At 47.7% G+C, this 72089-nt stretch overlaps 1 protein-coding gene across 1 annotated transcript; it reads left to right on the forward strand.

Moving 5' to 3' along the window:
- Nucleotides 1-29007: 29007 nt before the first annotated feature.
- Nucleotides 29008-55362, forward strand: MXRA5 (matrix remodeling associated 5). Its single transcript, XM_045813645.2, has 7 exons — nucleotides 29008-29626; nucleotides 31653-31868; nucleotides 37546-37675; nucleotides 37902-38292; nucleotides 40516-45492; nucleotides 48227-49127; nucleotides 52734-55362. Exons 1-7 carry the CDS (start codon nucleotides 29580-29582, stop codon nucleotides 54640-54642), a joined length of 8571 nt encoding a protein of 2856 aa, XP_045669601.2. The 5' UTR covers nucleotides 29008-29579; the 3' UTR covers nucleotides 54643-55362.
- The last annotated feature ends 16727 nt before the right edge of the window (nucleotides 55363-72089 follow it).

Raw genomic sequence — 72089 nt, forward strand, 5'->3', positions numbered from 1 at the left:
ATATCTCTTTGACATAGTGATTCTGTTTCCTTTGGATAAAATTCTGAAGGACGAAATACCCAGGAGTGGAATCACTGGGTTGTACGATATTTCTATTTTAAACTTTTTTAGGCACTTCCATGCTGGTTTCCAGAGTGGCTGCAGGAGTTTGCATTCCCACCAACAGTGCACGAGGGTTCGCTTTTCTCCACGTCCTCACCAATACCTGTTGTTTCTTGTGTTGTTGATTTGAGCCATTCTGACCAGGGTGAGGTGGAATCTCCTTGTAGTTTTGATTGGCACTTTCTTGATGCTGAGTGACGTGGAACATCTTTCCATGCGTCTGTTGGCCATCTGGATGTGTTCTTTGGAGAAATGCCTGTTCATGCCTTCTGCCCATTTTTTATTTGGGTTATTTACTTTCTTGCTACTAAGTTGTGTGAGTTCAGCTCATCTTTCTTGATGCTATTAGTTTTGAAACCCAAAAGTGCAATAGTGTGCAAATGACCTCTTAGTAGGTCACCGACAGGACAGCATGGATGCGAAATAAGGGTTGTCCTGGACACAGGTGCTCACAGCTAACCATTTCAGCCCAGGCCATCTGGGAGTTCCAATGGGGAACTCAGAACAACCTTGGGGAGAGTGCCCTGATAGAATAACCGATCTTAAATTAAAGATGTAGCTGGATCCTGAGAAACTGTTTAAAACTGGCAAGCCACTTAGGTGTTAAATCTTTGTTAACATACTGAAAATCAAATTGGTTAGCAATGGTCTGTAAAAAACAGACTCAGAGTCGCAATAATTAGTTGAACAGCCAGAGAATTGGTTTTCCAGATTTCTTAACCTGCTGCACAGGGACTCCAAGATTCAGAGAGAGTCCATATGCATTTTCAATATTATAAAATGTTTCTCCTTCTGCTAAGTATTACCTAAGAGTAGAGGAAGCAGAATTAGAATTCTTTTGGGAAACAGGTGTACATACTATTATAAGTTTTTTCATCAGCGTCTCTCCCCCATGATTGTTCTTACTTTCCATGGAATTTATGGAGAGCTGAAATGACTTTCACCTCAAGATCATAAAATATGTGTCAAAAAGAGGACTGGCTTTTACCAGTTGACAAGGACTTCCACACAAGAGGAATCGGTAAAGAAGGTCTCTTTTGGCAACTGGTAATAGTTTGTTGACCGTCTTAAACCAATATATTCTTGGGGGCTTCGTGTCTCCCAATGGTGAATCCAGGTGGGATATCCAGACCTAAAACCAAAATCACCAACTTGAGAGGTTATGGATAATTCCATCTGTGTGTGTGTGTGTGTGTGTGTGTGTGTGTGTGTGTGTGTGTTTGGGTGTGGGTGTGTGCAGGTGGGTGTGTACATCTGAGATCTAGACTAAGGAAGTAAATGGAGCAGGGACAGTAATATATATGGTGAAAATGTTTGTTATGGACCCAATTGTGTCATTTCCCAAATTCGTATGTTGAAACCCTCGCCACCCAGGACCTCAGAATGGGGCTGTATCTGACAATGGGGCCTTTAAAGAGGGGATTAAGGAAAAATGAGGTCACTAGGATGCATTCTAAACCCATGCCATTGGGGTCCTTATAAGAAGAGGGGTTGAGGACACAGACAGCACAGAGGGATGACCCCGTGAGGACACAGGGGGAACACGGGGTCTACACGCCAGGGAGGGAGGCCTCAGGAGGAGCCAGCCTTGGCCCCGCCTGGATCTCAGACTCCTGGCCTCCAGGACCTTGAGAAATAAACGTGTGTTATCTAACCACCCGGTCTGTAGTATTTTCTTGTGGAAGCCTTAGCTGTTGGATACCAAACCACCATGTCAACGAGGGTCAGGATCTTGCCATTAATGAAGGAATCCAGAGGAGGAACACTGTCCATGTTTACTGTTTCGGCTTCCCGACATCACAGGCACGCAGGGTCAGGAAAAGCAAGTTTTCTTTAGCATTTCAACTCTACCCTCCACAGGAAACATAGTTTCAAAAGGAGAACGGATGTAGGAGGACAGGATAGATGTACCTTTCCATTGCATTGTTAACGTTGGTCGATTTCGTTATGTTCCTGTTGCTACATTATTTACATGGAACGCAGGGACGAAAAAAACCTATTTTTTTCAACATGAAATGCCGATTACTCATTGAGTGTTTAACAACATGACTCAGAGGTCCCTTTGTACCGCCCTCCATTTATGCTTTGGGACGTTCTCTTTAGGAGGACTGACAGCTCGAAAACCAATTTAATGCTCAGAATCTAGTCTGTCTTACCTGGGATAACTTTTCACTGAAAAAAAAAAAAGAGACACAGAGAGAGAAATGTGAATTGTGTAGGCAGGAAATAACTGGCGAGGTTATTTACAAACTCAAGGAACTGATGCATACATTGCAACACTGTCCCCTTTATGTGCATTGATTCCTTACTTTTAAAGTTGGGATTCCAATTTATATGCCATGCAAGTAACATAAATCAGAAAATATAAACCATCAGCGTTGCACATGGGAAATTCAATATTTAGGGGAACGATACAAGGTGGTTACAAAAAACTATTTTCCATATTTAGTCTCCTGTTAGAAAAGGCTCACTGGACTTTCCTGACGTGTATTTGAAATTCCATTCACTGCTCTCCAGGGTGCAAATTTTTACACGTACAGGTTTGCATGCCAAATTTCTATGAAAAGAGGAATAAGCATTAAAGAGACTCCACCAGAGCACAGAATTAAAGGCAGGCCTTGGAAGGCTGGTGATTTACGGACTCACAGCGGCTCAGAAGATGGAAATACACAAACACGATTGCACACACATGCACACAGATTTAAAGTGAATATGGATCATGTTCGCTTTGGGGCAAGAGAATTCCACCTTTAAGAGTAGATTTGTTCAGTCCGTGGCTCAGACAGCTCACCATTGGGCAATACTGCCTTATACACGCAGGTCTGACAGGTGTATAGGCCTGTACTCTTACTATGGGAAAGAGCCAGCTTCTCCTCTGCAAATCCTTATGAAGTTAGAAGGAAATCACAATCAGTTAAAAAAAAAAATCCATGGTGTCCATCATAGAAAATAAAAATCACCTGATACTGGGGGAAATTCTTTCCCATGGGTCTTGGTTGATTTAGTAGAAATATCCTGGAGAACGCCCTGATGTAAGCACGTGATGTGTTTCAGAAGCTCCTTGTTTTCACGGTCCCAGCACAAGTCACCGTCATGGAGTAGACGTGGTACTGGGGAGACATTCCTCGAAGATGCCAGCATGTTGACCTCTACAAGCTGATTTCCCTTAAACTCCAAATCTTTCCATCGATATGAGTTGACGGGAGGGTATAATTTAATCTGTATAGAAAAGCCAATTGAGTACATGACCCTCAGGCAATCCAGGGCACATAAGACACAGAATAGTGGCAAACACCGATTTTCCTGCCTGAATTCATTTATTTACTTACGTTTCTTTAACTCATGTATTAATTCACGTAGTTCATTCATTGGCATCATCTACCAATATTCCGCTTTGCCCGCAGGGGCTTTCAAGAAAAGGTCACTACTTTCAACACGGAAAATCAAAAACAAACAATCAGAACTCGTCTTGCCTTAAAAGCAAGCTCCACATTCTAACATGGTTGATTTTACCGGGTCAATGTCTGGGTGGAAAAAAAAGAAAAAATCCCTCTTTGACGGAGATAAAATGACTTGGCTGCATTCCATCCTCCCCGCGGGATTGGAATAGATATTTCTGCAAGAACAGTCTTGCAGCTTTCATGTGAACTGTGGGCGGAAATTTTTGTTTAAAAATAGTGGGATAAAGTGAAACAGGCTGCTTGTTTTTTTATATGCACTCACTGCAACGTCTTCTTGTAACACGAAAGACCTGAGAAGCATATCCACACACAGACGTGTGCACACAACGCAGAAAACGGGTGTGCATTGTACGTACACGCACACATAGATGCGCTGAATCTCTCGTTGGCTCTGGGTTTTGTCTAGAACCAATGAGAACCAATGAGGCCCATGTAGGTGTAGCAGCAAACTTGGGTCATTTCTCTTTTGCGGGTAAAAATCAAGAAAAGAGTGTAGCATCCTGACAACGCTCTGCATCTTCTTTTTTTTTTTTTTAATTTTATTTATTTATTTGAGAGAGACAGAGAGCGCGTGCACACACGAGTGGGGGAAGGGCAGAAGAAGAGGGAGAAGCAGACTCCCTGTTGAGCAGGAAGCCCAACGTGGGGCTCCATTCCAGGACCCCAAGATTGTGACCTGAGCCGAAGGCAGATGCTTTACCGACTGAGCCCCCCAGGAGCCCCTGATCTGCATTCGTCTAAGAAAGTGACTTTTATCACTTTGGGATCCACAGTGAGCAGAAGATTAGAGATGAGCTCTGGGTGAGTGGGGTGTTGGTGTCAGCCTCAGGTCACCAGGACAGCCCCTTGTCCTTTGACCTCTGCCCTAGGTTGCCCAACCAGCCTGAGTCTCTCACATGTCCCCCCACAGTGACCCCTTGGCCTTCTTTGCTCCGACTGCTTCCTAGGATGGAGGGACTCGTGCTCCTGATTGCCTGAGGGACCCAGTCCAGGAAGGACGCCAAATTCTATACCTGAGGCATTTGCCAATGTCTGTGCTGTTGCTACTCTCACTTACCCCGTGGGAGCTCCAACTTGCTAGCACCTCATGCACACACGACGTCTGTGGGTCTGTCTGCTCTGTCCTCGTACAGAACAGAGGGCCCCAAACTTGGGTGCACATCGGCATCCAAGGGGAGCTTTCAGAGGTCCCAACGCCCAGTAATCATCCCCGGACAATGAAGTGGACTATCTAGTGTAGGTCCTGGGCGTCAGTGTCTTTAAAGATCTCTGCAGGATTCCAATGCGTGATTAAGTTTGCAAACCTTTGCTGCAGATATGAAGCCGTTAATGAATCAGCTCGTTGATTCATTGCAACATTTTTAAAAAATGCCGGCTTCTTGCCGACTCTGATAGGTCTGAATGCTCCTGGTTACGCTAAAGGCCTTTGTAAAAATGTATCCCCCAGGCCCCTGGAAGCATCCTTAGGAAAGCAACGCGGCACACTATTACAAACACGAAAGATCCGCCTGGAGGTCAACATTAAATCTGGGACTTCGCATCAATTCATATACTAGCTGCATGGTAATTTGTGTAAACTCCATGGTTTTAAATCAGAAAACTAACTGATGGTGACTCCTTGTCATTGCATATTGGTCCAAGCCCATAGACCACACAAAACCAACGGTCCATGCAATGTACACTGTGCGCATTCAGACATACCACGGTCCACACCCGTGGACCCCACAATACAAAGAGTGAATCCTCGTGGACACTGTGGACTTTGGATGATGACAATGGCCCATGTGGGGTCATCCTTTGCAACTCATGTTCCATCTTGTGGGGGGGATGGGGAGAGGTTGTACGTGTGTTGGGGACTTGAAGCTGTAGAGGGATTTTCTGCACTTTACTCTCGATTTGCTGTGAACCTAAAACTAATCTTGAAACATAAAACTTAAGGACCTCCTGGGGGGCTCAGCTGGTGAAGCATCTGCCTTCGGCTCAGATCATGATCCCAGGGTCCTGGGATTGAGCCCCACATCAGGCTCCATACTCAGCGGGGAACCTGCTTCTCCCTCTCCCTCTGCTGCTCCCCCCACTCATGCTCTCTCTCTCTTCTGTGTCAAATAAATAAAATCTTTTTTAAAAAAAGACTTAAAAATGCCAATTTGCCTCATGCCAATTAAATATTTTCCTCCATTTGTCATGACCTTAGAAATAGCAGTTGTAGAAAGAGTTGACCTTTTCTTTTCATTTTTTTTAAGAGTTGACCTTTTCTATTATTACTATTTTTTTAAAGCTTGAATCTTTTAAATCAGCCGAGTTGCATCCCAGGCACTGGGTTCTCAACTTGGCCTCTATATACTGGGTGAATTTTCTTCCCAGCCCTGCTCCCCAAGAGGGAGAACAGTGTGGGGTTGCAGACTGTGTCATTAATACCCACCCAATAAAGCAAGGCCTGGCCGGCTGGTCGACCTCAATTCTTGAGACGTTGTCTCTAATCAACCATCTTTGCACCTTGTTGGGCTTTGGACAGGATTCACTCAGATGCCATATGCCAGGGACTCTGCCCAAGGTAGGCATACAAATTTTCCTCATTTGTGTGTTTGCTAGGGTTTGAGATGCTGCCCATGGCTGCATGAAGTGAGTCTATTCTTCTGTCGCAGAGCCCTACCCAAACCAAATGTAGACATCCCCTTTTCTGCTAATGCTGATGGGATTCTGTATGTCAGCATACACAAACCACCCCTTTCTCATGTCCTACGGCCTCCACGGGGTCCCTGAAATACTGTCATGGCAGCAGTTGGAAAAACAGAATACCACTGACTGTTGAATAACACGAGTTTGAACTATATGGGTCCACGTATATAGGAATTTTTTTTCAACAAATATAACACAGTCCTGTAAATGCAATTTCTTTTCCTTATGATTTTCTCCTTCTTAAAAAAGATTTTATTTATTTATTTGAGAAAGAGAGAGAGAGAGAGAGAGCATGGACAGAAGGAGAGTGAGAGGGAGAAGCAGACTCCCCGCTGAGCAGGGAGCCCGACACAGGACTTGATCCCAGGACCCTGGGATCATGACCTGAGCTGAAGGCAGACACTTAACTGACTGAGCCACCCAGGTGCCCTTTCCTTATGATTTCCTTAATGACCTTTTCCTTCCTTTAGCTTACTTATTGTGAGAACACAGTATATAGTACATAAAACATACAAAATACGTCTGAATCGATTATGTATGTCCTCGATAAGACTTCTAGTCAACAGTAAGCTATTGGTAATTACATTTTGGGGGGAATCAAAAGTTGCGTGTGGGTTTTCAACAGTGCAGGAGTTGGCACTCCAACCATGGTGTTGTTCAACGGTCACCTGTACCAAGGACACATAAACCAGGGATAGAACCAGAAGTCAACAGTTGATGAAAGTTAGTTTCCTTTTCAAATGAATGAGCCCATCTGCTCCGGAGAAGGAATGCCACGTGCTGTTTGCTCATTAAATGCCTCACTCCGTACTAGGTGTTTTGAACCTGAGTCCTGGCAGCTGAAGAAAACAGATCACAACATGCTTCCCTGCCTGGGGTCATTGCCCGAATCCAGTAGCTACGAGGATTCATATGATTTGAGGCAAAAAATGCATCGTGGTGAGTCCTCACCCTTAGAATTCCACAGTGTAGACATGAAACAAAGCTAAGTAGGCGAACCGCATTAAAATGAATTTGTTGCCATGAACTAAACAAGGAACATCTTTGAACCTACTCACGAACTCTGCTGTGTGAGCTACCCGAGTACATTCTTTGCTTTTCAGTATCATCAGGAGGAGCCAGAAGGAAAACTCCTGGGGGACAGAGTTTCCTGTTTAACTTTCCTGGCCAAGACAGGCTTTCTGGTACCTCACTCTTTAAATAGCTCTGTAGTGCGGGACCCGTATCCGTCTCCATCTGTTCACGGGTGGTTGCCTCTTCCGGGCCAGGCATGGAGCTCGGTGATAGGGATTAGGGCGTGAACACAACCAGACGCACATGGTCGTGGAGCCTGCAGCGTGGTGGACGCAGACAGTAATAAAACAGTCTAGGGGATGCATCATGACAGACCGTGGTAGGTGCCATGATGGACACATAGAGCGTTCTGCAGAACGTGTAACAGAAGGAGTGGGTTGGTCTAGGAGGTCAGACATGGATCCTCTCCTCTAGGGTCTACATGGAAGACATGGTCCCTCCGAACATCTCCAGCAGTGCAAGGGGAGAGAGCCAGGGTGGCTGGAGGGCACGTGGAAAGGGGACACAGGGGAGACATGCAAGCAGGGACAGAGGGAGGGCCAGGGCTTACAGTCTTGTGCAGCATGTCAAGGATAACGTCCATTGTGGGAGCAATGGCCAGCAGCTGGAAGGGGTAAAGAAGCAGGGCTGTCCCTACTGGAGGGGCATTTTGGCAATGTCACTCTGACTGCAGGGTAAGCAATAGGGATGGGAAGTGTAGCCACTCAAGGAGCAGATAAAGTGTCTGGGTGAGAGTCGATGGTAGTTTGCACCAGATTGACCATGACAGCCATGCGGAGATGCAGACAAAGGATGGCCACCCACGAAGGCCGCCGATGGGTCAGACCAGGCGGCATGGAGACCTCCAGGTCCCCAGCACATGGAACTGGACCCACCAGGCTGGAGCAGGAGCTTGCTTCTTGGTCTTGATGAGTTTAATGAGATAAGAGAGGACATGCTGAGGACAAGCTGGAGGGTTTTTAAACCTCGAACTAAAATCATTAATATGCAGAAATATTAATAGGCACCTATCTTCCATTTAATGCTATGGTCAGTTGCCGAAAAGCAGCCTTTTTCCCCCTGCCTTTTCTCCTTCTGTTTTCTTCCTTTTTTTTTTTAATGTTCCAAAAGTCACCAAGTCAAGGGAAAGCAGAACACCGTTCCTGAAAATATGTGTTCATGATTCCAGTAACGAAGATCCACAAGGAGTCAGAAGGCAGATTGCTGCCGCCCTCCTCCCCACAATCTGTTCAGTGGGAAGCAGCTGTGTTCTCCTGGTCAGAAATGCGTGTTCAGCAAATGTGATTTCCATGCCTCGCCTGCTGACCAGGCTGGATGGCTTTGAAGGCTCTCTCGTCCAGATAAGGGCCCCCCTCCTCGGTAGGGGGGTGCAGGGTGTGGCTAGCAGCCAGTCCCACTGGGGGGGAGGTGGGGGACAGGAGACAGCTGGCATCGTCCAGGAATCCCGACGGGAGGTGATGCACTCTTCCCGGAAAGAAAATCGGGATGGGATTTAATACCCTGGTCTCCTGGTCTCCCGGAGACCACAGGAAAGGTTGTCAGAGAGAGCCAGGCTGCTGCCTGGGGGAGCGCGTTTCTGGACAGGAAGCTGGAAGCTGGCCTCCCACGCGGTGGACAGAGCCTGGAGCGGGGGAAGTAGCAGCTACGGGAGGAGCTGAGGCCGCGTGAGGACTGGCGGCCAGAGGGAGAGCGGAGCCACTAGTCAGGGTGCCCGGGGTCCCTCCCTGACTTCCTCTCTCTGCCTGTTCACCTTGCTTTCCCTCCTCTGCCCCACAGCCTCCCCTTCCTGGGCCCACCGTTTCCCCCTCCCTGCTCCTTCCTCCCACACCATTTCCCCAAAGACCTGCCTCCCCTCTCCTCCCGTCCCCCACTCCCAGAGAAGGACTTTGCCTTCAGCGGACTGACACTTTGTTCTCTTTTCTCCCACGGTCTCTTCCAAGGCACATTGGCTCTACATCCAAGACCCTTCGGCCCTGCAAACAGAGGTGCTCCTCTGCAACCTTCCAGAAGGGGACAGCTGAGCACAGTTTGATCTGAAGAAATGTTCTGGGGGACTTGATGGAGCCATGAAGGCGGCCGCCCACCTCCCCCAGACGCAGGGAACCCAGGATGGGCCTCCCTGTGACGGTGACTTATGCCAGGCAGATTTTTACATTGAGATGCATAGTGCTGCTTCTGCAGGTCAATAAAAGGTTAAGAGGATGAGATGATGAATCCCTTGAGCGAAAGCCAGAGCTCAGAGAGCTTGACTCAGTGAGCAATCGATCTCAGGGCTTTAGGACACAGCTCTGAACAGCCACGTCCACCTGTGTGTTGGTGTCTTAGGGTCACCGCAACGAAGCAACAACATTTTCATCTTCTAGCAACCACAGACTGGGGGGGATTATACACCAAACACTAATTTCCCACCATCCTGGAGCCTGGGAGTCTAAGATCCAGGCGGGGCCAAGGTTGGGAGTCTGAGATCCAAGTGGGGCAGAGGCTGGTTTCTCCTGAGGCCTCTCTCCTTGGCGAGTAGATGGTGGTCTCTCCATCACACCACTCATACCTGTCCACATTGGCTGCATACTTGAACTGGATAGCGCCCGTCTTTCAAGGTCTTTCAATGTCAATGAGAACCGAGATAGCTTACTTGAATGTATTTGTTTCATGCTTCCCCATTTCCAATTTTCAGCTTGGATTCATGATCTTTATTTTTTAAGGTTTTATTTTAATTCCTCTATGGCTAACAAAAATAAACTCATAACAGATGAAGGGCCTAAAGGTGAGACCTGAAAATTCCATAAAAATTCTACCAAAGCGCATGGACCATAATTTCTCTGACATTGTCATTGCAACATGTCCTCAGATGTGTCTCCTGAGGCAAGGGAAAGAAAAGTAAAAATAAACTATTGGGACTACATCAAGATAAAATGCTTCTGCACAGCAAAGGAAACAATAGACCCAACTAAAAGACAACCTATCTAGTGGGAGAACATGTTTGCAAATGACATACCTGATAAAGGGTTAGTATCCAACATATATAAAGAACATATAACAACTGAACACCACCAACAAAAAAACCCCAAAACCTCAAATAATCCAATCAAAAATGGGCGGAAGACATGACCTTTAAATCATATAAAGCTTTATTTTAAAACAATGGCTTAAAGGGTTTTGAAGCTATGGCACAGAGAGCTCATGCAAGGAGTTTCAATTTTTACAGATTAGTAGACTTTGTGTATCTCACTTCCCATTAGCAATAAAAGTGCCGTTTGTTAGTAACTTGTAACAAATACTCATTGGATCAAGTCTTAGTAACAGCAACTGTCCAGTCACTTAAAGGATTCCAGAGTAAAGCAGAAAGGTGATCAAGAATTATGACTCCCGGGGTGCCTGAGTGGCACAGCGGTTAAGCGTCTGCCTTCGGCTCAGGGCGTGATCCCGGCGTTATGGGATCGAGCCCCACATCAGGCTCCTCTGCTATGAGCCTGCTTCTTCCTCTCCCACTCCCCCTGCTTGTGTTCCCTCTCTCGCTGGCTGGCTCTATCTCTGTCAAATAAATAAATAAAAATCTTTCAAAAAGAAAAGAATTATGACTCCCTTGAATGGGTTCATGGAGACTCATGAGTCATGAGCCCTTTTGATACACAAAGAACATAAACATGAGCAGGGTACCCTTTTTAGAGCATCCTAATAAAGTACAAAATCAATTGAGTTCAAACCCCACATATATTTTACATTTTTGTCAAATTTGCCTAGCCACCAATATAGGGTGAAGTGTTTATTAGGTCCAGAGCAATAAGCCAGGCAGATAGGACAACACACACACACACACACACACACACACACACACACACACACAGGACTCATTGCTCCAGGCGACATGCCATTTTAGGTTGCAAAGAAAATATCCCGCTTGTGGAATAAGGTTTCCTGCTTCAAAAGAAGCCATTGTGAGTTGGAGCACGGCGTCTACTGGAGGTGAGATATGGCGGGCGTCATCTGGCACCTTACGTTTGCAGCTGGCATCCCTACAAAGATTCCATGCTTGGGTCTAATCAGCAGATTATCTCCATGTCTAGACAGTGAGTTAGGCCTGGCAAAGGGTTGGCTTTGGTCATGCAGATAGAGGGGGCTGACGAAGTCTACCAAAGGTCTTTGAGTACAGAGCCCGGGCACTGCTCCGTTGCACAGAGGATATGACTTACCGCACATGAAATGCCTTTTGGAATTCCAATGGGTGCATCGGCTATCTCCAACGAAAAACCTCCCACGTATTATTTACCTAAAACCCTGCTTGCTGAGATCATTTTTGGCAAAAGCAATGGATTATGATAAATCATTATTTCCTGGTCTCCATATTGCTGGTCATTTTTGTTTCCATGTGTTATTCTACCATTCCCTGGGGGACACTTTCATGTCCTAATGGTCTACCTCCTTCTGCACACAAATCTTAAATTATCTCATGGCTTCAGCATCTCGTTCCTAGGTCTTGTTCGCATGTCTGGAATAGTAGAGATATAAAAGAAAGAACTAATTGTCCGGTTGGTAAAAAAAAAAAAAAGAAAAAAAAAGAAGGAGAAACACGTGAACCGAGTCCTCCGTTGTAAAGAAGCAAAATGCTATAAAAGCATCACGATAATATTGCTAGAATGTTGTCTGTGTGCTAAGCCCTGTGCTAATTGCTTCGCAGACATTATCTTCCTGAAACCAGTGAGTCAGGATGACTGTGATTACCCAAGTGGGAGCTGGAGTCTGAACTCAGCGTTTGGCTTCAGCCCTTGAGTTCTTAACCGCTAGTCTACACAACAGAGCATTTCAGGGCTCCGCATAATCATTATATGTCGGTTTTATTCTTCTTTTCACATCAGGATCTTGGAGTTCTTTCAAAGTACAAATAAACGGGAATTTTTTTGGGGGGGAAACAGAAACTTTTTGCTAGAAAAAAAATTTTTTTTTTTTTGCTTTTTCTATTTAATCTTTGTCCAAGCAGAAGATTATAACTGAGGAAAAATGGTGAACCCATTGAAGCAGGAATAGCTTATTATGCGTAAGAAGATACTAAATACCCTTGTGACTTTGTTCCAACACAAACCGGGAGTGTGGCTGTAGGAGAAGCCAGTTCTCAGCCACCCCCATCCTCTGAATTTGGAATTGATGACTTCTGTCGAGGTACGTTTCACTGGCGGTTTCTATAAGGTGCCAACGGATATTTCTCAATGTGAAACTTCCCGACCAGAGAATCTGGGCAAATCTGTTTCTCATGTTCTCCCAAAGCCCTCGTTGCTGTCAAAATGCATTTCTAGAAGTACTAGAAGTACAGAATTTGGGGCAGTCCTGTGTTTTCTCCACGTTGCTCAGTTGCAAAAGGGGCAACATGGTTTGAAGCTCTAGGCTTGTCTTCTCTTGGCCCCTAGCTGTTTTACGTTTCCGTGACGCTGCACAGTGACAAATCTGCCGGGTCTTGCTGATGGTCTCAGGAGGAAGGAGGGTTCAAGCCGATGGTGCTGTGTGGTTCTTTAGGAAATTAGTTTTGTAAGAAAAAAAAAAGCCAAAAAACACATATTTAGAACTAATAATAGTGTCTTTCAGATGAAGCGGCGTGGGTGTGTCAAGAAAGGCAGATGGTGGCGTCATCCCAGCGGACAACATGACTTTGTCGGGGTTTCTTGTCTAGGCTGGAGCTCCAGCAGAGCGCTGGTCAAGCTTCTGTTTCAAGAGCCCAGGGGAGTGCTGGTCAGCCATCTGTCTGTCTCTCTTCCCTTCTCCCTCATGTGCCCTGTTACCTCCCACCTTGCCATGAGAGTGCCTCCTTCTACAGGCATGAACAACAGCCTCTTTCCAAAGGAGCAACAGAACGAATGCATCTGTGATCGAATTTCTTGCATTTGGAGCCCTTTGGCCTTTAGGACAGAAAGAACACATTTGTGATTGAATTTCTTGCATTTGGACCCCTTTGGCCTTTAGGACCTGATGTTTTTTGGATCACTCAAAGTTCCTCGGATCACAGATGCTAGGATGGTGGAGAATGGAGTGCCCGAAACTGGGAAGCTGGTTCTCGGGTCATGGTTCCTTGAGTCTACTCAGTGTTAAGGTGAACAGAATGTTCTAAGTTCTCAGGGCACGAGATCTTATTCTCCTCTTCTGGAAAACCCAGGTATCTCTGTTAAATCTACAGTTTTTCAATCCTGACTACATATGAGAGTGACCTGGGGAGTTGAAGAACCGATGCAGGGCCAGATTCTGCTCTGAGAGATTCTGCTTTCATGGGTCTGCTTCTCAAAGTATGGTCCCCTGCACCAAAGCATTGCCTGGGAGACACTGGAAATGCAGAATTGGGGGGTCCACTGCAGACCTGCTACCAGAAGCCAGAATCTACACTGTAACAAGATCCCTGGGCCATTCATATGCACATTAAAGCTTTAGAAGAACTGGTCTAAAAGGATTTCTCAGATCCTTATATTTTGGCTCTCCTCACTGCAAAGCAGTACACACAATACCACGTACACTGAATTACAAAGTACCAATTTTATATTAAAAAGCTCTTACCAGGCTTCCAAGACACACACTCACTCCAGAATAGTCCACGTACTTCCAGATTACAACTACACTTTAAACTTTTTAAAGATTTCTTTCACAGAGATTTGCTCTCACAATCCTTTAACTTAATGCAGGATAAATTATGAGCCAAAAAGGAATCTTAAACCTCTTTCAAAGTAAACAGTATTGAGAAAGAGTCCTACAACAGCTCATCTTTTTTTTCCCCCTAAACCAAAGCTAAACCCCAAAAGAGCATCTGCTCTAATTCCAGGGCACCATGTGGAATCTTACAAACAAATTATACGTTAACAATTTGCAACCACAAATTCCCAGATGATCAGTAACTGGGAGAGTTCCTTACAAAGAATTAAAAAAAAAAAAAAAAAAAGAAAGAAAAGAAAAGGAGAAAGAAAAGGAGACATTCTTCCGGCTCAGGCTTTATTTTTTAATTTGGAAATTGGCTTCCTTTTTCCATTTAGCTTCCAAGACGTGGAGCAACTTCGCGGATGGCCACTTGCCATCTGCTTCATTGAATTTGAAACGCCTCTGATCAAATTATATTTTGACCACCACGTTTCCCTCCTTTTAATCTGCCTCCTTAGTGACAGTTAAAATGTGCGTGTGCTAGAGATGGCTGCAATTTTCAAGGGCTTTGCCCAAATTATATAAGTCGATGCAGTTGGCTTCTCTTTATTAAGCTAAAAAAAATTTTTTTTTCCCCTTCAGGCACTGACATGCCACAGATCATGGTTTATCCTCTTTTTTCATTAATCTGTCTTGCACGTGTAATCGATATTTGCCACATGCATCATTCCTTTAAAACGTGTTACATTTTGCATCGATGGTGTATTCTGTTATAGCAAAATCATGGCACATTTTTTTTTCTGGGTTGTGCTCTCTATAAGAAGAGTTCAAGTGAAAATTTCTAAAAATGCCAACGCCCTCCCCCCCCCCCCGCCCCATTTGGATGTAGTTGGAGTAAAGATCCAAAGGGTTTGAATACCATCAAAGGTTACTTCTGACTCCAGCACCAGGATGAAGAAGTTCCAGTCTTTGGAACGGATGTCACTTTTCTTTTCAAATGCTGCTCACGTAATTGTTTGCAAATGTGAGGAACATACTTTAGAAACACCCAGAAGGCACAAGGCGGGTGTGATCAAAGAAGAGTAGGATTAATACTTCAGTATCACATATGGAGATGGATTTTCAAAAATACATTCAGTCTGCATGTCTACTTTCAAAGGAAAGGCTCGGCTTCTGTGGGGACGATGGCCCCTCTTTGTCTGTGAGCATCCTGACCTTGACGAGGGACCCAAGGGCTGATGACCATGACTTGGCAACCAGGTTCGACCTCAGATGGGTACCACAGGGTCCCGAGCACGGTGTGATTTGCAGCAAGTGGGGGAAGTTCTCCCGCCCCAAGCAACCGACGTAATAACAAGAAGAAATAATAATGATGATGAACTTCTGATGATCAAGAGCCAGATTCTTGGTCTAAAGCCAACCTATTTATCATCTCTTACTTCTCAAAATGCAAATGGCCAGTGGTGGGATTACCAGATTTAGCAAATACAGAATGTCCAATGAAAGGGGAGTTTCAGAATAATGACGGGTAATTTTTCAGTCGGAGTAGGACCCCTGAAATATGTAAGATATACTTACACACAAAAAATGATTCATCGGAAAATCTGATGGAACTGAGGTCTTGTAGTTCATCGTGCAACCCCACCATGTCCAGGGAACTCTGCACCTACACTGCCCCAGAGAGTGGGGGCATCCAGGACTGTGCCCCCCGAGGAGGAACACTGGGCTGCTGTCTGCAGATGTAGAGCTCCAGGTAGGAGGTGCCACGGGGACGGATTGACGGCCACGAGGAAGGAGAAAGGCATTCTGGGAAACTCTGCCCCATCCATCACTTGGTCCTGAGCCAGCCTTGCTGCTGGGACCATCCCAACAGATCGGCCCTACCTTCTCCCCTCGCTGAAGATACAGTGGCCCCAGAATGAATTCATGAGGACGTGCCAATGTCTGCTGGAGAGTCCTAAGAACAAATATGCATATCGACAACTTTATACCTCAACATCTCAAGCTCTCCTGTCCCCTAACACCCTGTGCCCCAACCTGTCCTTGAAAGAAGGTTACTCTTTCCTCTGTCATCCAGTGTTGCCTCACCAACCCGTGCTCTTCAGGTTCTTGGTGGTTTAGAAAACTAGAGTTTAAGGGGAGAAACAAAACGTTTCTATTCTTGCAAACACACACACACACTCTCTCTCTCTCAGAGTTTTGTTTCGTTTCTCTTTGCCATTCCATGTCTTCTTTCTTCCCTTTCCCCACAAAGCTAACTCAAAACCAATGTCATGTGGGTCCAAGCTGGTTTTGAGAGGAGAGTTGGACAATCAGTGCAGGAGGATTTAATATGAAATTGACTCACCCTCTCCCCCAGTGTGGAGAATCTCTGATTTACATGGAGCCCAGAAGTCTAGTGTGGAGATTTTTTCCTCTTCTTCATTTGTTATGTGCAGTACTTGGCTGGTACATGGTATTGCATTTCATTTTAATTCCTATCTGTCTATCTACCTATCTATCCATCCATTATCTATCTATCTATCTATCTATCTATCTATCTATCTATCTATCTATCTACCTATCTTTCTTTCTTTCTTTCTTTCTTTCTTTCTTTCTTTCTTTCTTTCTATCCATCCATCAATGCATCCATCCATCCATCCATCCATCCATCCATCCATCCATCTATCCCTCCATCCATCCATCCATTATCTGTCATCTATCTACCTATTATCATCTATCTATCTATCTATCTATCTATCTATCTATCTATCTATCTATCCATCATCTATCTATCATGCATCCATCTATCAGTCATCCTACCCATTGATCCATCTATCTACTCACCTACCCACATGGATTAACATGGTTATATCCACGCACTTAAGTTGCAAGATCCTTATTACTTTACCCTCACAAAAACACCCACACAGTCCCAAACCTAGATTTTGACCCTAGATTATTACCCAATTTTATTTTCATATAAACCAGTCCAAGCCCTCCGTTGAGTTGAGACAAGTGGGGCCAATATTCCCAACACATGCCACATCTATTCTCTGTGATAAGATTTTGATTTTAATCTAACATTCCTGACTGCAGAAATCATTACATTTGTTTTCTTCCCTTTTTTGAAGAAGGAGAGATTATGCTGCCCCAGAACATTGGTGAGGTCACTGCATCCCGGAAAAGCAAAAGTAGAGAAGCAGTAGTGACAAACCTACAGGTCCCTTCTACTAAGTATAATAACTATTATGGTTGGCATTATTGTAATTTTAAATGCTATGGAAGAGCCAATCTATCAGAAGAATCTACGTATCAATCTCTCAGAATCTATCCAATCTATGGAAGATCTGATCCATCAGATCTAGCCTGTCTATTGAAAGTTGCCTACCATGTCAAACATCTTGAATCCTCTTCCACCAGCCACTGTTGCTTTCCCAGCTTCCCGAGAACCCATCCTGGCTGGAGTCACTCTGCTGTCGTAAGACTCTTTCCAGCTCTCGGCATGCATGTTCAGAAGGGAGGGGGAGCCATCCTGGACCAATGGGGGGATAGAAACACATGGATAAAGAACTTCCCCTCTTGTCCTCCCGGTGAAGAGCCTTGAGATTATTTAAAATCCTCAGAGGACCTTCAGGTCCAGCTCCCGTTGCCAGCACTGATGGCTAAGTCACTAACGTGTCCTCAAATTGGCTTTCCCTCCTTCTCCCCTTCACCGCCCCCCCCAACTTCCTGAACTTGTGTTCCTGGCCCTCTATTCCCAACTAAATGACTTGCACAGAAGCCTTGGCCTCCGGCTCTACTCCGAGCGGTCCTCTGACGATTTCATGCCTACAAAATAAACTCTGGGCGTGATGAGGACAATCAAGAGAATGCACCGACTTCTTTGAAAGGAATCACTTGTGTTTTTCTTACGCCGACAAAATTAACATCATTTTATTAGATGATTATGAACTTTTTGGCAATCTGGTTTTTAATGACTTCCAGATGAAAGTCATTTAAAAAAAAGTGTGCCTTGATGAAGCATTTGGATTCTGAGAAAAAAGAAACATAAACTAGACAGAAAGGGACACCCCTCCACCTACACACACACATGGTGTATCAACCTGACAAGGGGTTAATATCTAGACCATGCAAAAGATGTGTACTAAGATGAAGAGGAAATCCAACAGAAGATGGGGCAATGGATGGAGACCTTGTTCTTGGAAGGGAAAACCCAAATAGTGTCAGTGGAAGGAGTAGGCAGAGTGTGTCTCCCCCTGGAGAAGATGTCCACGTCCTGATCCCTGGAACCTGGGAATTTGTTACCTTTCATGGCAACAGGGAATGAAGGCAGCAGATGGAATTCAGGTTGCCGGGCAGGTGATATTAACCTAAGGAGATGGTCCTAGGTTTCCAAGGCGGCCCAATGGAACCACAAGGGCACATGAGCATGGGAGAGGAAGCACAAGACAGGGAACTAGAGAGGAGGCTGCATAGCAAGGCTTGACCCAACATTGCTGGCCTGCTTGCAAACCAAGAGAAGGGGCCATGAGCCAAGGAGAAGGGGCCATGAGCCAAGGAGAAGGGGCCATGAGCCAAGAGGTGCAGGCAGGTCCAAGGGATCACTTTGTATATTCAGAAGGGAAGAAGAGAGGACATAAGGGAGGGAAAATGGAAAGAAACATTTCCTCTTGCATATTTCAGGCAGTCCTATTTACTTAGCATTTTCCTATTTTGTCTGAGTGGACATGCATAGAGCTGCATGCTTCTGAAACACAAGACAAGCAAGACCCGTTTCAGCCTTTCACGCGGAGGACAGGAAACAATGGTGCAATCCTGGTTGGCTTAGCCACCTGCTGTCCTCAAACTGGGCCCACTGTTCTCAAACGATTTGGTTCAAACGATGTCTCTTTATCCCGTCACACGTTTACCGCCAAGCCTTCATCCCATCTATTGGTGGCCTTGGGACATAAAGAGATGGAGGACACATAGTTTGTGGACTTCTTCCCGTACGGAGGCAACATATTCCCTGCCTGCTCTTCTCTCCGTGATATTTCTTAGTAGAAGAATCATTGCCATGCTTCGTGCCAATTGCAAGATGCCCACTTGGCCCTTCCAGCATGATTCCTTCACGTGGTTCCACAGAAGAGCCACAGTGCTACTCCTCACATCGTCCTCAGCAGCTCCTTGGTGTTTTCATGGTGTGGGACACGGGGTGGAGACACTGGCTAGCCTTGCGTAGCATCTAAACTTTTGTTTGCATTGCACATCTTGGGGGGTATCCCATGATTTTCGAGGTGGCTTCTCAGCACTGAACAACATGCATTCCTGAGGATGGAATTGCACAGAAAAAGTCGTCACCGTTCCCCTTGGGAGCTAACAGGCAAATACAACCTACCCACTAACTTTTCCTTCATGATGTTCAATTTCCATTACAGCCATCTTGGACAACTTAAATCCTGCCAGTCCCCTTTATGGCTGAATGCACAGCCAAAAAAACTGGGTTGGCTTCGAATAAAAGAAAATTACATTTTTGTTCCTGTAAAGCGCTGTGTATATGTTTTATTTCAGACATATAAATTGGTAGTCTGTATCAGCTGGCGGGGAGAGCCTACAGTCTTCTGGACATGGGCCCACCTGGATACCCGTGAGTGCCAGGTGCTTCATTTCAAAAAGATGTAGATAAGTGAAGGCTGGCGTGAGGTCTCTCAGCCAGAACAGGCACAAGTGTGCATTTATTCTAAAGAAGATAAGGCACAGAAGCATAGGGACTGTTTTCTTCATAACAGTCAGAAGGCTGCCATGTAGATGAGGTCGACCAGATATCCTACCTGGCCCTTCGGGGTGCACCTGTGGTCCATGGAATGTACAAAGAGAGGGGTTTTGAGATAACAGGGCTGGCTGAATGTGGAACACACCTGCCTTAGAAAGAGTCAAGCTTCTACCACTGGGGACAGTCAACCAATTAAGTCTGGTCAGGCACTTGGCGCGGAGGTAACGCAATTAATTCAGCCCCCGACAGGGTGATTAAACACATGGGGAACATATACCCAAATAGGAAACTGCCCCCGCTGCATTGGATTTCCTTTGCAAGCCCAGTGTTCTCTGTTATGTCAGTCATTCTGGAGTTAAGGACATCAGCCGTGATTTCTGTTACCTGACGGACCTTTTAACAACCTAAGCTAGAAAAGGACACAGGTCATCTGACGTCTGGATTCCCTCCATCAAGGTCATGCTCCCATGATTGCAAGAATGTCCCTATTTGCAATTAATTTTGCCGCGTACATTACATACGCAAGTTATTGTTTCCATACGTGGAAAGTATGTATATTGTATCTGTATTCCTTTAACCAAAACACAAAAGATATCATTTTCCGGGTGTTTAATAGGTGGTTTGGCCCCAGGGTTGAGGGTTATGTATCAACATGTTACTTTGCTTTTTTACATACTTAACAGTCCTGAAATGTTTAGTCTCTGCTGGAAACGGTTGCATAACATCCCTGCACCGTGCCTGTCATTGAACGATCCAGGGTATGCAGCTCAGTGAACAGAATCCGACCCTCTTCAACGCTCCCGCAGGACGTGTGGGGAGACGGTGGGTGGTTCGTTCGCAACTCGGGTCTTGTATTTTAAGATCCTAACTCACGTGCACCCCACACTTTCCTCTAGGACTGGCAGTAGTGGAGGCTCAGATTATGCTGTTCAACTCTGTAATTTTGAAAAATACCGGTTATGCCACCTAATTGGCAGTGACTGCCTTGAGAAACACCTTTATTTTACTTACTTATTTATTTTTTAGAGATAGAGACAGATAAGGACCTCGAGCAGGGGGCGGGGAAGAGGAGAGGGAAAGAGAGATCTCAAGAAGATTCCACACTCAGCACAGAGCCCCACGCCCGCAGGGCTCCATCTCACGACCCGGAGATCATGACCTGAGCCGAAATCAAGAGTCGGACGTTAAAGGTAAAGTCGCTAAAGTGGAGAGTACAACGATCACATTTACGGGGTCCTGTTGACACTCGGATTAGCAGGAGGGCACGAATGTCTGCACACGGAAGGCCACGTAGTGTGTGATTCCATCTGCGTCTCAGCGAAATTCACGCGTAGGGTCTGAATGCAGGTGAGCGGTTGCGGGGGGCTGGAAGACAGAGATGGGGAGTGACCACATAATGGGTCTTCTTTGATGATGATACAGCATTTTGGAGCGACATAGTTGTGATGGTCGCACAACACTGCGAATGCACGAAATGCCCCCAGGACTGCAGGCTTTAAACTGGCTTAAAATATGGACCATTATCTTGGTAATCATTTTCAGGAAGAACAGAGACTCATGGAGACCTCGTTGTACCTCACGGTATTAATAAAATAAGACTGAAAACAAAGCAAACATATGCTGTCCTTTGCACATTTTCTTACCAGTGTAATACTGGCTTTGTCACTCTAGAAAGTGCGTGAGTCTTCCATGATCAATTGTCCTAAACGACACCATTTTATACAAGTTGGATTCACAATCGAACCCTGACTGTTCTATCATTGAGAACGTTTTTCATTGCACATTGAAAAACAACAACAAAGCAACCCAGCTCAAATTAGGAAAGCCATAAAGGTACATTTTGGTTCAGTGGATACTGAGAAGGTCCTGTTAATGTTTCTGGGAGTCACGAAATCAAGCAGTCCCTGAGGATGCTAACATTTGACTCGAAGCTGCTGGCCATATCTCTTTCTCTTAGGGTCCACCTGCCTCTGCACGGCTCCAGACTGTAGAAAAATAAAGCAGACTACAAGAATGGAAAGTATAGGGGGAGTGGTCTGGGCAGGACTTGCCAAAAGGGAACTACTGAGCAAAGACCAGGACAAGGTGCTGGAGGAGGTTATGGGGTGAATCTCAAAGAAAAGCAATCTGATAACAAACACACTCAGCACAAATGTCCTGGGACTGCAGCTGGCCCAGTTGAATCAGCAAGAATAAGGCTAATATGAGAATGAGAGATACTCTTCCATATATACACACACACCCTCAGAATGGACAAAGGATGTTTAGGAGAACAGAGTCTGCATTCTTGGACCCTGTTCTCTATATACACCAATTGCTTTGCGAAGATGTGCAGCCATGTTCCCCTTTTCAGCCCAGGAGAATGTGGGCTCTAGCAGAAGTCTGCCTTGGGAGAATCGAGAGGTATTCCTGGCAGTTTGGGGAACAGGGACAGGTGCCTACCATCACACACAGGGTTTGTTCCGGCAAAGAACGGCGAAGGTTTCCCTTGAGGACCAGATAAGGCTGAGTTATTTGGCGCTCTGCTGGAGGGACATCTTGAGAAAGCAAGGGGACGTCAGCAGTAACAGGAAACCAGCAGTAATAGGGTGGCTAGGGAGAGGGGAAGGTAGCCTCCCTTCTCTGCAGGTGGAGCTGAGGGCAGAAACGCATCATGTCCAATGTAGAGGGGAAGGATCTCAGTGGTCCTGCCCCGCCTGGATCTCAGCAGCCCTGCCCCGCCTGGATCTCAGACTCCTGTCTCCAGAGCTGGGAGGAGGATGAATTCCTTTGCCAGGTTTTTAGGACCCCTGGTTTATGGTACTAAATTGTTAAGGCAGCCCCAGGAAATCATGCAGGTACTATCTGAGTTTGAAGCCTAATTAGAAATTGCTACCACACGACACGGTTTCTGTGTCGGCTCAATATTTTCTTAGCCTTTTCCTCCTTGGTAAGAATTCAGTGCCTTGTATGGGAGAGTCATTTTTCTCCTCCCCTATTCAGAATCACTTGAGTCATGTGTTCTTTCCCCTTTATTCATAAGTGAATTCTTTATTTATTTATTTATTTTTTAAAGATTTTATTTATTTATTTGACAGAGAGAGAGACAGGCAGCGAGAGAGGGAACACAAGCAGGGGGAGTGGGAGAGGAAGAAGCAGGCTCATAGCGGAGGAGCCTGATGTGGGGCTCGATCCCATAACGCTGGGATCACGCCCTGAGCCGAAGGCAGACGCTTAACCGCTGTGCCGCCCAGGCGCCCCTCATAAGTGAATTCTATCTACATCTTTAAAAACCACGTTCCGAAGCATGTTGATAACTTTGAGATTTAGTTTGGGGTTTGGGTTTGGTTTGTGTTTGGCTGTCTAAGCTGTTCTGTGCACACACTTGCATTGACCATGGAGGGGAAATCAGCGCGTCTCTCTGTCCTGACATGAAGTATAGGGCCACTGGGCACGAGGATCTATTCCTACTTGTATGTTTCCAGAATGACTTAAACTCTCTCCATCACGCATTTTCCGTGCATTAATGAGCGTACTCCTTCTATGTGACATCACCCCAAATCAGGAGCCTTACCTGGTGTTCTGGCTGCATGCATCCATAGGTGAGAGGAATCCCCTGGAAAATGTCCTTGGGGGACCCACTGAAGGGCTGGGTCCCACCAGCCCACAGAGCTCAGAAGGAGCTTTTAAAGGATGCTCTTTCATTCTGCCTTCTCAAGCAGCTTCCCCCAGAAATGCCCTCGAAGAGACCTGGTTTGCATTCCTGGAGGCGGCTTGCACGTGGCTGGTGGAGTCAGCATGAACGCAGGCTAAAATGACTTGTCCAAAAAAAGAAAAAAAACCAAAGTCTTCACAACCCTTTTTGAGAACGTTGAATACTCACCACGTAGATGACGTCTTTCTCAGATGCCTATTTGCAAGTCGAAGTCGAGACCTTCGGCAGTTTTTATTTTGAAAAGTGAGACATTTGGAGAAAGGGGATCCCTCCTACATTGTTGGTGGGAACACAAGTTGGTACAGCCACTCTGGAAAACAGCGTGAAGGTCCCTTAAAAAGTTAAAAATTGAGCTACCCTATGATCCAGCCATTGCACTACTCTGTATTTACCCCAAAGATAGAGACGTAGTGAAGAGAAGGGCCATATGCACCCCAAAGTTCATAGCAGCATTGTCCACAATAGCTAAATCATGGAAGGAGCCGAGATGCCCTTCAACAGATGACTGGATTAAGAAGATGTGGTCCCTATATACAATGGAATATTACTCAGCCATCAGAAAGAACGATTTCTCAACATTTGCAGCAACATGGATGGCACTGGAGGAGATAATGCTAAGTGAAATAAGTCAAGCAGAGAAAGACAATTATCATATGATTTCTCTCATCTATGGAACATAAGAATTAGGAAGATCGGTAGGGAAAGAAAGGGATAAAGAAAGGGGGGTAATCAGAAGGGGGAGTGAAGCATGAGAGACTATGGACTCTGAGAAACAAACTGAGGGCTTCAGAGGGGAGGGGTTGGGGGAATGGGATAGACTGCTGATGGGTAGTAGGGAGGGCACATATTGCATGGTGCACTGGGTGTTATATGCAAGTAATGAATCATGGAACATTGCATCAAGAACTGGGGATGTACTGTATGGTGACTAACATAACATAATAAAAAAAAAAAAAAGAAAAAAAAGAAAAGTGAGACGGATCTCGGTTTCTGCCAAATTGCCATCCAGAGCTGAGGTCTTCGAGGGGATGCTTCAGTAAGTGCTGACATCTCTTTGCCTGCCCCGTCTGCCTGCCACTGGCCTGTGCGGGTATGGGAGGTGGAGGGAGGAAGGAGGGGGGAGGAGGGAGGAATACTTCCATGACCTCATCCCCCAGCAGTGGTTTTCCACCAAGCAGAATTTGGAGAAAGGAGTGAAGGAGCATATGCCCATGACTTTCCTTACTCAAAACACTTCTGCTCAGCTAAGGGGCCGGAATAGATCAATACCCTTTGTATTAGGACGCCTGGGTGGCTCAGTTGGTGAAGCGTCTGCCTTCGGCTCAGGTCGTGATCCCAGGGTTCTAGGATTGAGCCCCACATCGGGCCCCCTGCTCAGCGGGAAGCCCGCTTCTCCCTCTCCCACTCCCCCTGCTTGTATTCCCTCTCTTGCTGGCTGTCTCTCTCTCTGTGTCAAATAAATAAATAAAATCTTAAAAAAAAAATACCCTTTGTATTGCCCAGAAACCCCTTCTGGTGTGTCCCCCACGACAGGCCTCACAGACGTCACATCTACACACGATGCTTTTTCTGTACATTGCTACCCTACTAGCTGAGCAGAATTTCTTCCAGCCTGTTTTGCAAACTTCACTCCGCTGTGCTCGGAAGATTTGCCGAGTGTGTCCGACAAGCACCTTTCCGTCCTTCGGCACGCTATGCCATGTTACGTGACGCTGCCGAGAAAATCTGGAAGCGTTTTAGGAAGTGCAACCGAGCAGGCGATTCCCGACGGCAGTATCTATGAACAACCAGAACAAAAATACCCCCTCGCGTTGGGCAAGACAGCACCCCTGAAGGTTTACCCTTGACACATGGGGGCAAGTTCCCCACGGAACATTCCTCAGAGCCTGTTTCTGTTCAAACAAAGCTATGTCCCCACCCGCGATCCGTGCACCCCAAGGGATTTCCCAGCTATGCAAGTAGACATTTCCTGAGTAGACATTTTTCTCCGTCTCGGGGTCATCTCACAGGATGGAGGGTCAGCCTGGCAGCAGTGGGGGAGGGAAGGAAGGTAGTCACGTGACTCAGAAGTGACTTTAAAAACACCTGTGAAGCAAAGAACCACGTCATTCCCTGGCCACGTGCGGCCTCTCTTAGAATATTAAACGCTCCCATTCAAAAGCCACAGCCCTTAAGAGCTTCACCCCATCCAAGAAACAGCCAGTCTATCCCCCAGAGTTCCTACCGTGGGGGAAAGACTGGGGGCAGGGATGATGAAAGCCACGAGAATGCACTAAAAACAAGTGAGGGTATGTTCATGCGATGGTAGATACCAACCCAGGCACGGGGCAGCTGCTGGGTTCTCTGCATACCCTATCCCAACGCGTGGATACCCTACCCCTGACAGGTGGGTCTCAGTGCCCTTCTTTTATGTTTGGAAAAGCTGATTTTAGGGAGGGCGAATGGCATGGTCTGGGCTTTCCAGAGAAGAAAGAAAATGTAGAGGGAGAGGATGGCTCGAGCCCAGCCATCTGACTCTGCCATTCCAGGGGACGTCCGTACACTTCTCACAAGAGGAACACTGCTAACGTTCTCATGATAACGCAGATGATGCTCACAGATGGCGGGTCCCCCACAGCATGGATTTTTGAGCCATGAGCTTTCTTATCCCCGTGTTCCTCAAAAGAAAAGTCTGGTCTATGGCAGGAGTTGGAGGCTGGGGACTGGCCCGGGAAAGCCATTAGGATTTCCGTCGGAATGCCCAAGTGCAGAGCATTGAATTTCAAGAGCAGACACATCTCAGTGATGCCTTTTCCACATATCGCCTTCCAAAAGCTGCCGGCTTCCAGAATGCAGCAGGGGCATTTCGGCACACAGGAGTCGCTGCCCCCGTAAATGGTACCACGGGGCCCTGTAAAAACCATGTTTTCGTGCTAATGGATGTCTCTTGTAGATCAAAGACCACCGTAGGAAAGAGTTCATGACCAAGGACGTTGTCTTAGCTTAGGCATCTGTAACAAAACACCACAGGGTGGAGAGGGTCTTAGACCACAAGGCATTTATTTCTCATAGTTCTGCCGGCTGGAAGTCCAAGGTCAACACTCCAGCACATCTGGTTTCTAGAGCGCACCCTCTTCCTGGCTTATGCATGGCTGTCTTCCCTCTGTGACCTCACACGGTGGAGAGAGATAGGGACCTCCATCGCTTCCTTCACTTAGAAGAGCACAAATCCCATCGTGGTGGGGCATCCTTATGACCTCATCTAAACCTAATCACGTCCCAAAGGTGACCCCACTTCATGGACAGAGATAGGGACCTCCATTGCTTCCTCCACTTAGAAGAGCATGAATCCCATCATGGCCGGGCATCCTTATGACCACATCTAAACCCAATCACGTCCCAAAGGTGACCCCACTTCATGGAGAGAGATGGGGACCTCCATCTCTTTCACCACTTACAAGAGGACGAATCCCATCATGGGGGCGGCATCTTCATGACCTCATCTAAACCCAATCACGTCCCAAAGACCTCACTTCCTCATACCATCCCATGGAGAGGTAGGGCTTCTACATATGACTTTGGAGGGGACACAATCCAGTCCATCGCATACATATTGTCAAAATTCTGGTTCAAGGTGAGAATTGCCACTTCATGTAGGAACATGGAAAAGCAACAGCTGATATATGGCAAGATGCCCAGGCATCCATCAGGCCACATGGCGTTGGACTCCAATGGACTCCTGCCAATATTGAGGTCAATACCACCCCTGTGCTCCAAGCACATTAGAGGTAGGTACAAGTGCTCCTAGCTGGTTGGCCGACCCTTCATCCTCTTCCCTTCCAGACCTGCACCACAGTGCAACAGTGAGCCAACAGGTGAGGTTAAGTCAACCGACATGCGTCTCTAAACCTTCTGTGTTCAAGGAACTTTGTTGGCGCTTGTGGAGATTTCACGAGTAAAACATGGTTCCTGCCCATGGAGTTAACCACCCAGGAAGCCTGCAATGCTGCCAAGGCCAAAGGCAAAACAGAAGGATTAAAGACACCAAAGTATGGATTTTTTAAAATTACAGAATCACAGAGAATCTGTCATGCTGTATTCATGCATTTGTTGTATAAGTGGTGGACTGACTCAATCAACATGTTTCTTAGCAGAATTGAACGTCATCGGGTCGTTCATTCTGTTCACGCGTTCCGTGGAGCGCCCAGCGTATGCTGATCTCCTCACCAGCTTCCAGGTTTCAGAATGTTACCGTTTAATTAGACGCGGGTAGGTAATTCACCAGAACTAAGCAAAGGGCCAGGTGGATGGGCAGGAATGTTGGGAAATGCCATGAGGAAGTTGGGGAGGAGATGATCAAGGGAGGGGCTGCAAAGAACAGACTCGAGTCAGTACCTCAAGAAGAGAACATGCAGGGACATGGGTCAGAGAAGAAGACGGTGGGCTCTCCACCAAGTCCTCAAAACCAAGGGTGCTAGCAGATGCAGCGTTCTTGGGACCGTCGGGGAAGACCTTAGCATGGCAGGAACCACCCATGAGCAACTTCAGAACTTGTTCTGAGGATGACGGCAGCCCTCCCTGTTTGGGTGACCCACTGGAGATCTAGTGAAGAAGGAATTGGTGGAGGAAGAGGCTGGCACAAGTATCAGAAGGCTAGACATCAGTACCCCCACCAAGGCAGCGAGAGAGCTGGGCGTAGGGGCCCACCCATTCTTCTGCGTCAGGATCCGCTGGACTTGGCCACCCGTTGACTGTGAGGTTCCACAGAAGAGACACATGGCTGGAGGGATGATGCGAGTTTCCAGTTGAGCTGAGTAGAGGGATAGCAATGCCATGAATAGGTTTATAAGAAGATGTTCTGGGGACAACACTTTTATAAATCCAATCAGTGGGTTTGGGGCACTGCCAGAAAGAGAATCCCTAAAGCTAGTCCCTGAACAATATGTCAACGCATATTGTTGAAGACGAACACTATAGAACAAGGCAACCAAGCCATTTAGGAAACACTGCCTACTGCCTACCTACCCCGTGGGCACTACCCTGGCAAGGGGCAGAGAGGTATCCCGGGACACTGTGCTTCTTAGGAGAAACTGAGGCAGCCCAGACTCCATACATCAGGAGCTATTCAGCCCCAGGCTCGTCTGTAGCCACCTCCTCATAGTCCCTGGCACAGTTCTGGGCACGCAACCGGCTCTACCAGGACTTCTGGAATGTTCCTTCCCTGGCTGTTGGCACTTGGACACTCATTTTTTTCCTCTTCACAGTGGCTCTATCCTTTTGCCCCAGGGGGGTAGGAGGTCCTCCGCTGGTGACTGCACTCACCTGAGCCATTCCTACTTTCCTCCTGTCTGATTCCTTCTGGAAGGCAGATGGCCCTCTCTTTCCTCCCCTTCTGGGTTATAGACGCTGGTGCTTTTGCCTCTGCAGCTTTTGCCCTCTCCCCATGTCGTTCCCACGTCCCCCTGCTAGCACCCCGAGGCTCCCCACACTTCCCCGCCCTGGCGGTACCCCCGCAGGCTTGTCGGGCGGGAGGAGCGCAGTCCCACCTTTTTGGCAGGAAGACTCTGGCGGCTGGAGAGAGGCGGGCGTCCAGGAGCAACAGGAGAGGCGGGAGGGCGTGGCCGCGAGTCTCACGTTGCAGCCCGGCCTGCAGCCGGGGGCTGCCGGCGGGGCGCAGCCGGTTCCCGCCTGCACACGGGTGCAGAGAAGCTGCCAGAGAAAACTCCGTCCCGCCCGGAGGAGTGCAAACCCTGCTCCTTCTCCCTTCCCGGGAAAGGAAGAAAGCCTCCTTCCAGCCCTGCTAGGAAGAGCGCTCCGGGCACGGACTGTGCGCCGCGGCTCGCCGCGCGCTCCCTGCCTCTCCCCCTGCCCCTGGTCCCCGGACTGCCTCCGGGACCAGGAACACTCCGTCCCGAAGCCGTGCGCACTGGGCCGCGGCCGCTCTTCCAGCAGGAGTGGGCGAGGCGTGCCCTCCCGGGCCGAAGCGCGATGAAGAGGCGCGAGGAGGGCTGAGCGCAGAGCGCGCGGCCAGGGTCCCTTGGCTCGGGCCCGCGCCCCGTCTCCCCGGGGTGGGGCAGGGCAGGGTGGGGGTGGGCCGAGGCGTGGACTCGGGGAAGCCTCTCGGCGACGCGAATAAAAGGGAGCCGGCTCGCCGCGCCGAGCTGGGAAGCCTCGCTGCCTCGCCCCCGGCCCGGGAAAGGCATGGCCCCGGCGGACCCCCGGCGGTGACTCGCGCGCCCCGGCCCCGCGGATGCTCAGGGCGCCCCGCTCCCGTGTGTCGCGGCTTCCGAAGGACAGGTGAGGACCAAGGGCAGTCTGGGCGCCCTGGGGGCGCGGGCTTTGCTGGAGGGGTGGAGTTGGGGTTCGGCCAAGGGAAAGGCTGGGCGAGGGCGACGGCGAAGAGACGCATGGCACTGTCCCTGGCACTGAGGCCGAGGGGCCAGTGCGGAGGCAGGGGAGAAGCCGAATCTTGCGGGAGGATCCCTTTCTCCCTCACCCCTTCCCTCCCTGAACTGGCATCTTCGCTCCGACCCATCCCTGGTTTCCAGGGAGGCGCCCAGGGGGCCCCCAACCCCCCTACGTTGGAGGGGACAGCACAGCTGCGGGGCCTCCCCCCGAATCCCTCGGGCGCCCAGCGCTGAAGTTCCCCCACTTCCTCCTCTTCCCCTGGAAAGGGAGAGACCCTCGGCCCGCTGGGGATTGAGCCGCACGGAAGCTGGAGAAGTCATCACCGGGGAGAGACGGTTCCTGGTGTGCGGGTCCCAGCAGGGGCTACCCGGCGGCCACCCGAGCTGCGTTCCGGGAAAGCCCATCTTTTCCTTGGAGCGGCGCTGGAAGCCGGCCAGGGCGCAGGGCCGCCGCGCCAGCTCGCCCGCCCCGGCCCAGCCTCTTCGTGTTCCCCGCCGGCCCCAGCGGCCCTGCGGGCTCAGGGCGCCTCCGCCCGCGGCGCCAGGCCTAGGTTTCCCTGGGGACGCGCGCTCTCGGTCTCCTGGGAGGACCTGGCGAGAACGCAGGCTGCGGAGCAGGCGTCGCCACGCCGGGGCCGGGGCCGCCTTTGGGCACAGCGCGCGTTGCGGGCGCGGGCGGCGGAGCCAAGCGCCGAGGGCGAGAGCGCAGGCCGCCGGGGGAGGCTGCACTCGGCCGGGCTGCAGGGACCCTCTCGCCCCCGAGCGCAGAGGTAGCGTCTGAATTTGCTTCTCGCAGGGTTGTCTGCACGGAGTGCTCTTGACGCGCCCCTCAAAGATAGGGCGCACAAGGGCTTGGGCTTAAGACAATATCTATTTGGAGGTGATTTAAAGGATGGAAAAGCTCCGGATTTGGGATGCCCATAGCCTGTGTGAGTGGATGAGTTTGATATCAGAGCAGGCGCGTTTCTGTGGTGTGCACTTTACTTTCCACGTGCATTGCTATTTTTAAGCAAGCTTCATGCAAGAGATGACAAACATATAAGATGATTAAGGGATGGCCAATGCATGAAAAAAATAACCACGGCATTCTAAACGAGACGGCTGAGGCAGCCTATTATTTGAAATATCCAAGCATTTCCATGTTTGTGTGTATGACTTCACGGATTGTTTTCCTTTGCCTGAACATACGTCATCGGGTAATTCCTTTCCTCGTCGTTTAATGTCACATTTTACAAACTGCGTCCCCGATGAACAACGACCGTGCATCGTTGTAACCCAGTGGATCTTCTAAGAAAAAAAAAAAATTAAGGATGGTACACAGACCCGCATATAATGGAACACATTTTGCGTTAGTGAGTGCGAACCCTTTAAACACCTCCAGAAACTATTTTGAAAACTTTAAGTAATGTTATTGAAAGAAAGGGAACACTCTTAGTAACGACCTTCTTGAGAATTTTTTGTAAAATTCGAATATGTACCCTCCATAATGGCTCGGAATTAACATTGGGGGCGGACACACAGTTAATTTAATTCCTTTATTATTATAGAAACATAAAGATCTTTCTCCTCTCTCTACATATATACAAATACATACACGATTATGTGTATATGGACACAAATGTATATATTTTTGTGTGTCTATGCCATACATACCCTCGCTCATCACCCACTGCGATTTCCAAATCGTAGTCTCAAAGTCAGCAAGTCACACTGCATCTTACATAATGATTAAAGTTAATGGGGAAAAGATTAGGAAAATAACTTTCGTGTTTCTTGGCTCAGATATCTTGTGTCGCGGAAGGATACCATATGACGTCTTGGGAAGCCCTAAATCCCAGGGCACACGTGGAACAACATTTGCTGAGCATAAGAGCGACCTGGCCATAAATGGATATCATTTTGTGGTTCCCCAACAGGTGTCCAGGAATAACGCACCCCGACAAGATGCCAACGCACGCGCACTGGCCAGCACTCTCCGTGGTGCTGATCGTGCTCTGGGGACATCCTCGACCCACGCTCGCCTGTCCTCACCCTTGCACCTGCTACGTTCCTAGTGAGGTCCACTGCACATTTCGCTCCTTGGCTTCTGTGCCCGCTGGGATTTCTAAACATGTGGAAAGAATCAATCTGGGGTTTGTACCACATTCTTACTGAACAATTTCAGCCCCTTTGCTCGCGTGTTTGTTTGTTTCATACATGTATGTGCATTGACGTAACCGTCAATGCATATTCCCCTCTGTGTCGCTCTTTCTAGCATTGCATACCTTGATATGTGCAGAATCGGGGGTGATGCATGTTAGCTATACCACATGCAGTCCTTTGGGGGCGGTTATCTGAATTTATCCATCAACTGCAGCCACAAGGTTTAATAACCAAGCATCGTGAGCAACCTCAGTGTGTCCAGACATTTCCCTTGATAACAATTATTTTCCAGATAGTAGATATGAACGAAAGTATTGGACACAGACGTAAATATATAAATACACTTACTTAAATAGACTTTAGAAGCTATTAAAAATAATTTTAAAATAAATTGGACATTTCTGACATTCTGTAAGTTACCTGGATGATGCGATTATGATCTTGGGGAAATAAAAGAGTTCCTGCAGATTTTGCCTCTTTAAAATACGGTTGTATTTTAAGAGATATTTTCATGCAGCCTTTCAGATAGAACTTCTTTATTTTAAAATTCCGTTCCATACGCAGAAACGCTTTCTATACATAAATATTAGTTGCCATGAATTATAGGTACACACGTGTAACTTTATAAACAATTATTTGGACTTCCTCAACAAAATACATAAGCTATTTTCCACCACCTACAAGACAACAAAATTAACTTAGGATTTGAGGACCGGCCACTGATGGGACATTTTGGTAAAATGAAATGACCAAACCTGAGTCAATGCACAGATAATTGTACATATGCTAGGACATCTTATAGCACAGAGTTTAAAAAAAAAAAACTTCTTGCATTTATAAAGGCCGCTAGTCGTTGAAGAAGAGAATGGGAATTAAGACAGTGAGATAGGAATTTCCGTCATCGAAGGGAGTAGATCATTACATAGTTTTCTCAATAAAATCTTGGGAGACCTATGGCTGGATTTTCAGATAATCCAACCACAGTAAGGCTAGCTCAGTAGGGGAAACAGTTCATCCTTGCCAGAAGAGGGGATATCAATCCTTAAACCGGTTTCCCTTTTACAACCTTACAATTTAGGGGGGCACATGACTTGCCGAATGGGAGAGAGGAGAGGGAGAGCAGCTAGTTACGTTTGTAGAAAGGAAAATGGAATTCATCTCTGATTGCTCTTCTTTCTTGCACCTGCCGGTGGGCACCATGCTTCTGTCTCAGGGCTGTTGCTCTCGTGAACCACTCTCAGCATATTGTCCCATATCACTGTGATTCACCTCCTTGTCCCTCAAGCCGGACCCCTTGGCAGAGCACAGAGTGAAGGTACCATCACACAGGCCTTCGTAGAGTCCCCAAGAACATGTGAGGCTGGGGGTGGTGGAGAAGAATGGTTTTCTGCTGTGCGTCCCACTCAGAAGGCTTGAATGTGTTACCTGTTGTGCGTTGAGGGTCTGGTGGGGGGGTATCAGTATTTTCCCTACTGGCTGTCAGGTTGGAAACCGGGGTGGAGACGATGCCACAGGCCTCCAAAAGTTAACCACAGGGTTAACGATGTGATGGCTTGGTCCTAGCAACACCACGAGCCCACGGCAGGTCAAGCTGTATATACCTCACAATTTCTGTGACGTTTTCCCTCTATTTGTCTTTACGTGGAAATATTTCGTCCTGCTGAAACTTGATTTCTCAGTTAGAACATAGCTTCCGTGGGTTGCCTTTTAACCAACTCTAAATGGTAAAGACTATGAATTACGGTCTCCCCAAAACTCTGCCACTGGAGTAGAACATAGATAGCAAGATCTTTCTTTTCCTATTGATGGCAATATGATTTTGAGATGCCGTTGTGTGATATTAAAGGAAAAAGAAAAACAGAAGAAGTAGGTTCACTGCACCCACATATGTTACTTCCATCTGGCTTAATTGGTAACGCAAATCAATACGGCATGGTTTCATTGCAATCAATAAGATCTCTCTTCTATGTCAGCACTTTCTCTGAAAATCAATCTCAAATTAGATTCATGAGACTGTCATCTTGCATTTTGTGGCTGGGGGGTGTGTGGAACGAAGAGCAACGTCTTCTGATAGTTCTCAGGGTCTGGTTTGTCTTCTAGCCATCTGGAAGGAGGAGAAAACTCTCAAGGAATGAGGGATTATTGGCAAAGCACTAATGAAATCTTTTATTCCCACACAGATGTTTTCAGGGTCCTCCGTCAGCATGGAAAGAGAGATCTGCTGTTTCCTGTTTGGACAGCCCTAGAGCTTTTTTCAAAAGTTACTTTCCAAGTATTTTTAGTAAACAAACAACAACCAAAAAAAAAAAAAAAAAGTCATCCACTGAGTGTCATATTTATAGACCTTTAAAGATTTTTTTTTCCCTTTGATGAAAAGACTCGTTGGGATGACCTCTTTCGGAATTTCCCAAATTTCCCACACTGCCCTTTTTTAATTTGTAAATTTGTTTTGCGATCCTAACCGGTATCGGTAAAGGAGTCTCACCTGTATGTCTGAGATACTAGAAAACATTTCTCTTGAGACGGTCCCGAGGTCCATTACCGTCCATCGACAGGTGAGGAAGGCCTTCTGCACAGGAGGGCGAGTGGTCGGTTATGTTGCAGACTCTGCATGCAGTCATTTCACTCTCTTCCCGGAGCGATGCACTGATTTTCCCATCTCCCTGCTGGGTGTCAGGTGGGTGCACAGAGCCTTCCTCTGCACGCGAGGGAAGAAAATGCCTCCTCCTCTTGGCATTCAGGCAGTCCCTTTGGCTTTTGTCTGTCCCCACAAAGTCTCCCCATTCACAACTCTGCCACCAGCAAGCGGTGCATCTGTTGGTCTCCAATGCCTATTGAAAACAAGCACCAAGAGGATCCAGTAGGACAGGTTCCTGAGCTGGCATGCCCCCCATCCGGAAGGGGGAGGATGTATACAGGCGTGAGGGAGTCCAAACAGTGCCGTTCTCGGTCCTCAAACACACTCCGTCCCTGCATCTTCTCCATCTTCGCACCCACCATCATAGTTGAATGTCCAAGTGGAAGTGAGAAGTTTTTTCAGCATAGACACAAAACGCTAGCGAGCATAGCACAGCCTTGGACTAAGATGCACCAAAGAGCATCAGACTTTCTGACTTGTTTTCGAGGCTGAGCCTTTGACTCTCACCTGCTCTGTCCCAAGACCGACCTCCTCCTTCTGGTCTTTCTACTCGTCTTACCTTCAGGGTCTTCTCGGGGGATTTTACTTACTCCCTCTCCATGGAGCAAGCATTGTTCTCACACATACCTTAGTTGGAATCGATCGTCTTCTTAAAACCTTCCAATCATTTCCCATTGAAGTTGGAACAAATGAAACACACTCCCTCCCGTGGCCTCCCAGTTCCTAGATTGCCTGGTGCCTGCCAACCCCACCTACCTCACCTGATCCTATTCTCCCACTTTCCAGGCAAACCTCAGGCATCAAGAAATGGAAACGAGTTTGGATTCTGCCCTGCATTCCCTGTTCGGTTCACCATCCCAGACAGAGTTCACTGTAGACCCTAAATAATAAGGGAATGAGGCAGTACATCATTTCATACACCATCCCAGTTTGGGTTAGACTCTGTGTTTTCAGTTTCAGTCTACTTGGGACACTATTTCCATTTTGCTTAGGACAGTTTGTTTTGGGGGCTGTCCCGTTTTGCATGGTGTTGATGCCAGTAGCACCTTCCCCCTTTCCCAGTTGTGATCACCGAAAATGACCCCAGATATTGCCAAATGCCCCCAGGGGGCAAGACGACCCCGGTTCAGACCACTACCATAGATGGATAGTTGATAGATCGATCGATGGGTAGATAGATAGATTAATGATAGATGGTTGGATGGATAGATAGATGATAGGTGGATGGATGGATGGAAAGTAGACAGATGATGGATGCATGGATGAATGAACGGATAGATAGAGAGATGGGTAGGTAGATAAATGGTGGATGGATGAATCAATGGATGAGTGGATAGATAGATGATAGATGGATGCATGTGTTGATGGATGGATAGGTAGATAGATGATGGATGGATGGATGAATGAATGGATAGATAGATGGATAGGTAGGTAGATAAATGATGGATGGATGAATCAATGGATGGGTGGATAGATAGATGATAGATGGATAGGTGGATGGATTGATAGGTAGGCAGATGATGGAGGGAGGGATGGATGGATGGATGGATGGACAAATAGATAGACCAAAAGGCCGAGTCTCTTCTGCTTGGGCAATTTCCAAATCTCAACACTCTTGATATTAGGGGCTGAGTCATTTTTTGTGAGTGGTCACCCCGTGCATTGTAGGATGTTTACCAGCACCCTTGGTCTATACCTACCAGATGCCACTATCACACCCCCACCCAGTTGTGATGCCCAGGCATGTCCCCGGACACCGTCCATACAATCCAGAAGGGGGAACCTCTGTATATAATTGTCCATTGACTCCATGAATTAAATGACAAATGGGAACCATGATTACATTTTTACTCTATTTCCTCTGTGCCTCCTTTTGAATCGCTATCGCATTTTCCTAATGAGACAAGATATGTTTCCTTCCATCAGATCTTTCCTTTGTGTAAGTTGGTCTTATAAAACAACCCAATGTTTAAAGTAATTCTGTGAAGAGTTCCAGGCAATCGAAGTGAGTGGTTTTGCTCTCAGAGGTGGTATTTCTTGGAATTCATAGCTGAAAGGTGATGCTTCCTAGAGCTGGGAGGAGTGATTACCCACATCTCCACTTCTCATTTGGGGTCTGGGTTCAAGCACATATGTGTGTATAAGAAAATTAGACCTGGTGTCATCTGGTGTTCTAGGCTATGAGCACTTCACCTGCATTGTCTTCAGGTCTGTTTCCTTTTTCCTAGGGGAGAGGAAGACATACGGAATGTCAGGCTAGATGTGTTCAGTTCAGCAGAAGGAATGGCACAAAGTCACAACCCTGCACTACAGGATTCTTCATTCATTTCGCAATCCCTTCCCCAGCGATTGACTCTGGGGAGTCCCTTGTGCCACCAACAAACTAGCAATGAGGAATTTTCAGATTGGTCAAGGAAACATCTGTACCAATGTGGATGCAAACACAAAACCCAAAACACACCAGAATGTTTACAAGTAATTTAGAGAATCCATCAGAAATGGCCACTTGTGCTTGTGAAATATGGTGTCGGTGTGTTGGGCGGTTTGCTCTTTCATTTGGTCCTTCAAGCCTGGAGCACCTCTTTCTCTTGTTTTATGATGCAAAGCTACTTCCCCAGCTGCCGGTTTCTTTGCGTTCATGCTAATTCTCTGCATTCATCATTACTGACCCTTTCCAGTGCAAGTTTCCAAGGAAGAGCCATTCGGACCGACTTCCTTTAACATCTTAAACCCTACTTGTTTCCCTAAAATCTCCTCTAGATCCATTAGCATGTTCTTAGTCAAAATATCCAGTGAATATTCCTGGATTGAATGAAGACGAATAAAAAATACGTCACTTACCTTTTGACCAGGGTAACAGACGTGAACACAGAGCAACAAATGTGCGTTGGGAACTGCACCGGTAGACCTCAGAGTCAACGGTTTGCTAACTCGCTCCTGGGCAGGCTGCAGAATCTTTCCCAGATGGGATTGAAGCATTCACTGTTTCTTATTCCAATTATTATTATCATTCTTTTTGTTGTTTTTAGATTTAATAGTATACAGGCTTTGTCAGAAACCTCGTTTGCGGGACTGACCAAGTTGGAGCTCCTTATGATTCATGGCAACGACATCCCCAGCATCCCGGACGGGGCTTTAAGAGACCTCGGCTCCCTCCAGGTAAACCTGCCCTTTTACGAGCATCAGTAATTGCAGCCTGTACGACCCTTAATGAATAGTGGGAACGATCTACTGCTCCCTAACGATGAATAAAATTGCCATTTTTTTTTTAGGTTAAAAACCAGCTTCATGTCATTACTTCCGTGCCCTTTGTTCAGGTTTCTGTCCCTGCTTGTGGCTTTGTAAATGATAAACAGGATTTTCCGCCGCGCCCCTGTCTCTGCAGGTTTTCAAGTTCAGCTACAATAAGCTGCGTGTGATCACAGGACAGACCCTGCAGGGGCTCTGGAGCTTAATGAGGCTGCACATTGACCACAACAAGATCGAATTTATCCACCCGCAAGCATTCAGTGGCTTGACATCCCTGAGGCTGCTCCACTTAGAGGGAAACCTCTTGCACCAGCTGCATCCCGGCACGTTCTCCACGCTGACGTTTCTGGATTATTTCAGACTCTCCACCATAAGACACCTCTACCTCGCAGACAACAGGATCAGGACTCTGCCCGTGGGGATGCTGCCCAGCATGCCGCTTCTGGAGAACCTTTACCTGCATGGGAATCCGTGGTCGTGTGACTGCGAGATGAGGTGGCTTCTGGAGTGGGACGCCCAATCGAAAGGTAAGCCAGGAGAGCAGAGCGAACGTGGCTCCCAGCGGCACATTCCTGACCCTTCTGAAACGGTTCCATTCTCTGGTGTTCTGACGTTGCTTTATCTTGTGAAGAGCATGTCACCAAATCAGTATGGTGGGAGCCTTCGTGCAAAGTGTACGACCTTGATGTTAGGACATCACCGTTCCAGAATGGAAGCATCCTTCGGTGAAATCGAAAGCGATGATCATTTAATCAGTTATATCCGGTTGACTACGATTGTCTTCAAATCGATATCTGGAGTGTTACTGCAGCTTTGGGTTACAGCTAAGTGGGGGATTTTAGGCGCATCCCTGTCCTATGAGGAGGTGTTCAAGGAAGTTTGGAGAAGAGAACACTAGCAGTGGCTATGACGTTATTCTCTTAAGAATGGGGGAGAGGGATGTTCTGCATGTTATCCCCCCTTCCTCAAGCTGCACCTTGAAACCCATCCTCGATCCCATTGGGTTTACCATATCCCAAGTCTGTTGACTCACGTCCATCCTCATGGCCCCCAGCTTGGGTCCAGCTCCTTTATTGTCTCTCTAGGAGGAGAGTCGGGTCTTCTGGGCGGGTCTTTGCAGCCTTGGTCACCCCTACTTCAATCATCTCTACCCAGAGCAGTTGTCCATACAAATTGCCAGAGGAAGTGTGTGGTCCTGCCACACTGCTGCCTAAACGTCCACTGATTTCCCATTGCTCGTGGGATGGAACGTACACTCCTTACTAGGAGTTCCTACAAAACCGTGCGCACTCTCCTGCAACAGTCGGGTCCCCCACTTAGTCACTCACTGTAGCCACACTGCTGTCCATTTGCTTCCTTACACCTTCCAAACCTATTTCCCACTCAGTGTCATTGCACCCGCAAAGACCACATGTTCCAGGGTCTGGCTTAGTTTCAGCGCTCAGAGCTTTGTTAAAATGTCACCTCCCTTGGGGCTGCTAGGTGGCTCAGGAGGTTAAACGCCTGACTTCAGCTCAGGTTATGATTTCGGGGTCCTGGAATGGAGGCCTGTGTGGGGCTCCGTGCTCAGTGGGGACTCTTGCTTGCCCTTCTGCCCCTTCCCCGGCTCTTGCTTTCTCTCTCTCTATCTCAGATAAATAAATAGAATCTTAAAACAAATTGTTTTTTAAATCATCTCCCTTAAGAGGTCTTGCTGTCCTCAATTTCTACGTAGCATCTTGGCCTATGCCCATCTAGGACCTTCCTGCACACACGTGTTATGTCCCACTTTCATGTAGCTCCAAGCTGTAGATGATGGCTCTTTGACAGGTTTATTCCCAGTGAGAGTGGAAAGAAGAGGGCAGATATCCAGAGGACTGTAGTCTTCTCCTTTCCCCAACGTGAGGTAGTGTGGCTCCGTATCGCTTTAGAAAAGGCATCTAGGTCCGGAGCAGGGAGAAAACATAATTTGACCTTGCAAATGTCAGTTGGAGGAGACTTTGTGACTTTGCAACAGACACATCAAGTAGAAAATTGGCTGTGGAGTTCATAAGATGTGTGTTGACTGGAGAAGCACGTGTGGGAGCCATCATTGGATAATGGATGATGATGGAAACCTACATGTGGGTGAGGCCATGGATGATGGGGCAGAGCAAGATGGAATGGGACGTAGGCCAAATCAAGGAACACGCCATCACTAATGAGTCAGTGGGCCGAGAAGGACAAAAGAGTGAGAGAGGCAGAGCAGTGACCAGATGAGGAGAACATCCTAGAAGACTTGATGTCTACGAAGCCAAGAGTAGAATATAAATTCAAAATGTAGTCACTGCCTGAAATGAAAAATTGCAGCAACAGAAAAACATTATAAAAAATACATTTGATGTGATTCATGGCAAAAGTGGGTCCTTTAACCTGGAACTATTTTCACTGGTTTACTTGTTGATGTAGATTTTCCTGGATCTTTAGAGAAGTTAAGTTGTATAAGGGGTGGGAATAGAGTTCCTTAAAAAAAAAAAGTTAAAAATACTTCTGAAAAAGGTATTCACTATTCATTGTGAAGTAGTTCTAGAATGGTGGTTTCTTACCACCCTCCCTGCTAAACTGATTGAAGGTCATCGGTGAAGTCACAGACGGGGTAAGGTCTTAAATCGTGAGGGACGTGCACTGAGGTGACAAAGGTGCACACGAAGCCTTCATTGTCTTGCGTGTGCAAGGCGTGCCAGTCTTGGGTTCATTCCCTCAGAGCATGTTTGTTTGATTATTTGTTTCAGGGACTCTGAAGTGTAAGAAGGACAAAGCCTATGAAGGTGGTCAGTTATGTGCCATGTGCTCCAGTCCCCCCAAACTGCACCAACGAGAGATTCACAAGCTAAAGGACATTACTTGTCAGAAGCCTTCCATCGAGTCCCCTCTGCGACAGAACAGGAGCAGGAACGGCGAGGAGGAGCAGGAACCAGAAGAGGACGGTGACAGCCAGCTCGCCCTGGAGGGCTTCCAATTCCCCCCGTGGAACATCTCTTTGAATATGACTGACGAGCACGGGAACACAGTGAACTTGGTCTGTGACATCAAGAAGCCAATGGATGTGTACAAAATTCACCTGAACCAGACAGACCCTCAAGAGATTGATATAAATGCAACGGTTGCCTTGGACTTCGAGTGTCCGATGACTCGGGAAAACTATGAGAAGCTGTGGAAACTGATCGCCTACTACAGTGAGGTCCCAGTGAGGCTGAACCAAGAGCTCATGCTCAGCGAAGACCCCAGGGTCACCTACCAGTACAGGCAAGACGTGGATGACGATGCTCTCTACTACACGGGCGTCCGAGCCCACATTCTTGCGCAACCGGAATGGGTCATGCAGCCGACCATAGATCTCCAGCTCAACCGACGTCAGAGTACGGCCAAAAAGGTGCTGCTCTCCTATTATTCCCACTATGCATTAACGATGTCCACCAAAGAGGCAAGGCGGTCTCGGAGCAGAAGCTGGGTGATGATCGAGCCCAACAGAGCAGTGCAAAGAGCTCAGACTGTGTTGGAAGGGAGCCCATGCCAGCTGAGCTGCAACGTGAAGGCTTCTGAGAGTCCGTCCATCTTCTGGGTGCTCCCGGATGGCTCTGTCCTCAAAGCACCCATGGAGGATGAGAACGGCAAGTTCTCTATCCTGACCAGCGGCTGGCTGAAGATCAAATCGACAGAGCAGTCGGACTCGGGTTTGTACCAGTGCGTTGCTCAGGTGAGGGATGAAATGGATCGGATGGTATACAGGGTCCTTGTGCAACCGGCTGCCACTCAGCCATCGGATAGTCATACAGTAACGATTCAGAAGAACCCAGGGGAACCAGTGTTGTTGCCTTGCAGTGCTCTGGCCATCCCTGAAGCCCAGCTCAGCTGGATTCTTCCAAACAAACGGATAATTAATAATTCAGCTAACACCTCACATGCCTACATGTTGGCCAATGGAACTCTTTCCATCCCAAAAGTCCAAGTCAGTGACGGCGGTTACTACAGATGTGTGGCTGTCAACGAGCAAGGGGCGGATCATTTTACTGTGGGCGTCACAGTGAATAAGAAAGGATCTGGCAGGTCATCCAAGAAGGGCAGACACCCAGGTGGGAAGACTCTTTCCAGAGTGCCAGGAGATGTCGTGGAGGACGAAGGGGGTTCAGGCATAGGAGACGAAGAGAACACTTCAAGAGGGGGTCTACACGCAAAGGACGAAGAGGTACTCATCAAAACAAAAGATGATGCCATCGCCGGAGGCAAGAAACCCAAGAAAGGGCGAAGAAAACTCAAACCCTGGAAGAATTCTGAAAAAGAACCTGAGAGCAACATCGCCGAAGGTCGCAGAGTGTTTGAGTCCAGGCGAAGGATAAATATGGCAAACAAACAGATTAATCCAGAGCATTGGGCAGATATTTTGGCCAGAGTACGTGGGAAGAATCTCCCGAAGGGAACTGAAATACCCCAGGCCATTAAAACCACCACTCCTCCATCCGTGAGTCCAGAAGTGACACCCATTTTGCCTGCTGTTCCTCCCCCCTCGCTACCACCTGCACAGACCACAACCAGTGCCGAAGAGAGCTCAGCAGATGCGTCTCTGTTGGGTGAGGACGGTCAGGTTTCCGGTACTGTGTCCTCAGCCAGGATGGGACTGGAAAGCGGGCACGATGGATTAATTCTTGCTGAGCCCCAAGTGACAAGCACACATCTGGAAGAATTCACTGACCATGGCTTTTCTAAGACTGAGGATACAAGTCCCACTGAAGTTGACCCCCAGTGGGCTACAGCCAGCACCCCGATATCCATGCCTCATGAGTCTTCTCCTACTCTGCAGACCCTGGACCTGGTCTACGAGGAGCCCCCCAGTGAAAGCACAACCACAGAGCGCTGGCCTGCCGTCGGTGCTGGATCCATGCCAGAGCCTACATCAAATGCGTATGAGTCTCCATTGGGCGCCATGTCCTTGGCTGAGTCTGAGACTGTCCCGTACATTTCTCCAGATCTGGAGACCAACCCACAACCCGATGAAGACAACATGGAAGAGCTGACCTCCACTCCCTTTACGCCAACCACCGTCTTGTGGGTTGAGGACTCGGGGGCATCTGAACCATTAGAAGGGCTCACATTAGGGGAGCCAGATGCCCCATCAGAAGGACATCCACAGGGAGGAACAGACGATGCTCTGCTTGTGAAAGGTGCTTTAAGCACTCAAGGCAACCCGCTGATTGAAAAGGGCATAGAGGAGAATTCTGAGACGCTACGGGAAGGAAATATGCCAGAGAGAGACCCCACAAAGTCCGGAAGTCCTGAGAGTATGGGCATGAGCATCGAATCTACCACTGTGCTTGACTCTACCCCGGGAGTGAATGGCACCACCCCCTTTAAACATCCCAGGGAAAGCCCACGTGGCGCCCTCTTTGACAAAGACACCAGCACAGTAACAGCAGTGATGCCAGCAGAAAAGGCCACTTCGCCTTTGGGGCTGAGCACTCATCCTTCTCGAAGAAGACCCAACGGCAGGAGGAGATTGCGCCCCCACAGATTCCGACACCGCCATAAACAGACTGCACCCACGACTCTTGCCCCAACGGAGGCTTTTTCTACTCGACCTACTCAAACACCTGAAGCGAAGGCCGCGGAGCCCGCGGGGAGGGCGCCGGGGCCAACAGCTTGGGTTGACAGCACCGCTGGTGCCTCCAAGCCGTCGGAGCCGGAGAAGCAGGCAGAAGCCGTATCCAAGGGGACCCCACGAAGGAAACACGGGAAGAGGCCCAATAAACACCGCTATTTCACCTCTACAGTGAGCTCGCCAGTCTCTGCATCCACACCCAGCCCTTCCCCCGAAAACAAACATAAAAATATCAGCGCCCCCGGATTGGAAACTGTGCTCTTGTCTACAACCGTTTCCCTGACAACTGGGGACCCGCATGGGATAGCTACAGTGGAAGACTCTGTGACAACGGCCACAAAAAGGCACTTGCCACCCAATAAATTCCAAGACACAATTCCAGTCACCTATAAGCCTGTATGGGACGGAGAAGAACTGAAGCATTCCGGTGTCACAAACGTCAATGACTACAGAACCGGCAGCTCGGTGCCTGACCATGCCTCCGCTAATGCCGCATCGCCTCTTGGCTTTGAGGTCTCCACCGTGGCCGAATTTCCCGAGGAATCGGCTCCACCTAGCTTTCCGGCCACCTCACGCTGGAACCCCCCAAGGGTTGTCTGGCCTGGGAAGCTGCAGACAGACGCACCTGTTACCAGCTCTGTGGAAACCCTTCCAGTCTCACCCTTTCTTAAACAGTCGGAGGACCTGGGTGTTCCTCCTCAATTTCCACCCCCAGTTGCAGCCCCTACATTGTTTCAACCAGAAGAAGTGGTTGCTTCAACCACTGTCTCGAGCCTAAAAGCAGAGCCGTCTTCAAGTGAGGCAGAAACCACCATCCATGCTCAAGGGCATCGCGAAACCACTCCAGCTGAAATTAGAGCTCCGCATCACATCCCAACGCCCGCTCCGCTGGAGAAGACAGCATCCCCATTCCTGGCCACCACTCTCATGCCCTCAGTCCAGACCTTCACAGAGCCCACACCTCTTACTTCAAAGACACCTCCAACATCAACGGTTCCCGAGGAAAACGTTTTCTTGAATTATGTGGGGATCCCAGAAGCCAAAGCACCCCCAGTGAAAAATGAGGGAACTCAGCATGTGTTGACACCAAATGAATTATCAACCCCTTCTTCCAACCAGGATAAATTTAACTCAGCTCCAAAGGAGCAGTTGGAGAAGGACGCATTTGATGGAAAGACCCAAAACAGTCTTCCACGTGGGCCCGATGGTAAGCACCAGGGCGGGAGAGTCCAAGTCTTCCCCCAGCCAGCCAGAGCTCCTGCCAAACCCATCCCTCCGAGGGGGACGGCGAGGCCACCACATACGGCCACAGAAGGCTCCTTTAGATACTTTGTGACTTTCCAGCCCCCTCGTCACTTGACCAGTAAACCAGGAATAACGGCATATCCTTCAAGGGTCTTGCCAGAGAATAAGCCCCTGACGACTCCAAGATTTTCAAGTACGACAACTCCCATTGTTCCAGCACACAAGCCCAAACCTGGCATTTCCACTAAGTTTACTGACCAAGGGCTAGACCGATTCAACAGCAACTCCAAAGTGTTTGGGAGTAACAACATCCCGGATCTCAGAGACCCTGTTGGCAAGCTTCCAAGTTCAAGAGTCCCTCAATATCCCAGTGGAAGGTTCCCTTTCTTTTTCAACAGGACTCTCTCTTTCCCACAGTTGGGAGTTACTGCGAAGCCCCAGATGCCTACCTCTCCTGCCCCCGTGATAAGAGAGAGAAAAGTGAACCCAGATCCGTACAATAGGATACATTCTCAGAGCATCATCCACATGGACTTTGGTCCCCCGGCACCTCCATTAGTGTACCCTCCCCGGGCCACGGGGCCACCTTCCACAAACTCACAGAACATCCCTGTGGTTTACTCCACCCGGAGCTCCATTCCCTTCATGGCATCTTCTGGCCAGGCTTCCGGAAGCTTCCATCAGAGCAGCTCAAAGCTCTTCTCTGTGGGAGGACCCCCTGCATCCAAATTCTGGATGGTTGGGGAAAAGCCCCAAATTATCACCAAATCCCCTCAGACCGTGTCTGTCACTGCGGAGACAGATGCCGTGTTCCCATGTGAGGCCACAGGGAAACCCACGCCTTTCATCACCTGGACAAAGGTTTCCACAGGTAAGGCATTTACGTGTCTGCATTTTAACTGGGGCTCGTGTAGAAGGAGGTTACCGAGTCTGTGACCTCAGGCAAAACTACAGAGTCTGGGCAAAGGACAGATGGATGGGCCAGAAGGGGACATCTGAGAACCTAGATACAAGGATATTCCTTCAGGAGGACAGGAAGTAAGGACCAGAGCTCCTCCGTCAGCTCTAAAGCATGTGAGATTTTAATGGGACCCTAGAGACTTGTCATAGGTTCTTTGGGTAGAGAATGACCTACGCTCGGGAATATTTCACAAAGGAACCACTTGTCTTTTCCCAGAGAAGCCTAGCACAAAAGTCTTCACCGCCCATGTGGGGTGCCATGAGGGTAAGGAGAAGAGAGCAGATGGCCTTTGCCCTTCCACTGGCTGCCACTGTAAATGTAGCTTGCTCTGGGGTCATCAGACGTTGCTTTGATTTGCACCTAGAGATAAGGTCGCGGTCATTTGCTTGGGCTGCCATAACAAAGGACTGCAGACTGGCTGCCTTATAGACAGACCTTTATTCTCTCCTGCTCCTGGAGGCTGGGAGTCTGAGATCCAGGTGGGGCTGAGGCTGGGAGTCTGAGATCCAGGCGGGGCTGAGGCTGGGAGTCTGAGATCCAGGTGGGGCTGAGGCTGGGAGACTGAGATCCAGGTGGGGCTGAGGCTGGTTCCTTCCGAAGCCTCTCTCCTTGGCATGTAGACCCCGTGTTCTCCCCATGTCCTTACGTTTTCGTCCCTCTGTGTGTGTCTGTGTCCCTTATTCCCCTACGGACACAAGTCCTCTTGGATTACAGTGCATCCCCAATGACCTCATTTTAACTTCATTATCTCTTGAAAGACCCCATCTCCAAACAGTCATGTTCTGAGATCCTAGGGAATGGGACTTCAACGTATGCATTTTGGGGGACACAGTTCAGCCCATAACAATGGCGTATACTTGGAACTCTGGGATGCCCGAAGAGCACTTGGCTTTGTAAAAATGACCATCTCCTTTGAATGGCAAAACAATTGCCTGGGGACAGAGGAAAGTATTATCCGAGAAGCCTCAGCCTCCATGAAAGACCTGCCTCGTCCTCTTTCCCTTTTTCTCACTCCAACACAGCCATATCCTTCAGGCCTGGATTCTGATCAGAGGGTTTTTTTTTTCTTTTCTTCTCCATTTTGATGATCCAGGAATGATTTATACTAATAGCACTCGAGGGAACCGTGCATTCTTTGCTTGGGTTTATCTCACCAACGTTGGGAACGTTCCAAAGTTCAGCAGAGGCTCTGGGCACAGGGGAATTATGGGCTTCTTTGATCAGCTCGACATTGACGTCACTATGTTTTCCTAGTGATTTAATAAGGAATATTGCTCGAAGTAGCGAATGGGGAACACCATGGGGTTTTCATGGTAAGAGGATGGTGACTTTGTTTCCCTCCTGGGAAATCCCATCCGTATCAATCCATAGGGTTTCCATATCTGGTGTGATACCAGAGCATCCCTGGGCCATGCCCCCTCACTAGACGTACACGTGCCATAAATGAGCTTCTCCCGCCGGCCGCAACAGAGGGAGCTTGTCAGAGCTCACCGGAGAGCCGGTGGTGGAAGCAGGACCCAGGAACCCAGCTGCATGGGAGAGGAAGAGAATGCTGTAGCTTAGGGCTTTCCAGTTTTTAAATCGGGGTTTGTTATTCTTCAGAAAGGGTGAAGCCAGTACATCAGGAAATGCCTGCCACGGAAGACCGTTTATTATTCACTGTCCATGAGGAGGGGACCACACAGGGAAGGACCAGGGTCTGTCGGCAGGCAGAGGGAGAGGGGGAAACGTGCCCAAGAGCCTTTATTGTGGTTTCTGCAGCAGAAACAGGCCACGCAGGGTGAGCAAGCTTAGCACTGGCTGGCTTGAATGACTTCGGTGGCCTCTGGGGCACAGGGACTCCGCTATTTGTCTGGTACTTGCTCTGGGAAGATGAGGGCAAGTGCATTGCAGCCAGGCCATGTGAGAGAGCCAGCCCCTAGACAAGGAGGTGGGAGTGTGGCCTCTGGGTGGCTTGCTTTGCATTGAAAAAGTGAATTGTTTGCTAACTACAGGAATTGCCTAGCCCTGGGACAGGCCGTCCTCCCACCAAGAGTCACCATGACCCAGATGTCAAAGCCTCATAACACTTGGTTAACACAGATCTTCGCTTTGGCAAAGCCCCATGAAGATGTGATACACGACATAGGGAGGACAGGGTGTGGGGAGAGAGAAGCACAGGCCCCTGATGTTAGCAGTGCATGAGCTGGGGTTCAACTCAGCCACCCTGGGCAGGGAATGACCTGCTCGCTCTGGCTCATGCTGGACTCCGGAGCCTGGCCGGGGAGAGGCAGATGGGGGCTGTAAGCCCGGGGACCTCAGGGGGCCAACACCTGTGCCAGTGAGGCAAGCTGGCTTCTCTAGGAGCTGAAATGACAAGGAGATCCCCTGGGGGTGGGGGCTGGGCCTCATGCAACTTCTAGAACACTCTACCAAACCCATGCTGGCTGCCCATGCTTTGCTTGAAGGGGGCATTGGTGTGAGGTCAAAAATGGTGCAGCAGAATGCCTGTCTTCTGCATATCGGAGATGGGGGCTGGTCTACGTTGTTGCTGTTTGGGACATAAAGGGGAGAATTCAGCTACCTCACTAATAATCCTCCTTCTTGGTTTTTCCTGCAAGGCTGTGTCTACGTGGAACCTGACTGTGCCTGTTTTGACTTGCAGGTGCTCTCATGACCCCTAACACCAGAGTGCAACGGTTCGAGGTCCTGAAGAACGGCACGTTTGTCATCCGAAAGGTACAGGTGCAAGACCGAGGCCAGTACGTGTGCACAGCCAAAAACCTGCACGGGGTGGACAGGATGGCCGTCCTGCTGTCTGTCACGGTGCAGCAGCCCCAGATCCTCGCCTCCCACTACCAGGACGTCACCGTATACCTGGGAGACACCATCGCCATGGAGTGTCTGGCCAAGGGAACCCCAGCTCCCCAAATCTCCTGGATTTTCCCAGACAGGAGGGTGTGGCAGACCGTGTCCCCCGTGGAGGGCAGGGTCACGCTGCACGAAAACCGGACCCTGTCCATCAAAGAGGCCTCTTTCTCCGACAGAGGAGTCTACCAGTGTGTGGCCAGCAACGCGGCGGGCGCGGACAGCCTGGCCATCCGCCTCCACGTGGCGGCCCTGCCGCCGGTCATCCACCAGGAGAAGCTGGAGAACATCTCGCTGCCCCCGGGGCTCAGCATCCACATCCACTGCACCGCCAAGGCCGCGCCCCTGCCCAGCGTGCGCTGGGTGCTGTGGGACGGGACCCAGATTCGCCCATCGCAGTTCATCAATGGGAACCTGTTCGTCTTCCCCAACGGCACGCTCTACATCCGCAACCTGGCGCCCAAGGACAGCGGCCGCTACGAGTGCGTGGCCGCCAACCTGGTGGGCTCTGCGCGCAGGACCGTGCAGCTGACCGTGCAGCGCGCGGCAGCCAACGCGCGCATCACCGGCACCTCCCCGCAGAGGACCGACGTGCGCTACGGCGGGACCCTGCGCCTGGACTGTAGCGCCTCGGGGGACCCTTGGCCGCGCATCCTCTGGCGGTTGCCGTCCAAGCGCATGATGGACTCGCTTTTCAGGTATGTGCCCACTCCCGGCTCGCCGTGGGTCCCTGCGCTCCTGCGCGTGCTTCCCCTTTGGGTGCTGGGGATCGGGGCCTAAAACATGCCTGGGCCCATCTTGGGAGCCCTCTCCATGGGGTCCGGCAGAGAAGGGAATGGCTCCGTGTCTGGGACGAAGACTCACAGACCTGACTCCCAGTGCGTGCCGCGCTGGGGAGGGGGACATTTCGTTTTAGCCCAGAGAGATCTTGTCTTTATAAACTGGGAACAAACACCTGGGCTTTCACCCCCTTTCCTGCCCCTCCCCAAGAAAAGAAATGAAGCAATTAGCTTTCGTTTTAATGATTATATTTTAATTAAATGTTAAGTGATAGTATTAGCTACAACATTTAGGTTGCCTTCTGTGTGTATTGTCTGATTTCAACAAAACACATAGACGCAGTTGCAGATCCGATCATAAAAAGGCCTTAGCTTAAGAATGAAAGGGTGTGAACACAAAAAAGTTAAAGGCACGATTAGGGCACCAGGTCGGCACAACGATTTCTAACAGTTTATTTTGGCTGCAAAGAAAGTCACCTTCTCATCCAGTGCCTTCCGTTCCCCTGTGTATGGACCTGGAGCACTGGTTCTCAGCCCAAGGGCTATTTTGGCCCCAGGGAACCTTGGGTAGTGTTTGGAGACATTTTTGATTGACATGACTCAGGGAATGGGGGGGGGCACTGGCAAGTGGTGGGTGGAGACCAGGGACACTGCTTAAAGCCCTACAGTGCCCAGGGCACCCCACCCCAGAGAGTCATCCAATCTCAAAGGTCAGTAGTGCCCAGGCTGAGACACTCTGACCTGGCATGAAAGACAATTGGTCTACCATCTGTCTGTCTATCTATCCATCCATCATATCCATCCATTCATCTATGCAACCATCTATCCAGCCATCTAACTATCCATCTTATCTATCATCTATCTATCTATCTATCTATCTATCTATCTATCTATCTATCTATCTATCTATCATATATTATTTATGTCTATCCATCCATCCATCCATCCATCCATCCATCCATCCATCCATCTTATCTATGTATCTATGTATCTATGTATCTATGTATCTATCTATCTATCTATCTATCTATCTATCTATCTATCTATCTATCATATATTATTTATGTCTATCCATCCATCCATCCATCCATCCATCCATCCATCCATCCATCCATCCATCCATCCATCTTATCTATGTATGTATCTATGTATCTATCATCTATCTATCCATCCATCCATCCATCTTATCTATGTATCTATCTATCTATCATCTATCTAATCTATCATCTATCCATCCATCCATCAGCTATCTATCTATCTATCTATTTATCTACCTATTGCAGTGGTTTTCAGCTAGACAGATGGCACCACCAGGGAACACTCATCAATGACTGGGGACAATTTTGGTTGTCACACTAGAGTGGAGGCTGCCACGGGCATCTGGTAGGTGGAGACCAGGGTTGCTAGTCAGCACCCTGCAGTGCCCAGGACACCCCACCCCAGAAAGTCATCCAGCCCCAGATGTCAGCAGGGCTCAGGCTGAGAAACCGTGGGCTAGATCCAGAAGTGCCAATGTCTCTTCAATACACGTCTCAAGATACAGAGCACAGAGACAATGGTTGGCAAAATGCAGTCGAGGAAGCATCAGTGGTGCTGTGGTGGGGAGACCCTGGCTTATGGTGTCTCCAGCATCCACAGCCCGGCCGCTCAGGCAGGAATTCACACGGACATCAGTCCCTCCCAGGATGCGAGGAAGGAAGCCAATGCTCAGGGGCTCTGCACGGCTGTGCCTGGCCTCCCCCACCTCGTTCCAACACTGGAAGAAGGCACTTTCTTGAAGCCCGAGTGTTAACTTGAGACAGTTGGGTGGTGCCGAGTGAACCTTGCACACTCTGTCCACAATACCACGTACGCAGTTTTCCCTGGACTGCCTCCCAGCTCGGCAGATGCACTGCCATGTGCGGAAGAACTGTTTCCAGCTCTTCTTGGCACGGCTCACGCAGCGGTGAATGAAGGGCAGCAGCAGAATGTGATTCCGCTATGAATGTGAGCCGTTCTGCTAGTGTCTCCCCATAAATCACAGATCGCCGTCTCTGCGGCTTCATTATTACTAAATGTTGACTAATTGCATTCTTAGGAAAGTGTGATTAAACAACCCATGCGAGTTTTATAAAAGAGCGGGCTCTATGCCTTGCCTACACATTGGGACTATTTAAAAACACAGATATCAGAACTTTTCCTGAAGCCCGATCCCCACTGGTGGGTAGGCATGTCTGTGTTTCTGGGTCGCTCCGTGGATTGTGATTAGGACCAAGGCTAGGAATCACCGCTTCGAGGTTTCCAAAGGCTGGCAGACATGAGCTGCTATACAAAGTTTTGGACTCTAAACTCTAACACACATTGAAATGTCTTTGTCTGCTCCTCTCCTACTGATTTATGTTGACTTGATTTGCACTCACGGCCAACAAAATGGTTTATTTGGTCATTGTGAGTAGCTGTTTGTATTTTATTCACCATAATCAGGTTGATTCAACCATAGGCAGACTTTTTTTATTTTATTTTTTTGGTAGCTCTACAACACAGTTCCACACACGCTGTTTGAATAATGCAGAGTTTAGGAAATATTCATGGATTTAAATTCAACCCCCTCCTTCTCCAATAACACCAGTATAAATTATGTGTCATGGAGATTTTTCAACCTGGATGCTTTTAAAGGAAGAACCCCCCAAGTCTTTCCACCTCTTATTCAAAACATGAGTTCTGAGTTGCTCAAGGACACCCCACTAGAAAAAGGTCACATGCATAGTGAAGACCTTCTTGCCCTTCTTCTCATTATCAGCCCCTTTAAGCTGAAAAGCTTTTGAACTATTAGGCCAGAGGTGTGTGGGCTTAGGTCCAACGTCATCATTTCACATGGGGGAATGCGACACCAGCTTGGGGTGCTAGCTGGCAAATGTCCTCCAGCTTTAGGTACGAGTTCTAAGGAAGAAGACATCACATTGATATTTCCATGTTCTAAAGAACCCAATGTTAGCATTAAAACTCTGGAAATAACCCCAATTACACGGTGCATAGAGTAGCCATCTGGCAGTCTCCAGCTTCATAATGGGATATAATATAATACGAGATTGTCAAGGATAAACGTTGTTTCTCAAGTGTTTTATTCACGAAGAACTCCACTTCTTGACTGAGTTTGCTCAGATTCATTCTTTCCGTGGCTGTCGCAGTTTGCCTGATTTTATCATTACTATAAGCTGTGCCCCGACCGTCACGCAAAGACGTGATGCACGTACACCCCCACTAACAGGGTGGAAGTCTTTGGCTGATTTTCACATCCCTGAATCCGTGGACAGGCCAGCCAAAGGTCAGACTCTACCAAGTCAGACTTATTTGTGGTAAATCAATCATGTCCGTCTGTGAACACAGTCCCCTTCAGGCTGCAGAACCCATGTGACATTTTGCGGTAATAGCCGTGTGCCCAGATAGTTCCCAGAACCACATGTTTTCATTTCGTTCCAGTGACCTGAAGCCAGGATAGAGCATATGGGAGACTGACATCCTCCTCTTTTTCTTTTTTTCGGTCAGCTTTGATACCAGAATCAAGGTGTTTGCCAACGGGACCCTGGTGGTGAAATCTGTCACGGACAAAGATGCGGGGGATTACCTGTGTGTTGCCCGGAATAAGGTTGGAGACGACTTTGTCGTGCTCAAGGTGAACGTGGTCATGAAACCGGCCAAGATCGAGCACAAGGAGGAGAATGACCACAAAGTCTTCTACGGGGGTGACCTGAAAGTGGACTGTGTGGCCACTGGGCTTCCCAACCCCGAGATCTCCTGGAGCCTCCCAGACGGCAGCCTGGTCAACTCCTTCATGCAGTCTGACGATGGCGGTGGCCGTACCAAGCGCTACGTGGTTTTCAACAACGGGACCCTCTACTTCAATGAGGTGGGCATGCGGGAGGAAGGGGATTACACCTGCTTTGCCGAAAACCAGGTTGGTAAGGATGAGATGAGGGTGCGGGTCAAGGTGGTGACCGAGCCCGCCGCCATCCGGAACAAGACATACTCCGTGGTCCAGGTCCCTTACGGCGACGTGGTCACCGTAGCATGTGAAGCCAAAGGGGAGCCCACGCCCAGGGTGACGTGGCTTTCTCCAACCAACAGGCTGATCCCTGCCTCCTCCGATAAGTACCAGATATATCAGGACGGCACTCTCCTCATTCAGAAAGCCCAGCGCTCCGACAGCGGCAATTACACCTGCGTGGTCAGGAACAGCGCGGGGGAGGACAGGAAAACCGTCTGGATTCATGTCAACGTCCAGTCGCCCACCATCAACGGGAACCCCGACGCCATCACCACCGTGCGGGAGATCGCTGCCGGCGGGAGCCGCAAACTCATCGACTGCCAGGCGGAAGGCATCCCCACCCCGAGAGTCCTGTGGGCCTTTCCCGAGGGGGTGGTTCTGCCGGCCCCCTACTACGGGAACCGGATCACCATCCATCGCAACGGCACGCTGGACATCAGGAGTCTCAGGAAGAGCGACTCCGTGCAGCTGACGTGCATCGGCCGCAACGAGGGAGGGGAAGCCAGGCTGATTGTCCAGCTCACTGTCCTGGAGCCCGTGGAGAAGCCCGTCTTCCACGACCCCGTCAGCGAGAAGATCACCGCCATGGCCGGCCACACCATTAGTCTCAACTGCTCGGCCACAGGGACCCCGACGCCCACCCTGCTGTGGGTCCTTCCCAACGGGACGGAGCTCCAGAGCGGCCAACAGCTGCACCGGTTCTACCATAAGGGTGATGGCAGGTTGCATATCAGTGGCCTCTCCTCCGCGGATGCCGGGGCGTACCGCTGTGTGGCCCGGAACTCCGCCGGCCACACGGAGCGGCTAGTCTCGCTGAAGGTGGGGGTGAAACCTGAGGTCGGCAACCAGTATCACAATCTGGTGAGCATCATCAACGGGGAGACCCTGCAGCTACACTGCCTCCCTCCCAGGGGCCGGCCGGCTCGCTTCTCTTGGACGCTCCCCAACGCCATGCTCTTAGAGGGCCCCCAGACACGGGGGCGCTTTTCCCTTTGGGAGAACGGCACCCTCACGGTACGTGACGCCTCCGTGTTCGACCGGGGGACCTATGTGTGCAAGGCGGACACCGAGTACGGCCCTTCCGTCATGAACTTTCCAGTTATCGTGATAGCCTACCCTCCCCGGATCACCAGTGAGCCGACGCCTGTCATCTACACGCGGCCCGGGAACACCGTCAAGATGAACTGCATGGCCATGGGCATTCCCAAAGCCGAGATCACCTGGGACCTGCCGGACAAATCACACCTGACCGCGGGGACACAGGCCCGTCTCTATGGGAACAGATTCCTTCACCCCCAAGGCTCCTTGACCATCCAGCAGGCCACACACAGAGACGCGGGCTTCTACAAGTGCACCGCAAAGAACATCCTAGGCACTGACTCCAAGACTACTTACATCCACGTCTACTGAAACGCCTCCCCCCCGGACGTGGGCTCCGAGGCCATTGCTTGGGAAGTTACAACAAAGCATCATTTGTAAGGAAAACCGCCGCAGCCGGATGGTCAGAACTCTTAACTGATCTGTCACAGGCATGGTGGCCCCCGGCTGGATTTCAGGTTCATGTTGACTTTGACCTATGCTTGTCGGCGAAAGGAAGCCATGCAGACACGGGAAGGATGGTTTGGCCTCTCCGGGGACTTTCGTTCACGTTTACAGCAGGCCGCCTGCTCCTGTCTGACGTTTCTCAGGAGCTGGACGCATATGGCGGTGTCTGTCTTGCAGATGACAGATTTGGCTTTCCTGGGCATCTGCAGCAGACCTAAGGAGCACTCACTGAAAATAAACCATACAGATGACCAGTGCCTTGCTGCCCCATTGAAGATGCATCCCCTAGTTACCCTGCTGCAGTCTTAACATGATAGAATGTTCTAGAATGACTACCCATGTTTCACTTCCTTCCTGTCACTTTAGAACTCCAGCTTGCCCTGTAAGGGCTTAGAACCACAGTGACTGATGTTTTTATAATGTACAAGTTTCATACACTACAGCTACCATTTTATATGAAACTCACTTTTTATATAATGTCTAACATAAAGACATTTCATATTTTCTTTCCAATCAGACGATGAGGCTAGAAAGAAAGAAAGACTTTCTGTCTCATTAAAAATAATAAATTATTGGTCTTTACAAGACTTGGGTACATGAGAGCAGATATGGAAATACAATTGTAAAAACAAATCCCCTAAACTTCCTTGAGCAAATTCACTAACCGCTATTATATTACCTTCCCCAGCAACCCTATGGTGTGGGAGGCTGGGATATTGGATTTTCCTGTTTGTGGATTTATCTTGAGAGTGGGAGTCGGGGGAGAGGGCAGGAGAGAGAGCTAAGCCATGACTCTGCACAATGAATCCAGAGCCTCCTAGAAAAGCCCGGAAGTGTCTCCCCCACCCGACCCCCCCGTCCATGTGTGCTCATGGAAAATAGGACACACGTTATCCCCATGACTGCTTTACTGTATTTTTAAGGTCAACATAATGTACATTTGATAATAAAATAATATTTTCCAAATAACCGGGCAATGATAATAGTCCTATTTTCCAAGGCAAGAGCACTTCAAGTGATTTTATATCTGCATGGCCTTTACTATGTGCCAGATACAGGGAGGGGCCCTGCAAGTACCCGGATGTATAGGGAACACATCCTGCCTCGAGAGTTCATGCTCCACACACAGACCTTCAGCCAGAGGGCTTCTTAACCTCTGCACCCAGCTGGGGCTGATGACCGTGGTGTGGGGCGTCCTTGCCCTGTGGGGTGTTGAGCAGCATCCCTGGTCTCTACCCAACAGATGCTGGTAGCACGCCCCACTCTAGGCGTGACAACCAGAAGTTGCCTCCAGATACTGTCAGATGCTACTGCTAAGTTGTCCCTGGTTGAGAACCACAGCCATAGATGCTAGATACATGGAGAATGATGACAATGATGAAGATGAAGACGATAGATAGATAGAGGGATAGATGGATGGATGGATGGATGGATGGATGGATGGATGGATGGATGGATAGATGATGGATGGATGGATGGATGGATGGATAGATAGATGATAGATAGATAAATAGATAGATACAGGGATAGATGGATGGATGGATGGATGGATGGATGGATAGATGATGGATGGATGGATAGATAGATAGATAGATAGGGATAGATGGATGGATGGATAGATGGATGGATAGATGAAAGATAGATGACAGATAAAAAGATAGATGATAGATATAGGAATAGATGGATGGATAGATAGATATGGATAGATAGATAAATAGGTAGATGATAGATAGATACAGGGATGGATGGATGGATAGATAGATGATAGATGATAGATAAAGGATGGATGGGTGGATAGATTGAGATGATGGATAGATAGATAGATAGATAGATAGATAGATAGATAGATAGATAGATGATACACTTTCATGGGTGGGCTGAATGTACGTCCTTAAGGACTTGCTGGGTCCCACTGTAGGCATGGCAGGATTACATGAAGAGGCATTTGGTGGTCTGCACTCACTGTCTTCTCAAAGGGTGTAAAACAAATGTGCAGATCAGCTTAATACAAGTCTGAGACATTCAGAATCATTACAGGTGGTTCAGAGAGCTTTCGGATTCCAGGGGCCTCAAAGGCCACATCAGGTGGAAGGGTAAGTGACATCTTTATGACTGAGAAGTCATAAGACAGATAGCAGGGCAGAATGAGATGGGTGGGAGACAAGGACTGCTCCCCCAGGAGCAAACCCACTTAAATCAGTTTGCCCACCATGGGGACGTGTGTGAATTCTGATCATTAGTGGAATCGCACCTGGTTCTATCATGATTAGTAGATAATATATTAACTAGGAGATAGTCGCCCCCACCCCCGCCCTCCATGAACTTCTAACATCTGGTGTATGTGCTCGGAAATCTGTGCGCTCCGGCCAAACCCGTAGCTAGCAGTCCATTGTCCTTCTTTGCTTGCTCCCAGGGTTTCCCTGGAAAACAAAACCCAACCCAGGCGAGTCTCTTCAAGATTTGGTTTCTAAATGCACATGCAGCTCTCATTCCAGGGAAGCTGGACTGGAGTCTAGATGTGGGAAGGGATGCCTCCATCCTGTCACTAAATCCAGACCCCAGGATGCGGCACCCTGCACAGGCTTTTTCTGCAGTTTTTATCAAGTAAGACCAAACTACAGATGGGCAGCACGGTGGGTTTCTGGGTTCCAGGAGGACCTGATATTTCTGGAAAGGAAAGCCCAATTGTCATCTTACCTCCATCTCGAGTGTCTGGCCGCTCAGCCTTCCTAACAGAGATAACCTTGTTATGTCCTAAGTAGCCAGTGGTTCTCTTCCTTCGCTTCATGTTGTGATCACCTAAAGAGATTAAAAATTCCTCACGTCCCGGTGTGATCACTTCCTGGGGCTCTGCCATAACAAGTCACCATGAATTCAGGGGGTTGCTTAAAAGAATTAAAATTCATGCTCTCCCAGTTCTGGGCACCAGATGTCTGAGATCCAGGTCGGGCAGCACCACTGAGACCCGGGAGGTGCAGGCCCCCTCCCTCCAGAGGCTCCAGGGAGGGTCCTTCCTGCCTTTTCCAGCTTCTGGGGCTCCAGGCGTCCCTGGGTTGTTGGCCGTGTCCCTCCCATCTCTGCCTCTGTCTTCACATGGCTTCCCCTCTGTGTCTGTGTCTCTCTTCTGTGCATTATAAAGACACCCGTCATTGGATTTAGGGTCCACTTGGATAATCCAAGATGAGCTCATCTAGAGATGTTTTACCTAATTACATCTTCAAAGATTATTTTCCTAAACAAGGTCCATTCTTAGGTTTCAGGGTCTAGGATAGGGACATATCTTTTGTGGAGCGATCATTCAACCCAATACACAAACCCATATCTTTAACTAATTAAACCAGAATCTTTGAGGGAGAATCCCCTGTGATTATAATCTATGTCAAGGTTGACATGAACAAGTGATGGGTTTAGTGCTGAGAGCCAACAGGTGTCCTGGCAAATCTATACCACGGCCCATTGTGCATTTCCTTATGGTTTAACGCTCTGTGGGTTGTTCTAACATGCTCATTTCCACCATGTTACAGAGTGCCTCCTCTCTGTATAGACATCTGAACCTCGGCATGTGTTATTTAAGCTCCTGTGGTTCTCCTTCCAGACTTGGGAGAAAGAGGAAGCTCACTGCACACCCACCTTATGGGGTCATTGTTAAGACAGAAAATACTGTGCTTAGAACAGAGACTTACGCATTGCACGTAGTTCATATGCATTGCTATTTCCATGCTTAGCGCTTTTATTTGCAGAGCTTTTAAACTAGCTGTGGTTTCCAAAGCACGTTCACACACTGTATTCCATTTAGGCTTCACAAACGCTCTTGGAAGACTTGAATTCTGAGGAGGAGCTCTTAGTGATGATATAGCCTGCTCCTACGCCATGCGACTTTGGCTGTGCGCTACCCATCCACCATGTAGCAGACGCAGAAGCAACTTGTGTACTGGGTTGGGCTCTGCTCAAACATGAGCTTATGGGAATAGAGCAGGACAAACAAGGCTTTGAATCAATGAGACGTGGGCATGAATTTAGGTTCTTCCCCTTAACAGCTGTGGGAACCTAAGTGTCATCGACACGAGCTTTCCCTTCTTTGTCTATCAGATGACAGCAACACCACTCACTTTATAGGATCATGAGGAAAACCACTGAGATAATATATGGGTCGTGGGACAATGGTCAAAAGTCCTATTAAAAAAAAATCGTACAGCTGTGCCTACCACATATTAGGGTAGCGTCAATCATCTGAAAGATAAATATACATTTTCGTTTGTTTGTCTTAGAAACTCTATGACACCTTTTGAAAGTCCAATCCCAGTCTGAACTCTCACATTGAGATGTGAGAGAAAAGCAGTGAGGGAATGCAAACAAAAAACAGGAGAGAGAGAGAGGCAGGTAGATGGGTAGACAGAGTACATAATATACATGTATAAAATATATGCAAATCAACATAAAATTGCATGTGTGTGAATATATTGGGATTCAAGATTCAGGGACTCATATTTGAGCAGACTATTATATCAATTTTTGAATTTTCTGCTGAATCTTTTACTCTTCAAAATGTCTACGTAAATCTCACAGTGCGTGCGCTATGGCCTAGCTGCACCTGGTCGATACACCATAAAATACCATACCTGGCGCCTTTCAGGACCCATTGCCCCACTGACTGTACCTCATCTGAGCAGATAACTCTGTCTAGGGAAACCCTTCCATCCATAAAGGAGAATGCCACCGTCCTGAGTGGTACCCAGCCCCTTTCACACATCTTAATGTAGTCTTAATAATTATTTCTTACTTTAACTGTCTTTTTCTCTACATCACAAGAGTGACAGGATGAAAGATGGGATTGCAGTGTAGCGCTGGATAATTTCAAAAGTCACACATAGGAGGGAAAACATAACTCGGTAAACATTTTCAACCCAAAAACATGAATTAAAAAATTTCGGTAATATTGTATTTAGTAAGCCACTCCCATTTTAGTACACAGAAGACATTTTTAAAAAGCAGCCTTACCACACACAGTAGCCTGAATCTAAATACGGCTGGCAGTTCCTAAGTCTCTGAGTCCCTTCCCCCGCTAAAATGTTGATAAGAATGAGATTTCCATGGTGCAAAGGTGATTGGCTATCCCTGAAGCCTCAAGCATCTGTTGCCATATTGCAGAATGTTGATAAGATGCAGCTTCCCAAGCACAGACTACATTTCCCATGCTCCCTTGACTCCAGATGGGGTCATGTGACTAATCCTCACCAATCAGGTGTCTCCTTCCAGTCTAAGCTGATGAAGAAAGGATGCATCACATTTCCCAGGTTCCCTTGTGTCCAGATGGGGGCATGTGACTTATTCTCACCAATGATACGGCTCCCTTCTGGACTAAGATGATGAAGAAGAAAGGATACACCACCTTACCCAGGCTCCCTTGCCTCCAGATAGGGTCATGTGACTAATTCTTATCAATCAGGTGTCTCCTTTCCAGACTAACATGATAAGGTCCTAGAGGATGGAGTGGCTGCAAGATGGGGAGAACCTGAGTTCCTGAAGAGCCAGGGATCCAAAACCCCCGGCATAGGCTGACTTGTGGGCTCTGTATTATGCTTCTATCCTCTGAAATCTTTCCTCTTGTGGCCACAATAGCTCTTGAGAGCCGTTTTCACTCTTGAAAGCAGAAACCCATGCTTATTGGGTTTATGTCTCTGCAAGTCTGGGGTTTATTCTACCCAGAGAATGGTCCCACATAAGAGATTAAACCAATTCTTTTACCTGCAGCATTGTCTCACATAAGACCATGAGCCACGAAAACACTGCGATGTTTAAATCAGGTAATACTTGGGAAGAGCTTTCTATGGAAATGTGGAAAAAACCAGCTATTCTTACCTTTACTGTCATTATGATCATCGTGACGCATAGATAGGATAACTCAAGTTTGAACCTGAATTGTGATTTTCAAAATCTCTCTTACAAGCTGTGATTTAAAATGTATGATAGGACTTTATTCATGATTTCTTCTAGGTAAAGGAACTCGTGGTGGGGGGAATCCCCCATTTCTCCCGTCTGTGAGCCCCAGAGAAAGATTGTCTGCAGTCCAGGCCAATATTTCAGGTGGATTTTTAAACATGGCATATATAAAAATTTTCTTTTCTTTTTTTTTTTAAGATTTTTAAAAATTTATTTACTTGACAGGGAGAGAGACCGAGAGAGAGCATGCACAAGCAGGGGGAGCAGCAGAGGGAGAAGGAGAAGCACAGTCTCTAATGAGAAGGGAGCATGATGTGGGGCTCGATCCCAAGCCCCTGGGATCATGACCTGAGCCAAAGGCAGATCCTTAATCGACTGAACCACCCAGATGTCCTACATTAAATTTTTCTGCAATGCTCTAGTCAAAACATCCAGACTCTAAGGCTCTCTCTCTTGATCGTTTAAGAAACAGAAAGAGAAAAGTATATTTTAATTTTTTTTTAAAGCTATAAAGTGCCTTGAGAGCAGGGATGTGTTGTTAGTGAAAACTGAATTCAACCTTTCTGTTATGAAAAAGAAAACGTAGACATGCTGCTTTTGGAAAGGAAAGGGAAAAAAAAAACAGACTATGTTCCATTAATGTCTGGCAACATGAATTTTAAAACAATAATAAAGAGCAAACAAACAAAATCTTGAAGGGATTTCACATATAATGTAAAGAATCACAAAGTGCCTTTTATTATGTTATGTTCCATAAGGTTTTATGCAATACGTCAAAATAATTCAATGGTACATTGAATGAGATGCTGGAGGTTACGGATTCCTCAGGACTCGGCTCTGAATGATTATAAAAATAGATTCTGTGTAAAAGCTTTTTTTTTTTTTTCTATTTTTCTTTCTGGATGATGGTAGGAGGTTGAGGTCTATTTTAAACAAATAGTAAAAGGAAGATTAGAAACACAATTTTCAGAGGACAGGGTTGGTACCCACTGCCGTTTCATTTTCTTATTGTTGATTTTGGAAAATGAGAACTTTGTCAAGCCAGGATTTAAACTAATAAAAAAAAACAACCAAGGAGATTTCTTTTTCCTACAGAAAATACTGGATTTAGTACATCTCAAATGGGGGAAAGTAATCGTTCTTGACAGCCTTCCAGCAGAAACCAGAAAAGTGCACCAAAGGCCACCCACCATGTGGCCAGGTTGCTAGGGGGCCAGAAGGAATTGGCGAGAAGGAAGGCAGAGCAGGGGCCATTTGGGAGTGAAAGTCCACATTTCTACTGTTTTCACACGTAAGGTTTGTACGACAGTGAGTTTTTGTAAAGCCTTTATTTCATATTATAAATGATACAGACAAGATACAGCAATACAGAAAAAAGGGGAGTAAATGAAAATTATTCACAATCACATTACTCAAAATACGCTGAATGTGCTCAGATATGGGTAAGTGTATGTGCCAGCAAAAATTTTAGCTCTGTTTGGGTGCCAAACCATGTGGTTTGAAGTCCACTTAGGGGGACGCCTGGGTGGCTCAGTCGTTCAGCGTCTGCCTTCGGCTCAGGTCATGATCCCAGCGTTCTGGGATCAAGCCCCGCATCGGGCTCCCTGCTCAGTGGGAAGCCTGCTTCTCCCTCTCCCACCGCCCCTGCTTGTGTTCTCTCTCTCGCCACCTCTCTCTCCGTCAAATAAATAAATAAAATCTTAAAAAACAAAAAGTCCATTTAGTTTCCATAACAATCTATGATTTTCTTACTCCAGTGTCATTCGTGGGACTAATATCCCATTCCATGGATGCCCCATATAGTGTTTCACCCTATCTTGGTGGACATCTGGATCGTTTCATATTTTTTGGCCGTCTCTACCAAGAATCTCCCATTACTGTCTGAAAGTCTGTGTTGTAGGACTGCTACAGGAAATAATGCAAATGTATCTGAGGCTCTTGCCAAAGGGTTTCCAATTTCTATTGTCCCCACACTGACATATGACAGAAACGCTTTACACCCAACACTTGCTATCCTACGAACAGCTCCTAATTTGGTACTTAGAAAAGAAGAATGTTCTTTCTATCGTTCATGCATGGTAATTAACAAACTACATAGCTTGGCAGTTTCATAAAGGAAGCATTCATTAGCCTGTCCCCACATTTTTGTTGAGCTGTTTAGACTTTGTTTTTTGAGTAACAAGAATAATTTACATAACAAGGCGTTAACACGTCCTAAATATAGCAAATGCTCCGTCAGACGTTAATGTCCTCAATGTAGCAAATATTTTGTGATATTTTGTTATTCATCCTTTTCCTTGCGAATTTGTTTCTGGAACTACATTTTTTTTTCGAAGGACAGACGTTTTTTAATTGTTAGTAGCTGTGTCTCTCACGTTTTCCTGGTTTCCCTCTTCTGTGTAGAAAGCCTTTCTTCGTTCTGGGATCAGATACCTGCTTTTATAATATTTTTTCCTTTTTAAATATTAAAACACTTAACATTTGAAGCCTACTAGAGTCTGTGGTATGAGGTGAAAATCCAACGTTCTTTGCCCTGAATGGTGAACCAATTATTCTAATGTCACATATTAATTTAGTATTTCCCTGGGGATAGAAGTTGCCCGTCTATTTGTTTCCTCTGGCCTATTATAGAGTATTCTATAATATGTTTTAATACGACAGTGCAAGTTTCTTCATCTTTTTCTTATGATCACGTATATTCTTACCCATTTTTGCCTTGAGATAAATTTCATTAAAAAAATTTCATAACAAAAAGTCATGACATTTCAACGGGAATGTGTTAAATACATGATTTTTTTTGCAATTTTTTAAAGATTTTTTTTACATATGTTACCATACACTATATATTAAGATATGTTTTCTATGTGTGTCTTTCCACACAAGGTCGTAAGTTGTACGTCTGTTTATAAGCATCTTCCTGTATCAGAAGTGGTCTGCTCTTTCCTGCATAGAATTCTGAAACATGTTTTGCTAAATTTTCCTATGGAGGTCTTTTTTTATCTGCGTCATTTTAAGCTAAGCTATTTAAACGATGGTATGAACACTTTGAGCTTATTCTCCTCTCCGTAGTTGTATTTCTTATTTATTTTTCTTGTTCCAGCCTACTGGCTGTAGGTTCCAAAGTAATGGTTGGTAACATTTCTGGAGCAACTTTTCCTAGGTCACCCTTGCACCTCTGGTTCTAAGTCTGGTTCCTGTTCTGCTGGTGCTTCAACAATAATTGAGGGCTTTCCTACTCAAGAAAATCCACACCAGCAGCCTGAAACAAATGTTCACCACATTTAAGAATCCTCCTTCTGAGTCTGAGTTATGAGGTGTGTTCTTTTGTTGAAAAGGGGTGTTGACTAAATCAAAGACCACATTCACATCGCTGTGAAGGAGCCGTGCACCAGAGAGGCTCATCTCGGCTCTGAGGAGCCAATGATCAAACATCCAGGAGTTCTGCGAGCCATCTGTTCAACCGTGGGTAGCTTGAAATCGACGACTGTGGAAGATTCACACCATGGAAATGGGCAAACACTACAAAGCAGAGCGTGTGTGTTTGAGAGCTCGTTTTCTTAGCCCGCGATTTATTATAGAGAATAGCTCATTCATGCATTTATTCCATAAATATTTTCTGAGGCTATCCTATCTGTCAGACAAGGTGACAAAAGCATGATAAAAATGTCAAGAACGCGGGCAAAGATTCCAGAGTCATCAGTTGACACACAGAGTTGTGATCAGTAATATAAAGAAGAGGACGCTCTCAGAGTTTGTAACACACCTGTGTAGCCAGACCAGGAGCTCCCAGATTTCCCTGAGGAAATGATGCCTCAGCTTGGACCTTGTCACTTTGCAGGACTTTTGACGCACTCCATAAGTACATAAACCACTGTTTCCTGACTGCAGTTATCTACATCACACACAGAGAGGCCCCTTCCTTTTTTTTAAGCAGCTCACCACAATAAACAGAACCCACGTCAGTAAGCACGTCCAAAGCACAGAACTGAGGAATCAAGGTTTACGACTCTGAGCGAGATCTGAGATCAAAGGGATGGATGGGGTAGAACATTTATAGTAGAATTCACAGAAGGTCTTCGTGCCCACCGTCTCTCTCTGAAGATTCTTCTCGTTGGAGCTCCAGACGTTCACCTCCTCAGAAGTCAGCTTACCACCCACCCTGGCCCTTTTGGTTTCCAGATAAAGCATTGTCTCTGTGTACCAGAGTGCGCTACGGAAAAGACAAAGAATGCGTTCCACATGGTTTGAAAAAGGAAGAAACTAACAGCATAACCTGGAAGAATTCATATTCCTTCACTTCCCACGCAACTTGTGCATGTGTCTGTGTTTAGGTTCTTGGAAACATATGTTTTCTTTCTTTCCCGGACTCTGTCTTGTGTTTCTAAGCAACTCAAGGTAGCAACCGGTTTTAGTTTATCGAGGGTTTATGTGACCAAGGCGCCATTTTTATTCTGTTTGCTGTTTTAATACTTGGTCAACATCAGCCTGACGTGTTTACAAGGTGAGTTTCCTGTTGAGATCAAACTTTTATTCCAAGGTTAGTCCGTCGTGCATGGAGCTTCTCAGCTAGACAGACAGGATAATTCAATGTTGTTACATACACATGTTTTGTTTGTTCACATCTCCCCATATTTACTGAACACCTGCTATTGATAACAATTCACTGTTTCGTAAAGACAATAAGGCAGACATCCCAGGGACCCCAGGGACAGAGTAGACCTCCCACGAAATGCTCATTAGCACGATTAGGTGGGAGAGTTGTACATGGGGAATACAACTGGAGAGGAAAGGGGTCTTAGGAAAAGGATGACTCACAGATGGCTAAGATTTGGTCAAACACAGATGAAAGGGAAGCATCTCTGGCAGAGAATTTGCTTGAGCAAGACACGGCGATGCAGACGCCTGGTCCCTTGGGAAGCAGTCAGGGTTCAGTTTAGCTTGGACGTGGATTTCATGGAGTGTGGGTACCAGAGAATGCCGGACACGTGCCTTGCACTGCGTTATGAAGTCTGTTCCATCCTGGAATGAACTAGATAGTCAACATGGAAGGGTTGCAAGGTTTTTTGCTTTGCTTGTTTTAAGCTACCTACCGTATTTGACCACTAGGGAATTGCAGGGAATGGCGAGTTGGATTGATTCCCGTTGAGAAAAATTAACTGGGCTCCTGGTAAAATTAGTTAGGAGGAAATTGTCATAATTTGGGTTAGGATTAATGAAGGTTTGTTTTAAGGTAGTCTGAACAACAGTAGAAAGAAGGAAAGAAAGTTGAGAAACATCAGAGAGAAAGAGTCTCTAGGATTTGGTGATTGTTTGCATGAAAAAGAAGAAATATGGGAAGTCATCAAAGAGGGAGAAAAACCATGAGACACTCTTAACTCTAGGAAACTCTGAGGGTTGCTGGAGGAGAGGGGGATGGGGTAACTGGGTGATGGGTATTAAGGAGGGCACGTGATGGGATGAGCACTGGGTGTTGTATGCAACTGATAAATTGTGAAACACTACATATGAGACTAATGATTCACTATATGTTGGCTAATTGAATTGAAATCAAAAAAGAAATATCAATATCAAAAAAATTCGTTCTGGGGGCGCCTGGGTAGCACAGTCGTTAAGCGTCTGCCTTCGGCTCAGGGCGTGATCCCGGTATCCTGGGATCGAGTCCCACATCGGGCTCCTCCGCTGGGAGCCTTCTTCTTCCTCTCCCACTCCCCCTGCTGTGTTCCCTCTCGCTGGCTGTCTCTCTGTCACATAAATAAAATCTTTAAAAAAAAAAATTCATTCTGAGGGACTAAGGGTACTGTATCTCCTTCAACAAGAGTAAGAGGATTGATAGTTCTCCGCTTTGATGGTTGGAAGATTTTTTCTAGATGATGAATTGAAAGTATTGAACAAATATTTAGAAATGACAAGATGTCCGTTTAAAGTCAGCAGATTAAGAAACAATTACATTAAAACATTTTTCTACCAATCTTCTTATTTGGAAGTTCAACTTGTTGGGATAGATATTCACGAATACGCTCTGAGCCGAAGATGCACAAAGAAGGTCGGCGTGGGTACGGGGCCAGAGCCCCAAGGCAGCTGGCGCAAACCCAGTGTGGAATCCGGGCCATGCACACGAGGAGGGAAAACGAGAGGTTCTGATTTTGATTTCAAGATCCCGTCATCATAACCCCAAGCATGTGCTGATTGCAGATTGCTGAGCGTTTATTAGCTCCTCTAAAAGCCCCGTGAGCTGGCCCAAGTAGAAGCAATAAAGCACCAACCGAGAAAAGCTGCCCGTTGTAACAAAGGCCCATAAAGTCCGCTCAGACTACCGGAGCCCAGGGGCAGAGGCCCAGCTGGCCTGCAAAGCTGCACACAGGAACACTGAGGACCCAGACTGATTTCCTGCACACGTGGCCACCTGGAGGGACCCGGGGCATCATGAGGACAGCCAGACACAGAGCCTTCCCCCCAGGTGTCTTCAAGAAAGAACAGCAGAGGTCCGAAGGCAACAGTGATTCAGAGTCTCCACGGCTACTGCTGGTGACCGCAGAAACCGGCGAGAAAAAGCTGGTGGGGTGGGGCAGAACCACACGTCCCCTCTGCAAAGCCCGGGGCGCCGCCGGCATTCGAGGGAAGATCCAGCAGGTACGGGTTTAATAGTGAGGTGAGCCGACTTCTCATTAGTCTAAAAGGTTAAACGATGTTCGTACGTACGGTCTTGGCGCCAACAAACCGACCACGGGCTGCCGTCCAATGTGCCAGGATAAATAAAGCAAGCTGGGCTCGTCCAGGCTTGGGGAGCGGCTTTAGGGCTCAGGGTGGAGCTCCTGAAAGCTTATGCTTGTACGGAAAACTCACAAAGCTCTTTCGCATGCCTATAGGATGAATCACACTGGAGCCCGCATCGCAAGGAACACACCAGCGGAGCAGAGGGCGGGCTGAACTATGCCTGCATGCGGGTGCCATTGCTGGATTGACATTTGATTTTTTGGGGACTGTAACCATGGCAGCACGAAGGAAGGGTCAGGCAGAACAAAAAGTACTGCCATCAGTTTCGGAAAACCCTCCATTATAATTTTCTTGTTTTATTGCGGGAGTAAAATGATGTGTCATCGCGGAAGCCACATACACCAGGGTCGCAGAAACATTCAAACACCACGGAGCGAGCGCCGGCGGACCCAGAATACAGGAGACGTTCACAGAGACAGAAGGGAGCTCTGTGAGGATGAAGGTAGACCCGCATCACTGAGACCAAAAATAATACACAGAAACACATGCATGCATCTGTCTTGGTGAGATGAAGATCGCCGTGTGCGTTGTGGACTTTCAGGAAATATGTGACGCCTTGCTCGGGTCTGAAATATTTTTTGTAACAAATCGAATAATCTATTTTTGCACAGTGCAGAAGTGATTTTGGTTCATTTGTAAGTTGCATAAAACATGGTGCCACCAACTATGTTGCTTTTGGTCAGAGGTCATTAAAGAACAGCTAGCATAATTAGCGAGAAGAAGCGTCATCGAGGAAAGGTAGCTCCAGTGCTCTAGAGTTGACGCGGGCTGCTCACCAGGCTAGTGCTTTCTCCAGATTGCCAGGAATGCCGGGTAAAAGGGGCATCACTTGCCGGTTTTCCAGGCAGGGGTGGGGACTCAAAAAGGCCAGGTGATATTCTGAGCCTCTGGCGTCAGACCCGCTGCACCTGAGGTCTGCTCCTGCCCATGCTGGTGATGTGCCTGGGGAGTGTGACATGGAAGCAGGAGACCGGAGCTCTGTACGTGAGCATCTCACTGCCATCCAGCAGCGACTTGTATCAGGTTCCCCATCCTTCATCCCTAGAGCTGGCTTCTGCGCGGCTCATGTATCTACCACATGAAATAGAATGGACACATTCTGGAATTTTCCATCATATTACTAACAATATTAACTACTCTTTACTGAGGGTCTTGAATCAGGCCCTGGGGTAGACATTTTACACTGAAGTCTATAATCCTCCACATCCCCCTGGACACCCTCATGAACCCCTTGACCCCCAGTCCAAGGTGAGGGAGGGGAAGGAACTGGCTTTAGGTGGAAACACCGAGGAAGAAACAGAGCCGGGCTTTGAACCCCAGTGTGCGGGCAACGTACGTCTGCTTTACACAGCTGTGGGCTGTGTCTGTTCTGTAGTGAATGATGGCTATTATTGCCTTAAGAACTTCTCCCGTGGTTCCCTGCATGTGGACCATGATGGAAACAGGAACAACAACATGGTGGCCCTCTAGGCGATATACTCTGAAAGCACAAATATCACCTGCCTACAAAACACGGGACCCATCGCTACCCATGACTGAGATCATTGAGAGATGTGCCAACAAATGGATAGTCAGGAGAAACTTTCTAACCCTCAATTTTATATCTATCTGCCTGTCTATGTACCTATGCGTTCAATCATCCATCCATCCATCCATCCATCCATCCATCCATCCATCCTTTCTTACCTATCTATCTATCCATCCATCCTTCCTTATCTATCCATCTGTCTATCCACCCATCCATCCTTTCTTTTTTTTTTAGATTTGTATTTATTTATTTTGGTATATATATATATATATATATATAGAGAGAGAGAGAGAGAGAGAGAGAGAGCGAGCACAAGTAGGCAGAGCTGCAGGCAGAGACAGAGGGAGAAGCAGACTCTTCCCTGAGCAGGGACCCCGATGCAGAACTCCATCCCAGGACCCTGAGATCATGACCTGAGCTGAAGGCAGACACTTCACCAACTGAGCCACCCAGGCACCCCCCATCCATCCATCCTTTCTTAACTATCCATCCATCCATCCATCCATCCATTCTTATCCATCTATCCATCCTAATCTGTCTAGCACTCTGCCAAAACAACTAAACTACAAAACAAAACTGATTTTTGGTAAGCTTAAAATATTCCCTTTCTTAAAAAAAAAAAGTAAAATTTCATCTCCTTTGTTGAGATAAAGAGGAAGGATTGATAATAAGACTCGCCTGCTCTCTCTCTAGGTCTTTGAAGCTTTCTTTTTTCATTTGTTGTGGCCCTTCTGAACAGCCAGAGCTCTGGCTTCTCCCATCTAAGGGCCACATGACCATAAACCCACTGTCATGGTAGTCATGGTGGAGGGAAGAACATTGTTTCTATAGGGCAGATAGGTACAGTGTTGAGCGTTCATGGTAGTCATGGTGGAGGGAAGAACATTGTTTCTATAGGGCAGATAGGTACAGTGTTGAGCGTAATATTCCTGCTTGTTCAGAAATGTCCTGGGGAAGCACTCTGTGTTGCTGTGGACCCTAGACTCATATTACAAAGAAGGCACAGCTCATGCTCATACATGACCAACATTGATCCTCTTGGGGATAGACACCACAGAGAAAAATAAATACCTGAGATATTTAATACATTCATCTTAAAAGCAAAAGCAAAACCAAGCCATCACCAATGCTTATAAAAAGAGTAAGTTGAATTATTTTTTTAAAAACCAACCTCAGGTTCCCCTCATTTTATTTTCAAGTGTTGGTTTACTCATCTGCCTTAAGTCTGATCTCAAAAGCAGACCACGAGTGGAAGGACTCCCAACAAACCTATTGTGTGAGTGATGTTTGGGGGAACATGAAGCAAGGTAAGTGGGATCTCAGGTCAAGCTCTGCAGAAAGAAGCCTCCACTTGAACCTGCAAGGGACTCTGGAGGGTGTGAGTGCATCAGGGTGGGTTCGTACCACCTCGAGCTGAGGGCTGAGCTAAATCCACACCTGTCTGGACGTGAGGGATGCAATTCCAGGAAGCCAAGGTCTGTTTTCTGCAGAGGGTCTTGGTTGAGAGAAGCAAAGCACATGTATAACCAGGCAGGGTGCAGAGAACCAACTCAAGGGACCCTCATGCACGTCGGGAGAATCCAATACACCACCCTCTCGGTCACCCCACTCTTCCTCCCTTCCATAAAGGTTTGGCCATTGTGCTCGAGGTCAGTCCCTAGATGAGGGAGTGTGAGTACATGAACAGATCATCTGCCATGTTGCTTACCCCACAGTAGCTCACCCATGTGTGGTCTTCAGACCTGTGAGACAGCCTTGTGCTACTGACCATCTAGATTCATTCTTTAACAAGTTCAAATGGCATTGATACCACAGGTCCTAGGCACGCCACTTTGTGAACCATCAAGGTAGAGAATAGAATCCAACACCTTGGAAACCCAGTGGTCAACCATCAGGCTGGAAGCAGCAGCCAATGGCAGTGTTGACTCCTGAGATTGTAAGAGAAAAAAAATCAAGTATGCCCATCCCAAACAACAGCTAAATGTGTGCACATAAAAATGGCTGTTACGCGATTCACGGATTCAGACCCTTCCTGAGAGGGAGGACTGGGGGAAGAGTGACCCCTCCTCTGACTTTCAAAAAGATGAGAAATTCAGATGCTCACCTATCTCGCTGGCATTTCCACGTGCTGGATGTAGATTTTACATGTGCCCCAAATTGTCCCCAGAGCCACGGATGGGAAACTTGAAGAGACAGCGTGACGGCCCTTTGTGACTCCGGCTCTAATGTATGCCGTAGGCTTGACTGGTCTTTAATGACAACCAGAGAAAAGAGGGGGCTCTTCTGCACACCAGATGGGCACACACTTCCCCCATCATTTGTTTGCACAAAGCGACCCAGGCGGTCCAGGGGACTCCATGACCTTCCGTGCAGACACCCCAGCACTCTGAATCAGGAGCAGTTCATCTGAAACCCAGGCATTGGACACCTGGCATCACCGAGGAGTGAAAATCACCCCCATCTTTCAAAAGCATGGAGATGAGAAGACCAGAATTTGGCTATGTGCCCAGGAAAGACAACCCTACCAGCCTATCAATGAGACTGAGTTGTGTGGCAAAAGCTGCCTTTATTGGGTATAGAAATTCTTCCTTCTTTGAATGTCGATTTCAGATCCTTGGTGAGTTCTCGGCTTTACCCCATTCTTACACAGCCGTTGTTGCTGGGTCACAATGGGACAGCATCTGTCTGCCATAAATGGGGAAGGACTAGGTGGTGCAGAGACGGAGTCTCTATGGAAGGATTGGCTTAGGACAGAGGAGGACCTGGGGAAAGGCACAAATCATTCTGTTCTGGTTTCTTCAACTATTAAGGACTCCCCTCCCTGGGAGGGTGGCACCTTCTCTCCCTTCCTCACTCTCTCCCTCTTTCTCCACACTCATTAAAGATTTACAGTCTTCGAATGTTATTCCAACTTCTCATACCGACCCCACTTCCTGCCCACACATACAGTCATTAATTGTGGAAAATGTGTCTGTAACTGAAATATTTACTGGCAGTCCCAGAGAGCCACACAGACATTTCTTATAAACTCTCGAACTTCAGCTCATTTTCTCCGGGTCGTCTTTTCTCT

This window comes from Ursus americanus, chromosome X (genome assembly GCF_024610735.1).
Source record: "Ursus americanus isolate L20-20 chromosome X, mUrsAme1.1.p, whole genome shotgun sequence".
NCBI lineage: Eukaryota > Metazoa > Chordata > Mammalia > Carnivora > Ursidae > Ursus > Ursus americanus.

Excerpts from the sequence above, each read along its gene's own strand:
- MXRA5 (XM_045813645.2), top strand. The coding sequence starts at position 29,580 with ATGCTCAGGGCGCCCCGCTCCCGTGTGTCGCGGCTTCCGAAGGACAG. Across the intron at positions 37,676-37,901 it reads GAGACCTCGGCTCCCTCCAG|GTTTTCAAGTTCAGCTACAA; the intron begins GTAAACCTGCCC and ends CTGTCTCTGCAG. Across the intron at positions 49,128-52,733 it reads ATGATGGACTCGCTTTTCAG|CTTTGATACCAGAATCAAGG; the intron begins GTATGTGCCCAC and ends TTTTTCGGTCAG.